This window comes from Camelina sativa, chromosome 7 (assembly GCF_030686135.1).
Source record: "Camelina sativa cultivar CO46 ecotype springtype chromosome 7, ASM3068613v1".
In the NCBI taxonomy this organism is placed as follows: domain Eukaryota; kingdom Viridiplantae; phylum Streptophyta; class Magnoliopsida; order Brassicales; family Brassicaceae; genus Camelina; species Camelina sativa.
Window position 1 is genome coordinate 3,171,879 of NC_141886.1, and position 54,158 is coordinate 3,226,036.

The following is a 54,158-nucleotide window of genomic DNA, read 5'->3' on the forward strand; positions in this document are numbered from 1 at the left end:
AGATTGTTACTAGGTGTATTAGTGTACTAACAAGTAACATGCAACAAAAGGCCATGAAATTACCTTATATCCGATTATGATTCTAGCAATATCAACTAAAAGTGTAATCATTGTGAATGCAACCTCAACTGATAAACACACATAAGGATTACATATGTGAAAAATGATAAACAACATAGGTTCAGATATACATGGGTACTAATTGGGTATCGGTTCGGATCGGGTAATACCCGATACCCAAGAGTATTTACAATTAAGATCCAACTAATATATTGGGAAAGATCCATACCCGATCCGAACCGGGGATTTTCGGTTCGGTTCCAATAAGGATATTTCGGGTCGGGTATTTTGCCCAGGCCTAATCAACAGTATTTACACCTTTCTAAATTATTCTCGGCATTCATTTTTTTAAAGCTAAAAATATTTCTTTAATTCTTGATTTAACAAAAGATTTTTGGAATGACGAATCTAATTTACAACTTTCAGTTAATTTTAAATATATAAAATTTATGAAAATAACTAGAGTTTTTTTTCAAGAGTTAGATGGATTATATAGTGAGTTTTTTAATTTGACTTCTTAATATGGTAATAAAGATGTCTTCTATTTAAAAGCAGTTTATATGGGTTATTAGGTGAAATCAAGTGCAGACACAACATTTGCGATTTTCGTAGCACCTTTTCATAATTTTTTTTTAATTCAAACGATTGTATCTGTTCATTGTAAAGTTGTGTCTTTTCACTATATTTTATTTATATCTTTTCATCACAATTTTTCGGTCTAATAGGTATATCTATTTAAATAGTCATGTCTTTAGAACTCTCTTTATATTTGTTTCTTCATCAGTAACTAACAAATTCGTTGAAACAAATTTTTCATTTTATGTTGAATCTAAATAATTAAATATTAATATCTAATATTCAACGTTTTCTATAATCTAACTAAAATTTTAGAAATGATTATAGCAGTAGAGAAATTTAATACAACTTAATATAGAATTTATAGTTGCCACTATTTTTACCGTAACTTTGTGTTAAAAAATAGTTTAATATTTAAAAATAAGAATAACAATCTGAGTAAATACTAACAGCAGTTGCGACTTTGCTTAGTATTTTTTTGTAAGAAAATTGTTTTTATTCCTTTTATTAAACTCAAACAGTTGTATATGTTCATTTTAGAATTGTGTCTTTTCATTATATTTTATTCATATTTTTTCATCAAAACTTTTCGGTCTAATAGGTGTGTCTATTTAAATAGTCATGTATTTTGAACTTTCTATATATTTGTCTTTTCATCAATAACTAACAAATCATTGTGCGTTGAAACAAATTTTCTGTTTTATGTTTAATCTAAATAATTTGAATATTAATATCTAATATTCAATGTTATTCTATAATTTAACTCAGATTTTAGAAGTAATTATAGCAATATAGAAATTTAATAAAACTTAATATAGAATTTATTGTTGCTTTGCGTCTATTTATCGTAACTTTTTGTTAAAAACTATTTTAATATTTAAAATTTATATTATTTTGTTTTTAATTATAATTATTTAATAGAAAATTATATTTACTCATTACAACCATTAGTTCAATATTCTCAGTTAGGATCACTTTTTCATAATGATTTTTTTAATTGTAGCTTTACCATAATTCTTCATAAAAAAACCTTATATTTATAATACTTTAAATAATATTTTTTTGCAAAATTGCGTCTATTCTACATAATGATTTTTGTTATATGCTTTCATTTTGATGGTTGTGTTTTAGTAACAGTTTATGTTTAATATTTATGTATTCAAACTATTTTATTAAATTCAAATGATTTCATAATGTATGATTTTAAATTTTATTTATTTTTTTCTAAAGTACTTCCCCCGCGACATCGCGGGGTCTGAGTCCTAGTTTAAATAAACGTTGTATATATTTATTGTTTAAGTTTTTGTAAATATATTTTAGTGGTTAATTTTAGTATATTTTAGTATACTATGAGATAGTTTTTTTTTACATAATCGTTATTTGATCAATTTAATATTATATATGTAATATTCTCATATTTTTAAACCAAACAAATGAACTGATGATTAACCGTATTGGCTCACCATTTGACCCGTCCGCGAGATATTTTTTTTTACATGATCATAATTTAATCAATTTAATTATATATGTAATATTCTTATATTAATAAACCAAACAAATGAAATGATGATTACCCGTATCGACTCGCCATTTGACCCCGTCCATAATAATTTATTATTGACGTAGAATTGAGTATCTTTTGATATTGTCAACATGTAAATCATCAAAGGATCATCAAAGGTTTGCATTCTAGGATTTACTCCGTGTTGTACCATAAGACAATTTTTGTTCTTTAACTATTAATCTTTAGAAAAGCCTATGAAGTATATGGAATAGTGATTACAAAAACATAAAAATACAATAAATGAGGATATTATATCAAAGTATAATGTAAATCAATAACTGTACTCACGAATTTGACAATCCATAAAACATATTGACATAATCATGGATCCTAAGTCCTAACACCCTAATATAGAAAAGAAAAAAAAACGATATTAGAGAGGACAAAATATGAAAACAGGAAAAGTAAAAAAGACATAATAAGTAGCACATAAATCAATTTTTCGTTGGCGTTTAACGTTGTCGTAGAAGAACTGGTTTGCTTATGAGAAGTATTTATAGTAGTTTAAGAAAATGGTACGGATTTTTCTATGAGTGATTTCCAAAAATCTTGGTTAGAAATTGGAAATATCTTAAAGAAATAATCATTTCCAATATGTTTTATAGGATTTAGAAAATTATTTTGGAATATGCTAACATGTATCATTGTAAGTGCCATAATTAAGAACAACTAGTGATCGACCCGCACGTACGTGCGAGGACATTTTTTTTAATATTTAGAAACTTTTATACTGTTAATTTGTAATAAAATTAAAGATTATGTAAGTCTATATGTTAAAATGTTATAGCAAACGTAATAGGTCATTAATATTGATGTCCAAATTTATTTTGGAGATGGTTCGTTTGTTGTAAAAAGTTGGATCATTATTGGGTCCAATATTCATTAACAATTATATGTACTGGAAAAAAAAACAAAGAAAAAAGATGAAACGACAAACACAAAGAGGTGTGTCCAAAACAAAAATCGATTCCAGCAAATTGATATGATTCACCCGATAATCTTTGAGGCGAATCCGAATCCAATCCGGAAACTCGATTAAAGCTCTATCATCAAACTATCTCGTTCGATTTTCTAAATCCTGTTTTAGACAAATCCAAATATTTAAGGGTGGATGTAATTCCTTTTCCGTTTCGTCATGTCCCATCCAATTGTGTCATACATTCTTTCCTAAATTCCTATTGCATGAGGTACTTTTTATTTCTGATTAGAAATGACATTTAGGCAAAAACAGGAATTTTTTGACATCCCGTATGGAGTAACACAAACACAAATATAATATATTTATATATCATATGCTATAATATAAATATTACAAAATTAATTGACTTTTTTCTTCTTGTTAATTTATATATGATTCATCTAGTTTAAAAATTTTAATTGTTATATAACATATTATGTATTTAATTTTTATTTTGAACTTATGCTAGAAAAATTCCTGCGGGGTTTATTTTAATTTTAACCAAAACGTGCGGGGTTTATTTTGAATTTTTTTCTTCTCAAACTATTTCTTGTTTAATTTTAGATTTTTGTGATTGTATGATTATTATTTATCATAAGTTTTTTTAAGTTTAGTTGTAATTTTTATAAAATAATGGAATTAGTGTTAGTATTGGCCTATTGGGTCATTTTGTAAATAATACCCACAACATGTTAATGAGCATGTATGATTTCACTTTAACTGGGCCGTAACACCCATGAAATGTTATTAGGTGTTTTGTGAAAAGAAAAAAAAAGAAGAGAACGAAAGGACATACAAAATTGGGTCTTTTTCTCCACTCCTCTTCGACTCTTATTCTCAACGAAGCATATACGATTACAGCTGAATCTAAATCATTATTCTCTTTTTTTCTGAAATCCAGATACTTCTTCAATATCTTTTTCGTAGTTAGAGTACTGATTGTCTGAACAGGTAAGTTAACAGTTGGAACTGTTGTTTCAATTTCGTTTAATAATTGAATTTGTTATTTGCCTTCTCACATACTTTTTGTCTATCGTTTTAATGGATTTTCGATGTGAGATATGTATTCTTACAGATTGTTTTAAACCTGGTTTTTGTTGGTTTTGAAGATTTTAATATCTTATTTTTTTCCAAAAAAGTAGCATTCTAAACAGAATTGTTGTTAATTCATCAAACAGGTCAACCGATTTCCCTAGGACAAACTCAGATCCACCACTACAATAACTGCTTTTTGATGTTACTGGAAATCGATTGAACTGGTAAGTTAATAGTTGGATCTATTTCTCTAATTAAACCAACAACTTAATTTATTATTTGATTTGTAATCTAATTGATGCATTTCGTTTGAATATAGCCTTGACGTGGAATTTGTCCAATGTAAATCCGGTATGAGACTTGTTGATCCTTTAGAAATAAGTTTGCTTCATATTCTTTTTATCAAAATTTTATAAAACTACATTGTATACTTGTCAGTTCTTCTTTTTAATTCTGGGTTTTATTGACCTTTTCAGGATATGAAACAGTTGAGGACTACAATATCCAAGATAAGTAACGAAATCTATTTTAAGTTTAAATAATTACGGGTTTTAAAGTATACTAAACTCTAATACGAATTTGTTTTTTTAGGCTAATTCTGTTTTTACATTAAGATGAGTACACTAACAAACTGGATGTGGAATAAAGAATACATCATCATTTGTTACTTGTAAGTTTTTCATGCTTCATATTCACCTCAATGTGTTGCTTTTTAATCTTGTCTCTGTTTTGTGATTATATATGACTGACAAAGAATAATTAAAGAAAATAGTTTATATTTGATATTTTTAAAAATCTAACAAAGGAATCAAATATTTATTTATAGAAAACAAAAGTTTTTAATAGTATGGATTTTTTTTTTTTGAAATAAACTTACGATAGATACAGTAGGTATACTTCAAACAGAAAAAACCACATTAACTTATTACAAAATAATCTTGACAATAAAGATAAATCATTTATCCTTGAGATAATACATACAACGAAATTCCTTCACAAAAACGTTTCTCTGTAACAAAAACCATACTCCTCTACACCATCTTCGACAGTCTTTTCATCCATTGTAATATCCTTTTCGAATATCAGAAGTGGTATAGGTTATATATTTAAAAATACGTAGAAATTTAAACCTTAAAAATGTTAAAATACAGAAAACACTAAAGAAATATTCTTACCTTGATGAATGATTTCTAAGAGTTATTTCAAATTCTGAAACACTTCTTTGAAAACAACATTCATAGTTTCCTTATGATGGTTTCCGTCTTTATCAACAATCAAAATCTTGTAATGATCATTGCTTCATTTGCATCATGACATGCTGTCCAATTATTGTCATCAAACTTTCCACACAAAGTACATGACAGATGCTGGTCACTGCATTGAAAATATTTTGTCTTTATTATGTTTTTAGCTCTTTCTCAAGAGAGAAAATCTATAATCACTATCTTGTGTCTCGCAGCTCAACCTCTAATCTCTTTTTCGGTTTGTCACTGAACTCTGACGTTTTCATGTCACCAATAGAAAGCACTTGGCCAACAACATTTGCATTAGAAAATATTAAAAAATATTCAATACTAATATTAGAAATATTAAGCTATATATAATTTAAACAAACAATACATTATACGTACCTATCCTGAAACTTTCAGGAGGCTCTTGTAAGTTGAAAGTTCTCTATTATTCGCCACTCACCAAAGACAATACACCGTTGAAACTTGTTCAAGTGCTGCTTCTTAACAATAGCATGAATGAGGGTACCCTAATAATGAGAAATAACGAAATTATATATTTAGAAAACCTTCCAAGATCATTGGAACATATATAAAATATTTTAAAAGTTTTTGTAAAAATAATAAACTTACTGCGGTATGAGCCAAAATCATCTCTAGAGTCTCTATAGTGTATGTGGTATACTGCTTCTACATATGCACAATGTTGACTCTTATTTTCCATGTTGTTTTGAAGGCCTTAAGTTCGGAGACATGAGTGAAACCATCATTGGAAGCCATCTCTTCTACTAAGGTGAATTTCTGATCTATTTTTCTACGTTTCATGTGTTTTTAAGTGTATGCCGTATTCTCTTGTTTATATAGAAGTTTTAGTTGAGTTGTTGCGATTGTGGTAATTGTAGAATATTCGGAAAATCAATTCTAGATTTTTCAGTGAATGTTTTCATTTTCTTATTTGTTTGAAGAGATATGGTAGAGGATGATTGTTGATTGCATTAATATCGTAACTGTTTTTGTTTAACATGATTGATATTATGGTAAGTTTTTGAAATCAATATTGTTTTCAGTCGCATAATTTTAGCAGATTAAATTACGATATGGAAATAATTTACTATGGTGATGATTATGGCAACATAATTGTTATGGTATATAATTAAAACAAAGCTGTTTGGATTCGCTGTGTTTTTTGCTGAATAATTGACGAACAGATATGGCAATTATTTACTATGGTGACGTTTGTGGTGAATGGTAAGTTGTCTAAAACAGTTTTGTTTAGAATCCCTGATTTGTTGGAGTTTATATGACTAATGAATATTAAGATTGGTATTTGCAAATAATCTGTTTGAATTTAATTTTACTCACAGGTTTGCGAGAACTTACATGTTTGGACATGCATATACAATATCTAAGATCCGAATAAGCTTATGTCCAAACACTTTGGTTCAGCGTGTTTCTACTCAAAAAGATTACCTTTGTACTCTCGAATATTTTTTTCCTTGTTCTTTGCTTTTTTATGTAGTAGGGGCATTGTATGTCATACATGGTTTTTTGTTTTTATTTTATCCCTAAGTGTGCTTCCCAATTAATAGTATAAATACTTGGGTTCACCCCTAAGTGAATCTCTTCATTCACCCCTTTCTAAAATAAGGAAATAAAATCTGTATACATTATTATAAAATTTAAAACTTAAAACATTCTTTTATAAACCCAAACCGATATATAATTTAATTCTAATTATAAAATTTGAACCCTAACCATTTTATTTATAAACTCAAACAGACATATAATTTCATTCTAATTGTAAAATCTAAACCCTAACCATCTCATTTGTAAATTCAATCCGACATATAGTTTCGTATTAATTGTAAAATCTAAACTTTAACCATCTCATTTGTAAACCCAAACCGACATATAATTTCGTTCTAATTGTAAAATCTAAACCCTAACCACCTCATTTGTAAACGCAAACCGACATATTATTTTGTTCTAATTGTAAAATCTAAACCCTAACCACCTCATTTTTAAACCCAAACTGACATATAGTTTCGTTTTAATTGTAAAATCTAAACCCTAATTCTCATTTATAAACCCAAACCGATATATAAACTCGTTTAATTGTAAAATCTAAACCAAACCAATATTTAATTTTCCTTAAATAAAGTATATAGAATTTGTTTCCTTCATTTGTTTTGATTTTTAATTTAATTTTGATTTATTTTTTAAATGAAATATTAGATAGAACATTCTGATTGGTTGAGAGGAGATGAGGTGAATACAAAGGTTCACCCCTAGGGGTGAACCTAAGTATTTTTCCATAATTAACTATATACCTTTATTATCAAGAAATTTCATTTGCTTATCAATTTAGTAATCTATCTTACTATTTTAAAATTCCATATCCAATAATATATAGATTTAAAACTTGTGATTAAAAAATGAAAACAGAAATTAATTTTGTTTAGATATTTTAGGAAAATATTTATTTCCATACCCGATTATTGCTTATTTCAATTTTTTTTTAAAAAATGTTTTAATTACAATGGTATGAGATGTAAATATATCTTAACTCCAAGCCTTCTTAACCAAAACTACTGCAAAAATGTTAATATAGATGGAGATTCCAAAATTTAATATCTGTTGATTTATAAGAGTTTAATAATATCTCGTGAAATCCACCATAATAAAATAAAAATAATAAAAATAATTTTTTTTATAAATAATTGGTGAATTTACAAGATGTGTTTTTCTTAAAACGGAAAGTACATATTACGAATAAGTAGGGATGAATTAAAAGGTCGGTCGAGATCTAAATTAGGACCAAGTCTTTTTTATCTTTTCCACAAAGGATGCGTTTATATACCGTAGCAAACCATTCACATCCCAAAATTTATTTGGATGTTTAATTAGGTTTTTAGTAGCTTCCAGTATTGCATCGAAACAAAACCTAATAGTCCTGGAAAAAAAAATGAAAAAAAAATCTGAAAATCCAATAACCAATGTTCGAATAAATGATCAAATCTGGCAATTTCCCGGCACAATCTTGCCACGAATGGAACCACCAACGTTTTGACACAAAGCCGTGACTATACCGTCGGGTCCAACGTACTTCAAGTTGATGTCTGAGAGCTCAACGTCTTGACAAGGAAACGTTTTACTACATTGCATCTTCAAAGCCTCTTTGCTCGTCGAAGTTCCCCAAATTTTGTTGTACTTCACATCTTTGATCTGAACATGAGACGCATACTTTCCAGAACTGTCGCATTGTCCGTTTGGACAATACTGCTGATCAATGATGATAGGGTTTCCAACATTGATCATTAGGATATTCTCGTACAAGAAATTCGAAACCGAGATCTCCGAGATCGACTTAGCCCATGTTTTGATGCGTAAACCGTCGGTTGTGCCGATGAAAACCGAGTCTCTGACGGTTAAGCCCTGCACGTTTTTCTCATCTTTGTATCTCCCGAGGCTCCCCACACTAATCCCGTGCCCTGGTCCGCACCTGTTTATATTATGAGGCTTAGATTGATTAAGCTAAGGTTGCATATGGCTTCACTTTAATTTATTTATTTTTTTTTTGCAAAAGAAATATATATACTATTCTCAATTTTTACAAATTACTGTAAAATAAATAAGGGGGCCAGCTCATTCAAAGTTGTTAGACTAACAAAGTAACAAATAACAAAAGTTCAAGGAAAAAAATGGTTCACTAAATAAATAGGGACAAAAATAAACTAGTTTTAAAATAAAAATCTTTAAAAAAAAAATCAAAATCAAAATCTTCATCTATGTTTTTTTCGTTAATTTCAATGTAAAAATGTTTCAGCTAGTTGAGATTCATGAGTTAGAGTTTCAGTTACCTGACATGAGAGATATCCAAATTGGTGGTTCCGTCAAGGATTGCGATGCAATCGTCACCGGTTCCAATAGTGACGTTGTGGATATGCATATTGCTAGATCTCCCGATCTTGATTCCGTCCGTGTTAGGGCTATCTCCGGGAGCAGTGATGGTAACGCCTGAAATGTTGAAATCATTGACACCGTATATGTTGAAATGTCCCATTTTGCTGTTGATAGATCTTAGGCCGTCGATCCTGGAGGATCTAACGAAGGCAAACCCAATGTTCATAGCTAGTGAACGACAATTACTGTTTTTGTTACAATCATTGAGTGGCCAAGAATAAGACCCTTGGCCGTCAAGTAACCCGCCGCCAGTGACGGTGAGGCTATCGACGTACTCGAAAAGTATCCATTCATCCTGGTTGATGAGGCTAGGATTCCGAGGAGCTAATAAAGTTCCTTTGACCATAAAAGTAATAGAGTTTTTGCAAGGACCAGCGAACGTTACTTGACGGAGATAGAATACTCCGGGAGGAATATAGACCGTTGATCTTCCGCTACTCCACTGGCAAGCGTCGTTCCACGCCTTTGTAAACGCCATACCATTGTCTCTTTTGCCGTCGCTGTAAGCACCGTAGTTTCTGACGTCAAATACTTTTTCTTGACTGGGATATTGCGTCATAGAAGCGGCGAGGACGAAGAAGAGAGGCAACGCACAAAGAATCAGAAACCTAGACGCCATTTCTCTCTTCTTTGGCTTTTTTTGTGGGATGAAGGGAAGAGAAAGCGATTAGGCTTCTTATTTATACATAGGGTTACAAAGATATGAATATATGTATTTATTTATTCAACAAAAATGGGAAACACAATCTTTTCTCTAATTAATCCACATGGAAAGTACTTTATTAAAAAGAATATGCAAGGATCCTATTAAGATGGAATAAGATTATTTTTCATTATTTTAGTTGAATAAGTAGAGAAATAAATGTAGGATTCTTTTTTTCATCTACTACTTAATTTTCATTTCGGCTTGAATCAATGATGAATATTACTTCTATAATTTATATTATGACATTTTGCCACATTACATCATAGTCTACAATTACACGTGGTATTTTAATGATTTATTTAATTATGTGTTGGATTTTACATATAAAAGAAATATATACTTTATATGTGTATGTATTATCAAAAATTCAATATGACAGAATAAGATAAGAGAGTATTTATAGTGTGTGTCCCAATAAAAAGAAGATGGGATTATATCTTTTTATCTAATCTAAATTGAGTTGGGACAAAAAAAATATATGCATAGAACTAAAAATGTCAATTTCCTGAGTTAATCTATTTTCTTTACTAAAAAAATAGATACGATTTGAGGAATGTAACTAGGATCGCATCCGTGCTACAGCGCGCGAGAATATTTACAGATATCTATATAGTTCATAACAAATTGAAATATATTATATTTTAGTACAGTCAATTATGGTGAATCATATATTTTTAATAAATTTGTATAAAGTAGGGGAAGAAAAAAAAATAAGCAAGCAAATGATAATATATTGAGTTTTAACACAATAAAAGATATAAAAAACATAAGAAGTATTAACTTTGGCTTGTTCGTTTGGTTGAAAAAAGCGGCTGCGACTGCATTTACGTTTTTGACCACTGAATCAAAATAACGTTGAAAAATATTGAATGCAGATCGCAGTGTCATAATGCAGGTATCTGCGACAACCAAACGAACACACGTATTTGTGGTTGGCACAGCCGCAAGTACTTACGTCGACGAAATATCGTAAATTTGGATTAAAAAGAATAAAAATAACGAGTAAATGATATTAATGTATAAAAAGTAAATACATGTAAATATTGTGCAAGTAATTAAGTTTAAGATACTCTTGTGTATTAGAAAAAGATGATTTTTAAAAAAATTTCACGTAGATTAAGAAAACAATTAATGTTAAGTCATAAATGTATTTTTGTTTATAATAACATACTTAATCAATTTTTTTTTTATCAAAATTTTAAATTCTCAATTAATAAATCTTGAAATCTACCATTTAAGAGCATTAATTAATAAAAAATACAAAAAAATCAATTTTTGTGATACAAAATAAATTTCTAAAACATTATCTATTCTAATAGTATGTTTTTAAAATGATCAATATAAATACATGAAATATATATTTTTGGTTAATATAAGTATGTATATACGTAATGGACTAAATATATTAAATCTAAGTAAACTATGTGGGCTTGGTACAGTATTACCAAAATTTATATAAACGAAAGGTACACATATCTGTCTCATCACCTTCACTTATTCTCTACTTATTATATGCTTCTCTTCTACTGTAGTGTTGTACTGAAACTTTCTCAAATCTTCTCCATGTTTATTCCTTCTCCATATTTTGGATATTTTGCAGTTCAATAGTGATGCATCTTTGTGGAATGGAACCACCGAACCCAAAATGTGAAGTCACATTAATACAACTATACCTGCATAAGAGAATCCAAAATATACTACTTTATTCTCACATGAAGATTTTAAATTTCTTAGCTAATCTACCACCACCAATTTTATAATCTTCACAGACAAAAACCAAAGATCATAAAGATCAGATTGCTCTACAAATTATTTAAGCAGATACACTTATACCTTTTATTGAGCACTATGAAATAACATACAAAAATTGCAGTAGAGCAAGCATTGTGACCATATCTGAAACTAAGCTGTCACACCCAACAAACATGTTTACATACAAACATGAACCATTAAACACAAAATTAGAATCATCCCGTGGCTTATCACATGAGCATTAACCATTTTTCTGGCTTTATATATTTAATAACGTGCTTGCCATGGCAATAGATTATAGATGGCAGCCCTTTTCTAACGATGCAACATACATGCACGATTAACATCAATTTTTATACAACAAACTAATTTGAGACGTCAAAAAGTCAAAAGAAGAACTCACGGTTGCAAGTCGTCGTCTCTCGTTGATATATCTGCATTTCTTAAGTTCTTATCACTTTAGAAGCATACTAAAGTATCAAATAAACTATGTTCTGCAACAAAACAAAGGAAGTGTGTTATGGCCAAGAGCTTATACATATTTTATTAGTCAACGAAATTGAACTTACTTGATCGTAGAGATAACCAATGTAGATTCTTTATGTTGAAGATGAGAGACTTTATCTCTACTTCTCTCCTGAGAAGATGTTCGACTTATGATTGTTGAAGCTGGCTCTCGAAAAGAACCTTTAAAGCAACAATTTGATTTATCAGGGTTATATTTTTGTATATGTGTGAGATTGGTAAATAAAAACAGTGAAGGATCTTAAAGAGATTTTCTAGAAGTAAGTTCAAATAATCAACAAAAATATAAAATTCTAGAGATTAGTGATACTGACCCGCGAGAAAAATATAAAATTCTACAAAAGAGACTAATTGAATCAAAGGCATACTGACCCGCGAGAAAGACGTGCCCCTTCCAAGAGGCTTTCCAATGAATCACTTAAAGGTCATCTCTTTTGTGCGTATGCAGAACCATCTGAAACCTCTTGAATCCTAATTTACAAAGTAAAAAAAAAAAAAACAATTTTCAGATCATATGACACTAAATCATTTGAGATAAATCTGCTTTGAATTATAAACCTTGTTAAGCTTCTCCAATTTAATTTTCCACCATGAGCATCATCGCCAACAACACACCATAGTCATCGTGGTGGAGCTCTCCAACAGAAACTTATGAACCTTAATCACTCTAAAACACTATAAGCAAAGACATTCATGAGTTAAACTAAGAATTTCAAACTCAAAAACCAGAAACAATTTTACATATCAAAGGAGACCTACACAAAAATTTACCATCAGATCTATAAAATTGATAACAAAAGCATTAATAACTTAACGACAGATGCTGAATTTACCAACACGAAATCGAATTATAAGAAATCAAGGTTATTCTCGTCGTTCTCACTCTATCCTAAAAAAAAAAAGGAATTACTCAGAATCCAATAAGGAATCAAAGAATTAGAAAATTCAAAACGATAAGAATCACAAAGCAATACCTGAGCTACAAATGCCGTAATATCTTACCATCCACCGGAATCAAACACAGCTCCACTAAGGAAACAAAAAAAAAAACCCAGAATCATATCGATAGCTATGAATCAAAGAAAAAAAAAAAAAAACCTAGCATATGTAGTCAAATTTACATTTGGATGCAGATTGGTTTCATCACTCGAGTTGATCTTAATCGAATGAAAACATGATAAAAGATTCTTCACTGCCGCCTCCTCTGCTTGATCTAAGAGGAGACCTCTAGGTTATCATTGATTCGAAAGAGGCTGACATGTATATTTTATTATCGATTTATCTAGGGTTTCATGTGTTATTAAGATCCGATAACAAATACACTCGTGTTTCTTTGACCCGATGAAATAAACTTTTGAACCCGTTTAGGAAATTTAGCAAACGTGTTTTAAGATTCTATACTAAGTATCCGATTGGAAATTTCCGGGTATTTAATAATTTAAACCCGACCCAATTCCTGTTAAAGGACTATTCTACCTTTAATGACTATGTATTTTAGTGTAAGTTACAATGACATTTTCGGCTAACGAGAAGTTGTACTTTTTTTTTACTAATATAGGGATAAGATTTGGACATACAGTAATTGTAAGTTGACCAAGACAATTTAACTTTTTCTTATTAACTTTTCTAGTGTGTTTGTACAGATTCTCTTGCCAACACAAATTTTATCAGATAAAAACAAAGATAAAATTGAAAAAAAAAATTGTTAAGATATTGTTTAAAATAATTAATTAGAAATTTGATAGATGTTTAAGATAAAATAATCCCTTATCTACTTAAAAAAATGACGTCTAAATTATATGTAAGAACCAATATCTAAGTTGACAAATGGCAACTAGATGCGAAGAAGTTACGAACGCCAAGTTTTAAGTCACAACCACTAGACAAGCACAATGCATGTTAACGCTCAGTTACGCTTTTGTTTGTCGTTGTTCAAAGTAAATCTCTCCATTGTCATTTTCAGTGACCCTCCTAAGTCGTAACGAGATTGTGTTAGAGATTCTCGTCACACACATAGCAAAACTACAAATCCCAACATTACATGTTCAATAATATAGTTTGATCAAAAAATTTAGTGTAAAAAAAAAATTATCAAAAACTAATTCAACTGAGTATAGAAAGAGAGCCTTAATCTCCTCTGTTAGGTGCAGGTTGATTTTTATCATTTCGTATTCATTGCTGTGCCATTCTGCCATCATTGGCGGCACTTTCATTATATTTCCTAATTCCTACAGAAGCAAATTCTATATCCACCGTGCTTGTGTTTCTCATCTTTGATGGTTGTTAGATAAAAGGTAGCTAGAATTGTGAACAATACGTTGATACCTTTCGGTGTTAAAACAACGTGATCATGGGTGGAGAAGTTAGATGACGACGCAATGTTGGTCGTTTGATATGGCGATACGGCTATCGTTTACGGAGATTGTTGATTGGCTCTTGGGTCATCGTCAGCTGCCTTGCAAGTTGCAACCCAACCGATGAAACTAAACCCTACCCAAGGAAGTAAAAACCAATAAATTAAAGAGCAAATGTAAGCTGTACGGTTGAAGGGGTGGCTTTTGTCGATTATTATATTTTTTATTAACTTGTAAAATGAGTAATACATATCGATTGGGGTCATTGTTGTTAAAAATGCTGAGAGTGTATAATTATAACTCTTATATCATCTAGGGTTTGATTAGTTTGCTCCTAACCACCTACAAATATATACACATATGTAGACAGTCGTGGTCTGACAACAAAATATGTTTTACGTAATTTAAAAAAAAAACAAGAAAAGGAGATTGTGCTTCATATATACTTCGTTTAAACGAGCTAAACTCCTTTGTTTTTTAATTGTAAACTTAACGATCACAGTTCCACTTAAGCTTTGCGTTGGAGAAAAAGAAGAAAAATCACAAAAGAGGAAGGGATGCAACACGAGGACTTCCCGGACCAGGGATCATAGTGCAGTGGTCAAAGGCAAGTCCTTAATACACAAGGCACTATCACACCAGAGATCGAGTTCTGCTCCCTACGAATGTAGGGATTAGGTTAATAGGTCGACAAAAAAAAAAAAAAAAAAAATTAAAACGGAAAATGGCGATCGAGAATCAATATTCAATAGGGTTGTTAAATACTCAATTAAACTATAAGGCGTAAATAGAAATTATCAGAAAAAGTTGGGAGTGACCATGATAAATAGTAAGAAGGTTAAGATCCAGAAGAAGAAGAAGATTGAAATGTAAACACGGCACGCAGTTCAAAGCCCCAAGACGGGGCGGGGGCAAACGTCACGCCTAATCTTATCTTCTTCTTTCTCTCATACTCATTACCTTATCATTATCATCAATTATTTCACAATATTATTATTAACAGTCACCATACCACAATTTTTGTTATCAAAGACGACATTAATATCAAAGTTCTCTTCTAGTATAATAAGTTTAAGGTGAAGGCTAAACTTTTTTTTAAATTATTACAATATATATATATATATATATATATTTTTTTTGTCGTCAAAAATTATTACAATATAAGATAAGAACTTTTGTCACTGTCGAAAAAAAAGAAAATGATAAGAATTTGTGTACAAATAAAAATGTTGGTTCTCTACTAAAAGCAAATAAAAGAAAAAGATATATATATATATATATATATTTAATATTAATTGCTTAATTTGGTACTATTTATTAATTAATTACTTTTACACAACAGGAACGAGAAAAGCGGTGAGTGAAATCTTCTTCCTTATAAAAGGATCATGGACCGAGGAGGAGGAGTGTAGTTTTCTTGTACAACAACAACACATCCCATTTCGGATAAAACAGATCGAAGCTTTTTTTTTTTTTTTTTATCAATCGGAGAAAAAAATATGGAGAAAGCGATCGAGAGACAACGGGTTCTTCTTGAACATCTCCGTCCTTGTTCTTCTTCTTCTCACAGTTTCGAGGCTTCTCTCTCCGTAAGCTCTCTCTCTCTCTCTCTCGATTTCTCGCGATCTCTTGGTTTGTTCTTTCTCTTGTGTTTGTTATCGTCTAGGGTACTCCGGATCGTTCTTGATCTGGACTCTTTGTATTGAATTTCGGATTTTTTTGGTACTGAGTTATAATTTGATTTGATGTATACCTCTGAGCTGAAATGATTAAAGCTTCAGCTCGATTGAGATTGAATTTGTTAGACTTGGATTGGGATTGGTTGGTTTGGTTGATTGATTCTTATTCGATCGGGTTGAATTATCCAGTGTTCTGTTAAAAAGTTTGCAAATTCCAGTGATGTCTTATATATAAAAGTCAAAAGCTTTATTTCGAAAATTCACGTATCATCTTTGTAACGTGACTTTTGATCAGGCTCGTGCTATGTTTCTTCTTATTAGATTGTACTTCTTGAAATTGGTTTTGTATAGGCCATATATACATACATATATGTATGAATATTCGTTAAATTTGCAATATTGCCCTTTTTTGATAAGATGAATACTCGTATCATCTCTGTAACGTGACTTTTGATCAGGCTTCTGCTTGCTTGGCTGGGGACAGTGCTGCTTATCAGAGGACCTCTCTCTATGGAGATGATGTTGTCATTGTCGCGTATGAAGTCCTATCTCTTTTTTTTTGTTTTTTTTTTCAACAGCTTATGAAGAAGACTTCTTGTTATTAAAATGTTCACGCTTTGTGATCCATTGCAGGGCACATAGGACTCCACTATGCAAGGCCAAACGTGGCAACTTCAAGGATACGTATCCGGATGATTTGCTTGCACCTGTTTTGAGGGTCTGTCAGCTACCTTCTTCTATTTCTGTTGTTGCTTCTTATTTCTTTTCTACTTGTTAGTTATATATTTGTTGTCTTCTGGGTACAGGCATTGATAGAGAAGACAAATATAAACCCAAGTGAAGTAGGTGACATTGTGGTGGGTACTGTTTTGGCTCCTGGATCTCAGAGAGCCAGTGAATGCAGGATGTCTGCCTTCTATGCTGGTTTCCCTGGTATGCAGCTTCTTCTATGTACAACATAGTGATTGAGAAAATCTTTGTTTCTAGTTGCTTTATAATCATCCTGTTCTGGCCTTTGACAGAAACCGTGGCCGTCAGAACTGTGAATAGACAGTGCTCTTCTGGGCTTCAGGCTGTTGCTGATGTAGCCGCTGCCATTAAAGCTGGATTTTATGACATTGGTTTGTGAATAACCGTCTATGATTACGCCATTTTCCTCTCTTTTTTTTTATCATAGAGAGCTGAGCTGACGATATGTTGGATGCAGGTATCGGGGCTGGTTTGGAGTCCATGACTACCAATCCAATGGCATGGGAAGGTTCAGTCAACCCAGCGGTACTGTCTCTTAGTTCTCTCTTCTCTGGAGTCTTTGACTGGCTCTGTTAAGTTTATGGCGCCTTATATAACATATTATGCTATTGCAGGTGAAGAAGTTTGTACAAGCACAGAATTGTCTTCTTCCTATGGGTGTGACTTCAGAAAATGTAGCTCAACGCTTTGGTGTCTCTAGGCAGGAGCAAGATCAAGCTGCTGTAAGCAAACTGAACTTTTTGCAGTGTGTTATTTACTTTAATAACCTGTAACTTTGATCTCCTGATGCTAATTACCGAGTCATATTGCTAGGTTGACTCGCACAGAAAGGCAGCTGCAGCTACTGCTGCTGGTAAATTCAAGGATGAGATAATTCCTGTTAAGACCAAGGTATTTTCCAGATCCTCCATACAATAACTGTAACGTTAAAGACTTCTCCTGGAGCATTCTTCACGGAACTTCATTTATGTTCTAAAATTAGTTAATAACTTGTCTTTTATATTTCAGCTTGTTGACCCAAAGACAGGTGATGAGAAATCTATTACTGTTTCTGTTGATGATGGAATCCGAGCAAGCACAACCCTTGCTACTCTTGGAAAGCTGAAGCCAGTGTTTAAGAAGGATGGCACCACAACTGCTGGTACTTCCGGAATAAATTGTTTCATTTCTAAGAACCCAGTTTTGTTGATCAGAAATATGAATCCATTGCTTCATTTATTCTGTCTCAAACAGGAAATTCCAGCCAAGTAAGTGATGGTGCAGGAGCCGTGCTCCTGATGAAGAGAAGTGTTGCAATGCAAAAGGGACTTCCCGTTCTTGGTGTATTCAGGTAGGTGGCAAGTCCTGATGTATTTATAGTGGTAGAAGCCTCAAAAACTGAATGCTGCAGATCCTTGTGAATTTCCGTTGACATATATGCTAGAAGCTGTATTTCTAGACATTTCTGGCTTTTACTAAGTAGGACACTGTTGGACACCTTGTAGGACATTTGCGGCAGTTGGTGTTGACCCAGCAATCATGGGAATCGGTCCAGCAGTTGCCATTCCTGCTGCAGTTAAGGCGGCTGGTTTAGAACTAGATGACATCGACTTGTTTGAGATCAACGAGGTATATAGCAAACACTTCCATGATCTTCTTACTACATGTTTCTTCTAGCACAATCTGATGATAACCGTGTTGGTTTGAACTTTGAATCCTTGTGTGTTCAGGCATTTGCATCTCAGTTTGTTTATTGCCGTAACAAATTGGGACTTGACCCAGAGAAAATCAATGTCAATGGAGGCGCACTGGCCATAGGACATCCTTTGGGCGCCACAGGTATAATCTGATAAGACTGTAAAACTGTTATTCGTATTCCAGTTCACCAAACAATAGAGACGTGATTAATGAGAGACTCTCAACTCTCAACCAAACCTTAGGAAATCCACAGCAGAGAGATATATCTCATCACTAACGGCTCTATAACCAACTCACAACAGCTGTAATTTGCAGCAGTCGGCCCTAGGCTAGATAGAGTAGACCTATCGCTCAAACCTCAAAGACATGAGTTGTCTTCAAAGTTTATCAATCCCTCCACTGTGTCCATATAACTATAAAACGCTCATAAAGCCAATGCTTGTTAATTTTTTTTGCAGGAGCACGTTGTGTTGCTACTTTGTTGCACGAAATGAAACGCCGTGGAAAAGACTGCCGTTTTGGTGTAGTGTCAATGTGCATTGGTATGGTTCTTACTTGAATTATTTTTATCTTGAGTTTGGAGTCTGAATATGATTTTTGGGGATTTTGGCTGATTGGTAAAATTATGGCAGGGACGGGAATGGGTGCAGCGGCTGTGTTTGAGAGAGGAGATGGAGTTGATGAGCTTCGCAACGCAAGGAAAGTGGAAGCACAAGGCCTTTTGTCCAAGGACGCTCGCTAAAGATGACGCTGTGGCAAAACCCTCCCTATTCACTCTCCACATATTTGATCTCACCTCTCTCTTCTGGTCCTCATTTCCCTTTCTTCATCAGATATTATTATAGTTTTGAATAAAGCACACAACCAATGTTTGCCTGAGAGTCTTGTGTTCTTCTTGACCAGGTCATGTGTTTTTTAGTATTTTTTTTACGTGAAGGGGGATATAATCTTTAAATCTTTATAGTATGTATTAAGAACGTTGGTCTTCTTCTTGAATATCAGTTGTTGCTTCTAGAAATTTTAGATTTTTTGGGCTGTCAACAACTTTTTTGACTTCCGCGGATGTTTGATTATTTCAATAGGTTAAAAATAAAACGATAAATCTAAATAGCAAATGGGGTGGTGGCGCAGTTGGCTAGCGCGTAGGTCTCATAGCTACTGAGTGATCCTGAGGTCGAGAGTTCGAGCCTCTCTCACCCCATCAATTTTTCCAATATGGATTTAACAAATACAATTTTCGTTTTGATATCTTAAGAGTTAAGAGACACAATAAACAGCAGTAAGTTCTTATGTCACCATAATATAAATTTTTTCACAAATCATCAATATCATTTAATTTGTTAAATTAAATTAATCATGTTTCAGTACACCCCCTCGATTTTGTTATACATTTACTGGTATACTTAACTAATACAGTCTTCCTAGTTTTTTCTTTCTTTCTAATCATCATCAATACTATGGAAATCATTATCGAGTTTTTGACCAATTAAGTATACGCATTGACTATGGAGCGAAGCAAGTCCAATGAATCATTTATATGTTGGAGGTTCATCTTTTATAGCACTGTTTTCATTTCTTAGTTACAAGGTAATTTTGATTTTCTTTTTCGAGTAAGAATCTGGTCAAATATTCAATGAACCTACATAAAAATGAAACTATTATAAAAATGTAGATTAATCAAGTGTTTTTAATCACAAACCACTAAATCGTAAACAAATCCATTTCTACTCTCTCAATTTTACATTCTCTTCAAAATCTCTATGATGAAGTACATGAAGCTATTGATCATCGCTGTGATCATCTCGTCGGCTTTGTCTCCAGCGTTGGTGGTCGGATCTCGCCCGGTGAAATGTGATAATTGCGTTGACGGTGGAAAAGAGAGGATCATGAAGATCATGAGATCAGGTTTGGATATGATGAGCCATAGGATTCTTCGAGCGTGGAGATATATAAACTACGATGCACTGAAGCACAACAGACCAGCTAGACCAAATGGTAAACCTGATCAACCTGATAACAAATACAAGCGAGGTTGCACTGCCGCTACAGGATGTTACCGCTTTACGGATTAATCATAAAACCCCTCTCTCACTCTTTATTTTTCATTCTCAATTCTCATTGTTTTTTTGTTTCTTTAGTTTCAGTTTGATGTGTTTTATTTATGTTTAATTTAGTATTTTCAATCACATTCACAATTTCCATAATTGTTTCACAATATATGTCATGAGACTCACATCTCCTAGAGAGTTAGAATAAACATCATTAAGTCAAGTATTTTTACGGTCACAATCGAACAAAATTGTTCAAATATCTTATGGGTGTGTAATTTGATCATCTCTCTCGCCTCATATACACCCCTATATATGGTACTATTCTCTTTGGTGTGCATAACAAAGTGGCCCCTGTAGAATTAACGTTAGGACTCTTTAAAAAAAAAATGATTTAGCCTAGTCGTGTCAATAATGCATATGAAAAATTACTTCAAAAGTTCGAGCTGTATATATGGTGGATGTACATGCTAAAATTCAGGTATATTAGTCAACCAAAAACAATAAATTTGTATAAATAGGAGTGGACATGGGATGCATGTATAGATTATCATTTAATTATGACTAGACATTTCAAACTTTCCCACAACTTTGAAAATATCGACTTTAACTCCTTGAATTACTTGAGAAATCCAAATATACAAAATTTTGTACAAATTTTAAAAAATTGTTGTCTAAACCCATATTGTAATGAGTGTGATATATTGACCTTTTTAAAATGATTAGTTTTAATCTTTTGACATATATTCGAGATAATACTACTACATCCCAATTATTCAAAGGTCAAAGTTCAAACTTAGCTTATCCAATACTAAATTCAAATATTATACGTTGAAAGGTTGAAACTATCAAAATACCATTACACCAACACGAGTTGATTATAATAAATTAATAATTTCCAAATTTTTTATTTAGGTCCTTCATTTTTCTGAAATTTACCGTTTTAATCCTCAAAATTCAAGGGTTTTGATTTTTGATTGTTTTCTTTTCTTGTTCAATTACGTTTTACGCTTTTTTCTTTTCTTTTCTCACCGTCTTCCTTCTTATTCTCTCTCTCTCCCCCACTTAGTCCTCGATTCTCTACGCGTTTCAGCGTTAAGTCTTCTAGATCTCTGTCTAAGCTTCTTCGTCTGCTCGCTCGCTCGCCGATATAAAATCTCCGAGATCTTCTCCGTTCAATCGAATCGGATTCGCGTCGTTTTTTTTTTTGGAGGGGGAGATTAATTAAAAAAAATGGCGCAGCAATCGTTGATCTACAGTTTCGTGGCTCGAGGTACGGTAATCCTCGTTGAGTTCACCGATTTCAAAGGCAATTTCACATCCATCGCTGCTCAGTGCCTTCAGAAGCTTCCTTCTTCCAACAACAAGTTTACCTACAACTGCGATGGTCATACCTTCAATTACCTCGTCGAAAATGGATTCAGTAAGTCTATATATTTCTCGATCTATCTCCGTTACTTGTTTTTTGTTTTCCGATTTGTCTAGTTTTGGGTGGAGAAGTGCGATTTATTTCATTGTTTGGGATTAGATTTTTTTTTTTTTTTTTTTTCCTAATTGAGCATAGTTCTTGGTATGGCGTTGCGATAATTTATTGATGTTAGATCTAGTCTGTGTGATGTGTTTGGTGGATCTGTTAGTGAGTTATTGCAATACGTGTTCTGGATCTATGATTCTTGGCTTATTTGCGTGTAGTTTTTGATTTCATGGTGTTTTTGGCTGTTTCAAGTGTTTTACTATATATATACCTGGCTGGGTTTTGGGTGATGTTGATGGTGGATATGTACTCTCTTTTTATTATACTGTGAACATTCTTACAAGTGATATTGGTTTTGTTTTGTGCAGCCTATTGTGTGGTTGCAGTTGATTCTGCTGGGAGGCAGATTCCTATGGCTTTCTTGGAACGAGTTAAGGAGGATTTTAACAAGAGATATGGTGGTGGAAAGGCTGCTACTGCTCAAGCTAACAGCTTGAATAAAGAATTTGGGTACTTATTTTATTTGTTCTCTTTGATTTTGGTATTTGAGAAGTTTGTACATTAATCACGGGGCATTAGTCATTTTACTACTTATTTGTTGGCTGCTCTAAAGGTCGAAACTGAAAGAGCACATGCAGTATTGTATGGATCATCCTGATGAGATTAGCAAGCTTGCTAAGGTCAAAGCTCAAGTTTCTGAAGTTAAAGGTGTCATGATGGAAAACATTGAGAAGGTTTGATTCTCTGACCCTTGTTCTTTTGCCGGAATTATTTTATGTTCTAAAAACATTTTTCCAGCAGGGTTTAGCTTGTATGACTTAAGTATCACGATCTTCTGGTCTTTCAAGCTTTAACTGTAGATGGGAATGTCCGATTCGATGTTGTAAAGACATATTTGTGCTGTCAAATCCTTTTATGCATTGTGGAACTCATTCATTTACAGGTTCTTGACCGTGGTGAGAAAATTGAGCTTTTGGTGGACAAAACCGAAAACCTTCGCTCACAGGTTAGTCATCTTTGGCAAATGGTCCCAAGTTCCATTCACATATATGCTTTGAGTTGCAGCTCTCCCTCACTGTTGTTATCTTGGGTTTCAAACTTATAATTGAACTCTGAAACTGTTACAGGCGCAAGATTTCAGAACACAAGGAACTCAAATGAGAAGAAAGATGTGGTTTCAGAACATGAAGATAAAACTGATTGTTCTTGCAATCATCATTGCCTTGATTCTCATCATCGTCCTCTCCGTTTGCGGGGGTTTCAACTGTGGAAAATAAGTCTGGAGCTTCTCTTACCAGGGTTATCCACCACCTTTTGTGCTTCCAAGATCTCTGAGAACATCCCTCCTCATTTAGTTCGTTGTGCTGCTTTCTTTTTTTGTGGTTGCTAAATTCTCGTGCTATGTTTCTTCTTATTAGATTGTACTTCTTGAAATTGGTTTTGTATAGGCCATATATACATATATGTATGAATATTCGTTAAATTTGCAATATTGCCCTTCTTGGTACTGACACTAATTCTTCCGAACCAATATTTGGACCAGATTTTGGTAATTAGTAAATCTCATACTTTGGTCTGTTTAAGTGGCTGAAAATTGCAGTGACGATGATGGTGTTGTTCAACATAGTCTAGCCGGTTCGTAGGAATTGGGGTTGAGGTCTATATTTTAATTCGGTTTGGTTTGACCGGTTTAGTTCATTGAGGGTTTTACCATTTACAATTTGCCTTGCAACTTCGAATTACTCAAAAACCCTTTCTCTTCTGCTTCCCCAAATTTCGGAAATCATCGACTGGTTTCGATGTTGAAGACGACGAACTCAAGTTTTCCACTACTGAAATCGAAACGACTTGCGGAGCCACCTCCCGCTGATTTCGCGGTTCTTATGTCGAAAAATCTCCGACGACGGCGGCCCAAAGGTTTGAGGTCGGGAGATGATTTGGTGTCTAATCGATGGTTGTTCTTCAATTCCCAAGGCAGTTTAGGTTGAAATGCATAGCTGCGATGCATTGTTAAGGAAGCAGAGGGCGGTGATTTAAATCAATACCTGTGAACTATAACCCCCTGCTATGGTATTGCTTGACCTTCTGATCCCTCCTTTTTGAAATTACAGTGGTTGCATAAAGCTAGATACTTGATCTTAGAGTTTGGTTGGTCATGAGAGAAGAGGTTTTTGTTTATCTTAGTTGTCAATCTTTTTGCTGATATGATCTCTCTAGTTTGCTCATAATGTCATACAGAATCTCTTAGCCATTGATATACTAACCTTCATTGAAATAGAGAGAGGCAAAGCACAAAGAAAGGAGATTTCAGAATTCAAAGATTTTTCAGTTTTTAAGTTTTCTTATAATAGAAAAGGATTTATCAACCGTTGAAATTCTAAAACTTGTTTACATTTTCCCTCTTAACACATTCCTCTGTTACTTTTTTTTTTTAATTTTTTTGTAATAATCTTTCTAATTTTCCTAAATCAGGTTTGTCAAAAAGAAATGGGTTCAGTTTCTCGCTGAAGAAACCAAACGACCCAAAACAAGAAAATTCCATAATTGTAATGGCTTCAAGTCCACCAAAGAAGACCTTAAATTCACAATCTTCCTCCGTAAGCCGGCCTCCACAAGCCGTTAAGTTTGGTCGCCGGACGTCCAGTGGTCGCATTGTTAGCCTCTCCCGTGACGATGACATGGACGTCTCTGGCGATTACTCCGGCCAAAATGATTATATCAACTACACCGTCCTCATGCCTCCAACACCTGACAACCAACCTGCTGGCTCCTCCGGGTCTACCTCTGAGTCAAAAGGTGATGCAAACCGTGGTGGAGGAGGAGGAGGAGACGGGCCTAAGATGGGGAATAAGCTTGAGAGGAGGTTATCTGTTATGAAATCAAATAACAAATCAATGCTGTTGAGGAGCCAAACGGGGGATTTTGATCATAATAGGTGGTTGTTTGAATCTAAAGGAAAATACGGAATTGGAAACGCGTTTTGGTCAGAAGAGGATGATACCTATGATGGTGGCGTTAGCAAGTCCGATTTCTTAGACAAGCCATGGAAGCCTCTCACGAGGAAGGTCAATGTCCCGGCCAAAGTTCTTAGTCCATACAGGTGATTGTTTGTTTTCTTCTTCTTCTTTTTCTTTTAATCTCTATAATAGAACATCAAAATCTTACAGTTTTTTTGTCTCCTTGTTTCAGGTTACTAATTTTGATTCGTCTTGTGATAGTCTTCTTCTTCCTCTGGTGGCGTATTACGAATCCTAATGAGGATGCAATGTGGCTATGGGGACTATCAATAGTGTGCGAGATTTGGTTTGCTTTCTCTTGGATTCTTGACATTCTCCCGAAGCTAAACCCTATAAACAGAGCCACGGACCTTGCTGCCTTGCATGACAAGTTTGAGCAGCCCTCTCCTTCAAATCCCACTGGTCGCTCTGATCTTCCCGGTGTTGATGTGTTTGTTTCCACGGCTGATCCAGAAAAAGAACCGCCTTTAGTCACCGCAAACACCCTTCTCTCAATACTTGCTGTAGATTATCCAATCGAGAAGCTTTCTGCCTACATTTCAGACGATGGTGGTGCAATTCTCACCTTTGAAGCCATGGCTGAAGCTGTTCGTTTTGCTGAGGTTTCCATTATCTCTTTCTCTCCCTTTCTCTTAACTAACATAATAGATGATGGCAAAAGTTTGATATGGCTTTTTTGAATTTGGTTTGCAGTATTGGGTGCCATTTTGCAGAAAACATGATATAGAGCCGAGGAACCCAGATAGTTACTTTAGCATAAAAAAGGACCCGACAAAAAACAAGAAAAAGCAAGATTTCGTCAAAGATCGTCGTTGGATCAAGCGTGAGTATGACGAATTCAAGGTCAGGATCAATGGTCTTCCAGAACAAATCAAGAAAAGAGCTGAGCAATTCAACATGAGAGAAGAGCTCAAGGAAAAGCGGATTGTCCGAGAGAAAAATGGTGGCGTATTGCCGCCAGATGGTGTTGATGTGGTAAAAGCAACGTGGATGGCTGATGGTACGCATTGGCCAGGCACATGGTTTGAACCTAAACCTGATCATTCAAAAGGAGACCACGCCGGAATTCTACAGGTAATGAACCTTCAACTTCAGTGATTTCAAATAAACCATAAAACTTTGTCAAACTTGACCTAATTTTTGTAGATCATGAGCAAAGTGCCTGAGCTTGAACCGGTGATGGGTGGACCAAATGAAGGCGCGCTAGATTTCACAGGGATTGATATTCGTGTACCTATGTTTGCATATGTCTCGCGTGAGAAACGCCCAGGTTTTGACCACAACAAGAAAGCTGGTGCCATGAATGGTATGGTCAGAGCTTCAGCTATACTTTCCAATGGCGCGTTCATCCTCAATCTGGACTGTGATCACTACATCTACAACTCCAAAGCTATCAAAGAAGGAATGTGTTTCATGATGGACCGAGGTGGTGACAGGATCTGTTACATTCAGTTCCCGCAACGGTTTGAAGGAATCGACCCATCAGATCGATACGCAAATCACAATACTGTTTTCTTCGACGGTGAGTTGTTGAATTAAGTTCAGCAAGATTGTGTAATGCTTATGCACAAGGCACCATAGCTTAAAACATTGTTCGGTTCTGAAACAGGTAACATGAGAGCACTAGATGGGTTACAAGGTCCAGTTTATGTTGGAACAGGGTGTATGTTCAGAAGGTATGCTCTCTATGGATTCAACCCACCTCGAGCCAATGAGTACACAGGGGTGTTTGGTCAGGAAAAGGCTCCAGCTCTGCATGTCCGGACTCAGTCCCAAGCATCCCAAACTTCCCAAGCGTCTGATTTAGAGTCTGATACACAGCCTCTTAATGATGATCCAGATCTTGGTCTGCCTAAAAAGTTTGGTAATTCGACCATGTTCACAGACACTATTCCGGTTGCAGAGTACCAAGGACGGCCTCTAGCAGATCACATGTCGGTTAAAAACGGAAGACCACCTGGTGCTTTACTCCTGCCACGACCTCCCCTTGATGCTCCAACCGTGGCTGAAGCTATCGCTGTCATTTCTTGCTGGTATTGTTTTGAAACAGTAGATATGCTCTGTTAGTATAAATGGTTATGTAGTTATTAAACATGTATGTGGCCTTTCAGGTATGAAGACAATACTGAATGGGGAGATAGAATCGGATGGATTTACGGGTCTGTCACTGAAGACGTGGTTACAGGTTATCGTATGCATAACCGTGGTTGGCGGTCTGTATACTGCATCACAAAACGTGATGCTTTCCGTGGCACAGCGCCGATCAATCTCACTGACCGTCTCCATCAAGTTCTCCGTTGGGCCACAGGCTCTGTAGAAATCTTCTTTTCCAAGAACAACGCCATGTTCGCCACCAGACGGCTTAAGTTCCTCCAGCGAGTCGCCTACCTCAACGTCGGAATATACCCTTTCACCTCAATCTTCTTGGTTGTCTATTGCTTCCTCCCTGCTCTCTGTCTCTTCAGTGGAAAATTTATTGTCCAGAGCCTCGATATCCACTTCCTCTCCTACCTTCTCTGCATCACTATAACCCTAACCCTGATCTCACTCCTTGAGGTTAAATGGTCTGGAATCGGACTGGAAGAATGGTGGAGAAATGAACAGTTTTGGCTAATCGGAGGCACAAGTGCTCATCTTGCAGCAGTCGTCCAAGGTTTGCTTAAAGTAATAGCCGGAATCGAAATCTCCTTCACGCTTACATCCAAATCCGGAGGAGAAGACGAAGACGACATCTTTGCGGATCTTTACATTGTGAAATGGACGGGCTTGTTCATCATGCCGCTTACAATCATCGTAGTGAACCTTGTTGCTATCGTTATTGGAGCTTCGAGGACTATATACAGCGTGATTCCGCAATGGGGCAAGTTGCTGGGAGGAACGTTCTTTAGTTTATGGGTATTGACTCATATGTATCCGTTTGCTAAAGGACTGATGGGTCGAAGAGGAAAGGTTCCAACGATTGTTTATGTTTGGTCAGGGCTTGTGTCCATTACTGTGTCGCTGCTTTGGATCACCATCAGTCCTCCAGATGATGTTTCAGGCAGCGGTGGAGGATTCTCAGTGTAAACTTTGGATCAGAGTGAGAGGATTTTTTACTACAGTATATTTTTGTTTTGTAAAAGTAATTTTGGTTTGTGTAAATTTATGTTGAGAATACATGATCTGACGGATTTGCCCCTCGCGAAACTTGACAAGAAAACAATGGAAATTAGTTTTTCATACGACGTTGTTTCGTTGATTGGGAGTTAAGGAAGCTTCCTTTTATTTCCTTTTTGTGTTAGGTCTCTTTTACTCCTCGACGCTCTCTCTATATAATACCTGAGACTCTTTCTTCTATCTTTCCAATTCGATATCGAAAGTTGAGAGAGTGAAACCCTAATAAGAATCAGAATGGAAACTCGCGTTTTGTTCTACTCCTCCTCTGTTAATCTTTCTTCCACCGTAAGAGACCCTTCTATTTGCAACTACAAAGCGCTTTCCTTGAATCTGAATAAACGTAAGGCTGTTGAACCACCATGTTCGGAATCGAAGAAGAAGAAACATCAGCTCTCTCATGATATCACGGCAGAGACTAATCAAATCGATGACCGCAAGTCTTTTGCTCCAGCGAGAACTACCCAAAAGACGAAGCAATCGGCTATACCTATGAAAGTTTCTAAAAACTATAGATCTGGGGTTCATGGAACGGGAGAGATTAAGCAAAACTTGAAGAAGCGGAAGCCTGACGATGTTTGCAAGTCTGTTCCAGAAACATCAAGGCCGCTTAAGTTGAAGACGCAGCCGCCTGCCAAAGTATCTGAAAACCCTAAAAGTTGTCCAGTTTTGAAGAAGAACGCAATAGAGACTTTGGAGCTTTTTGAAATAGCCAAGAAATCTGCTGACGTGGCTAACGCAAAAGGAATTCTCGCTGCTGAAGCGGAGACTTCAATATGCGTAGACAGTCTCGCGTTACTCTTGGAATTCCCGATCTGCTCAGCAGCTATTGAAACAAGGAGAATCATGGCGAGGCTTGAGCATCTTACAAAGCACAAAAATCGAAAAATATGCAACTCTGCATCAGCACTTCTTCACTGTTGGAGGCAGAGTATCAGAGATCAACAACTCAGAGAGTCTCGACAATGCTAGAGTGTCACCAGAGAGAATCTAAAACAAACCAGAGAAGGAAATTATTAATAGGGCTTGTGACTTGGACTACATTGGTTGCTTATTCTTTTTATAAATTAGAATAATGTCGTCACCACTTTTGATTGATTACATTAATCGAAACTCAAAAACAACAGTAAGGAATGTTGTCAGTTGTGAATTTGTTGTAGTACGAATTTTTTACAATCTCTTTTTTTTTTTTGTGTTGTTCAAGTTTAGTGTGTTTATCTTCTGTTTATGAGAGAATCAATGAAATTGGAGTTTGATCTGTAAATTTTTTATGATAAACAAGATGTTGTTCCATGAATAAAGGGATTAAGGAAAATTATAGATTCTTATCCTATGTTTAAGTCAATTGGCTAGCTTGATGTCACATACCTAAGTAGCAAAAGGGAAAAGAACATGCTAAACCAGCAGTAAGTAAACAGATTTAAACCAAAAAAAACATTTCGGTTTATATGCAAACCGGCAATACATAATTTATAACGAACCAAAGAGTCCTCTTATGAAACAAATCGGGTAGGAGATTTTGTGACGCGACGACGGCGGAACGATTGCGATCACCGTCACTCTCGTCGACGTTTTGATGGAGGCTTCCTTAATCAAGGAGCTCCAGGTAATCTTTTCATTTGTGCTTTTTTTTTTCTTCTCGTGATTGCATTAAGCAATAATGATACAATCATGGAATGATATATATCTATTGGATTCATTCTAGGATTTTAGGGGTTTAGGCTTTGGCAACTCTTGGGTTGGTATTTTAAGGTTTTACCTCTCTTTGAATGGTATCTTTATAGACTAAGAATGTTACTTGTTGAATTTTATCTTTTTGGTTTCAAGCATTTGAGGGAGAGCATCACAAATCAATAACGCCAAGTTTCAGTATAATCATATAAGCTCTGATTCTCTTATGTTACCCTTGGTCCAGTTTGTCTTAGCAGGATGCTGAAACAAGGGCCTTAGTGCATTAAGAAACACCGCCTCGAGTTAATTGAAGAACAATCAGAGAAGAACCAAAGCAGTACATCATAAGGACATTATCAGCTATGAGAGAAATCTTAAATAAAGAAAACCAAAAGTTACAGAAACTAGTAAAACCATTTCTTACAATCAGGTAACAACAAATCCACATACTATATTTTCATATTACTTTCTTGTTCTACACTATCCTTATTGTTAAAACTGTCCCATTTTGAATCCAGATTCATAAACAATCTAACTGGATCTACTTCCTTGCCCTTATCTGGACCAACTATCTTGACAAACCACTTTGGCTTGTATGAAGCAATAACATGTGCTGATACCAGTCCAAACAAGAGTCCAGGCCAATACCCTATAACCACTGCTTTCCAGTTTAACACTTCGTCCTCTTCTTCTTCTTTGTCTTCTTCTTTAGGCTGTTGTGCTGGTGGTGAAAAGAAACTTCCTTGGAGAGGAAGACCACATAGACCTGCATTCCCTTCAAATGATGATTCAGCTTGTCCACTAAACTGTGGTCCTTCTGGTATTTCACCTTTAAGTTGGTTATGAGCCACACTTATGTACGCCAGAAACGAGAGGCTCCCGAGTCCTCTAGGAATATTCCCTGATAGTTTGTTTCTTGACAGGTCTAGTGACTCGAGCTCCGTAACATTTGACAAATACATAGGAATATGGCCCGTGAAGGCGTTGTTTGATAAGTTGAGCGCAATTAATTCCTTCAAGAGACCAATGGACTCAGGAATCTGTCCTTCAAGTTTGTTTCCAGAGAAATCAATGGTGCTGTAGGAAGTAAGGACTTTCCCCTGTTCCATGAATAGACCTTTGTATTGCAAATCCAATGTATCTTCATAGATATAGTAAGAATTCTTGTAGTCTCCCATGTAGATACGCCCATCTCCATTTATATTGAGTGATGATGCTTTCCAGTTAACAAAGAAACTTGGTGGCAGGCTTCCGGAGAAGCTGTTATCCGATAGTTCAAGTATTCGAAGCTCGGGAAACGCGAGAGGACCTTGATCAGCAGGAGAGAGATGGCCGAAGAATCTGTTTGAACGGAGAGTAAAGACATGCAAATTGGGTAGAGCCTTCAGCCAGAAAGGAAACGTGTCTTCAATTCTGTTGTTGTCAACACTCAGAAACTTCAGAAAGGAGCAATTTAACAGCGATCTTGGAAGCTTCCCTGTTAGTCGGTTGTAGCCAACGTCAAGTGTCTGTATCGAAGCATTGCTAAAGAACTCGTCAGGTATACTTCCTTCCAAGCTGTTCTTCCGGAGATTCACTATTTTTAAGTTACTCAGACATTGAGGAATTTGACCGGTGAAGTTGTTGTAGGATAGATCAAGGACGATGAGAGAGCTTCGGTTGCAAATTGAGAGTGGTATGTTCCCTGTGAAACTATTGTTCCACGCAGACAAGTAGACAGAATTGAGTGGTGGAATAGGAAACTCTCCTGTCATTGAGTTATAGGCAAAATCCATTATCCGCAGTGATGAGTTAACTAAAACTTCTGAAGAACCTTCAAACCCGGTAAAAGAATTGTTAACAAGGTTCACTAAGCTAAGACGAGGAAGCTTCCATAACCACTCAGGTATTTTTCCTTTGATTAGATTGTTGGAAATGTCTATAAGCTCCATATTTTGAAGGGTCTTTAAGATGTTTGGAAACTCGATAATGTCGCATCGCACCAAAAACAAGCTTTTTAAGCTCAATGGAATGTCTGACTCTGAACTTAAACTGGCTGGTAATAACCTATTTTCACGAAGATCAAGGACCAACAAAGATTTGAGAGGAGAGAAGACGCGTAAGTCAATTGGATAACTTATGTTTAAGGAGGAAAGTTCAAGATAGTTAAGGTTGGTGAGCTTTAAGATAGGCTCTAGGATTTGTCCTTCAAATTGGTTATACCCAAGGGACAAATGCACTAGCCTAGATGAAGAAGAAGCGTTGGGTACATCAATAGAACCAGTGAGCCGATTCTTTTTCAGATCAAGATAAGACAAGAAAGGCAAACTGGGTAGTAAGTCAGAAGGTATGGGTCCTGAGAAATGATTGTAAGAAAAGTCTAAAAAAGAGAGCTTTGATAGGTTTTTAACAAGTGGGAATTTACCAGTGAGCTCATTATGGGAAAGGTTAAGATGGGTAAGAAGGACTAGGTTACTAATTTCGGAAGGAACTTGACCAGTAAAGCCGTTAGAAGCAAGAGACACAACCTCTAATCAGCTGAGATTGCTGAACTCAGAAGGGAGTGAAGAGGAAGTGAAGTTGTTGTGAGAGAGATTTAGGTAACGAAGCTGATGCAAACCGAAGAGACTACTGTTGGGTTTGAGGGTTCCAGTGAAGCAACCTCTTGGGAGCTGAAGCTTCGTGACCGCACCAGTCGCGTTATCACACTGGACTCCGTCTAAATAGTCACTGCTGTTGCAACCGTCGGATTCAAACTCGTTCTTGAATTGCATCAAGGCTTGGATCTGGTCTTGACGACAAGTAAGAGCATTGGTCATCAAGAAGAAGCTTGAAGCGAAGATGATACAGTAGAGTAAGAAGCGTACAGATCGCGACATGTTGTTTGAGAGATTTTGAACAAGTTGACGAAATTATTGAAGCAAACAGAGAGATATCAGAAAAAACGAACAAATAAGAAACGCGGGGGTTTTTTAAATGCCACGTGGACGCCTACGTGTCACATATTTCATGAAGCGAAGTCCACCACGTAGGCATGTCTAATGGCTCTACGGCTGTTTTTCAAACAAGAGCGTTTGACAATTCTTTTACATTCATAACAGTTTGACATTCTTACAAGTGTGTTCATACTTCATACTAATATGTATCAACAAGAGAAATCAACATACATAGCATTATTATTACTCGCATTGGATCAAACGAACGCATATTCAATATGATGATGACATAATCTTTTTTAATATCTTCTCTCTACTACTTGATGATATTTGGTTACATAATTTAGATACAAAAGAAAATAAAATAAGTGGGCCTTTCAATAATGAAAAGTTTGGTCAAAACTTTATCTTATCTTTGAATTTTAAAGTAATACATTTATGAGTTTCTTCCCTTACCAAAACAACTCGCATTTATTTGTTTATTGATTGTTTCCAAGTGGAAGAAAAAAAAAAATGATGACCTGGTAAACTGAGGGAATGCAGTGCCAAGTCAACATTTGGGCCTTAAAAGATGGATCAAAGAAGTATTTGTATCAGGCTCTATGAGGCCCAATTAATTTCAGGGGAAAATTTGGTAAGAAAAGTGGAAACGACGTCGTGAAAAGAACTGTAGTCTGTGGAGAAATAAAGAAGAAGCCCTTGTTGGATTCGGCAATAGCAGTCATTTCTCTCGAATCCCATCTATAATCCGATCTGAGAAGTTTCGCCGGAGCTAGGTTTTGTCGATCAATCCTTTTGAATCAATGGCAATGGCTGTTTTCCGTCGCGAAGGGAGGCGTCTCCTCCCTTCAATCGCTGCTCGTCCAATCGCTCCACGCCCAATCGCTGCAACCCGATCTCCTCTCTCTTCTGACCAGTGAGATCTCTTTTTCCTCCCTTTCGTTCTTACCTTTGCGTATAAGCACAGCATTTCGATGTTCTTCGTTGATAGTCTTCTGAATTTGAAATCCGTTAGGTTTGATTTGAGTCGTTGATGTTTTTTTTTTGGTTAGTTTTGACGAAATGATCTGTTTTAGGGTTAGAGCATTTTTCATTTCTTTGAATTTCGAATATACGAGAAACAATCGAATTCGTTTGTTTGATTCTGGGTAGCTGTAGTATATAGCCATTTTGATTTGCCTAACCTTGACAGATTTGATCAGCTTCCACCTGTTGGCGTTTGGTTTTGCCAACATCTACCCAGTTTAATTTTGTTTTTGGGTGTCATTGCGTGTTGATTTGTTGAAATATTGGATGATGAGGACTTAACCTGTATTTGATTTGTAGGGAGGAAGGACTTCTTGGACTTCGATCTATCTCTACTCAAGTGGGTAAGTCTCAGCTGATCATTGGAGATTCGTTTTGCCTAGTTTGGATTTGGGTAGCTCTTGTATAGCTCGTTGTTATAAGAATCTAAAGATGTTCTAATCTGTATGAATTGCTGTTCATGTATTTCTCTATGCAGTGCGTAACCGTATGAAGAGTGTTAAGAACATCCAAAAGATCACAAAGGCCATGAAGATGGTTGCTGCTTCCAAGCTTAGAGCAGTTCAAGGCAGAGCTGAGAACTCCCGTGGACTTTGGCAGCCATTTACTGCACTTCTAGGAGATAATCCCAGTATGGTTGTCAATAAAGAGTAGTTCTTTTTTATTCACTTTATACTTAGTATCAATGTTCTTCTCATGGCTTGCTTTTGTATTGAATATGGATGATGACGAAACAATGTTTTGCTCTTGCTGTATTGTTGGATATCCATCCTCTTGCTATCTCTCTGGTGTTCTTTTTGATATGTTTCTGATTTCTAGCGCTACTTGATGGAAAAACCAGGCATTGATGTAAAGAAGAGTGTGGTGGTCACTCTCTCTTCTGACAAGGGTCTCTGTGGTGGAATTAACTCCACTGTTGTTAAAGTGAGCAGGGCTCTGTACAAGTTGAATTCTGGTATGTTTTGCAAACACTGTTGATGGTTCCGTAGTTTAGTTTTCCTAAATTGCCATATCTGAAATTAATTCTTGTATCATTGCAGGTCCTGAAAAGGAAGTTCAGTTTGTTATTGTCGGAGAGAAAGCAAAGGCTATAATGCTTCGTGACTCAAAGAACGACATTGTCCTCTCTGTAACAGAGCTGAATAAGAATCCACTCAATTATGCTCAGGTAGGTCATAATTGCTAATATTTAGGAGCATTACTTGCTCTCGCTAGTCCATTCGTTCTCGAGCTATGTAATCGTTGTCTGTAGTGTTCCTTATGTTTCGTGTTTCTTCAGGTTTCAGTTCTAGCAGATGACATCCTGAAGAACGTTGAATTTGATGCTTTGCGCATTGTCTACAACAAGTTCCATTCTGTTGTCGCATTTCTACCAACTGTGTCCACTGTTTTGTCCCCAGAAGTACGTTACAACTGTCAAATGTCTCAGGACTATGATTAGTGCTTAGTAGTTTATATTCTGCTTTAACAATAAACGAAATTAAATATGTGTGTTTTTTTGCATTGGAAGATCATTGAGAAGGAGTCTGAAATTGGAGGAAAACTTGGTGATCTCGACTCATATGAGATTGAAGGTGGTGAAACAAAGGGAGAAATATTGCAGAATCTAGCCGAGTTCCAGTTCTCTTGTGTAAGTAAACCAAGAGCTTAATTTGTTTATGGCATTTCAGCAAAGATAAAAACATAACATCTTTGGCTGTTTACGTGAACTCTACCAGGTGATGTTCAATGCGGTTTTGGAGAATGCGTGTAGTGAGATGGGAGCAAGAATGTCTGCCATGGACAGCTCCAGCAGAAACGCAGGAGAAATGCTTGACCGTCTCACCCTCACTTACAACAGGACTCGTCAAGCTTCCATTACAACAGAGCTTATCGAGATTATCTCTGGAGCATCTGCACTTGAAGCCGCTAAATAGACCAATCCTTGTTGCTTCCTCATTTTGCTTTGATCTGGGTTTGAATATCTATACCTTGAAGAAGAGTGTGTTTTAGACTCTTAAGGGATACTGAATCAGTGTCCCTTGCTGGCTTCATGTTGAGACCACCAATCTTTGCTCAACGGTTTTATAATAAACATTACCTGTAATTTCCAGCAGGATTACTAATAATTGCTTTCACATTTTGTTCTGATTGAAATTCGCTTCCCCCAGAATTTGCAGTGTTGTTTTGAGATTATCTCCAGTAAAATAATACGATCGTCTCACCCTCACTATCAACAGGACTCGTCAAGATTTATTACATCAGAGCTGATATATTCCCATACGTGTTAGTTATTTTCTTCACTCTGCTTTTGGCTTTGATATTTCCTTTGCTGACTTCTTGTTAAGACCACCAATCTTTGCTCAAAACGTTTTTATAAAAACACCCTTGTGATATCCAGCAGGATTACAAACTTTTGCATTCCCGAACTTTGTTTTCTGTAGTGTTACGTTGTTTTTGGGCAAAAGACCATATACACACCGGTTTGATGATCTTTCTTTTTTTTTAACCATTAAAATAAGCGTTATCTCTTTAAAATTTGACGAATGTCTTTCTCCCTTCTCCCAGGAAGACTTATTAAATAATTATTTACTTTTAGGTCAAGATATCACTAGGAAGACTTCTTGTAAACGCCAGTACCAAGACGGCAAGACTTGAGGACTTATAATCGGTGAAATGTATGTGTCTATCTATCTATAAGATAAGCGACATCTTCATTGCCAAAACCACCTCTACATCTCTTTCCATAAAGAAGATTTTTCATCTTGAAAGTTTTTGCGAAGGCCATAATGTCGGGTTCACATCTGCTTTTGAGTTTTCTCTCGATACTCTTACTCTGTCGAGTCTCTGTGTCAAGCATCTTTATGTTAGACGATCCTGTTGTTGGTCTTGTTGCTTGCCGTCGTCCCAACCATATTCAATCCCTTACACAGTTCAAGAACGAGTTTGATTCCACCGGTTGCAACCAAACTGACTACTTCAATGGAGTCCGGTGCGATAACACGACAGGTGAGGTCGTTAAGCTACAGTTACCAAGTGGTTGTCTCAGTGGAACTCTGAAACCCAACAGTATCCTTTTTGGTTTTCATCATCTTCGTTACCTCAATCTCTCTTACAACAACTTCACTTCCTCTTCACTCCCTTATGAGTTCGGAAATCTCAACAAATTAGAGGTTTTATCTCTTTCCTCTAATGGCTTCATAGGTCAAGTTCCTTCCTCCTTTAGTAACCTAAGCCTGCTCTCCTTTTTAGAACTTTCCCGAAATGAGCTCACCGGTAGTTTCCCGCTTATACGGAATCTAACCAAACTCTTGCTTCTCTAAGACGTCCAGCTTGCCCAGTTGTTTCTTCATGGCACTGACGTCGGATTCCAAGCCCGACAGTTGCTGGACTTCCTTCTGGATGTTCTCCATGACCTTCTCCAACTCTTCTACCTTCTTGAGCGCCATCTAGAAGATCAGTTTCCCAAGAAAGAGTGCTCTGATACCAATTTGATACGTTTTGGATGTTATTCTCAAGAACAGACAAAACGAATAAGAAAACAAAGTTCTTTATTTAGAATGAGACGACGGTACACGATGAGAGAATTCTTTTGGAGTCTCTCCCCTCCCCCTTACAATGTTTACCAATCACTCGACAAAGTTCCCCCGTGCCCGACCTGCTACATAAGTACTACGGTTGATTCCCTGACCCTACCACCCAAACCCGTTACAGACAAAGCAGTAGGACAGTGATGTTTATTCCTTATACTAGACCCTCCCACAAGGCCCACTACACTATTGGATCCTTCTTAGATGACTTCTTAGCCACTTGGGCTTTTATTCTTTCTCTGATAACGGTAAAGGATAGGAGGGTGTTGAACCTCAAATGTATCATTACCCCCGCCTTTGAAATTCACCTTGTCCTCAAGGTGGAAACCTGGAAACTGCCCCTTCATGCTGCTTACCCCTTCCCACGAACATTCGAAATCTGGCAATCCCTTCCATTTGATCAAAACTTCAGATTTTCTTGACCCCGGGTTCTTACGGATGTCCAACACGGCCTCTGGTTCTGCTTCAAGCACCCCTTCCTCTGTTAACTGTTCTGGAATGGACGCGGCCACGACCTGCTCCCCTATGGCTCGCTTCAGCTGGGACACATGAAAAGTAGGGTGCACCTTGGCTTCAGCGGGTAGTTTGAGGCAATAAGCCACCTTCCCAACTCGCGCTTCAATAGGATAGGGTCCGTAGAAACGAGCCGCTAGTTTCTCATTGGTCCTCCTGGCCAAGGAACGGCGTCTAAAGGGGCGCATTTTGAGATATACTAACTCCCCCACTTCGAACTCGATCTCCCTGCGGTGTGCATCGACTCTTGTCTTCATCCGCTGCTGAGCTTTGTGGAGATGCTCACGGATCAGCTCTAGCACAACATCACTCTCTCGGAGCTGTATCTCCAACTCCGCATTTGAAGTTGATCCCGTTCTCGTATTTCACCAGTGTCGGTGGTTTGCGCCCGTAGACTGCTTGAAATGGTGTCAACCGGATAGCAAAGTGATAAGAGGAGTTGTAGAACAACTTGGCCCATGGAAGAAACTGTGACCACGTTCGCGGTTGTTCTCCTGCTAAGCAACGCAGGTAAGTCTCTAGGCTCCTGTTGGTAACTTCCGTTTGCCCATCGGACTGAGGGTGATACGCGGTGCTAAAACAGAGATTAGTGCCAGATAAGCGGAATAACTCCTTCCAGAATTGATGGTAAACACCTTGTCTCGATCTGACACAATAGTCTTTGGAAACCCGTGCAATCTCACGATCTCCTGGATGAACAGATTAGCGACATCGGTGGCTGTGAAGGGGTGTTTGATGATCAGGAAATGAGCAAACTTGGACAGCCGATCGACGACCACCAAGACGGCGTTGTTCCCGCCCGACTTGGGCAACCCCTCCACAAAGTCCATCGAGATGTCTTCCCAGATCTTCTCGGGGACTGGTAACGGTTGCAACAGTCCCCCTGGTGCCAGGGTCGAATACTTGTAGCGTTGACATACCAAACAAGCTGCTACATGTCTCCTGATGTCCGTCATCATCCCCTCCCAAAAGAACAGTTCCCCAATCCGTTTCTGGGTTTTCAGCACTCCTCCATGGCCTCCTAGTTTTCCGTCATGAAACTCTCTCATGATCAAGCCGGTCAACGCTGAACCGCTGGGTATCACCAACTTCCCTTGTCTCAGTAGCTTCCCGTTGACCAGGGAAAACTCTGGATGGGAGCTCCCGTCTTTTCGTAGGTCCCTGATGATGACCTGTAACGCCGGATCTTTGTCAACCTCTGCGCATATCTCCTCCAACTGAATAGCTGCGGGAACGGATATAGCAAATAGCGAGAGAGAGCATCGGCCGCCTTGTTCTCCAATCCTGGTTTATACTGGATATCAAAATCGAATCCCAGCAACTTGGTGAGCCACCGCTGGTATTCCATGTTTATCTCTCTCTGCTCTAACAGGAACTTCAAGCTTTTTTGGTCCGTTCGCACCACAAACCTTCTTCCCAAGATATAATGGCACCACTTCTGTACGGATAATACGATGGCCATGAGTTCCCTTTCGTAAATGGATTTGAGCCTTTGTCTGTCAGAAAGCGCCTGGTTGTAATACGCGATCGGTCTCTCCTTCTGCATCAGAACGGCGCCCAAACCGAACCCGGAAGCGTCCGACTCCACTACAAATGTCTCGGAGAAGTTTGGTAATGCAAGCACCGGCACGGTTGTCATCGCCGTCCTGAGTTTGTCAAAGGCCGCTTCACTCTTCTCACTCCACTCGAATTGATCCTTCCTCAACATATCCGTGAGTGGCTTGGCTATCTCTCCATATCCTAGCACAAACCGCCTGTAATATCCGGTTAACCCCAAGAATCCTCTCAACGTCTTGATATTGGTTGGTGGTTCCCACTCCAACATTGCCTGAATCTTGCTAGGATCCGCCGCGACTCCTTCTGATGATATAACGTGCCCCAGATAGGCGATCCTGGTTGTGCCAAATTGGCACTTCTTCCGGTTAGCATACAACTAGTGCTGCCGCAACAGCTTAAGAACTTCTCGAAGGTGGTTTTGGTGTTCCTCCATTGTTCGACTGTAGATTAGTATATCGTCGAAGAACACCAGCACACACCTGCGGAGGAATGGGCGGAAGATTTCATTCATTAAGGACTGGAAGGTTGTCGGGGCGTTTGTCAGTCCAAACGACATCACAAGGAACTCGTAGTGGCCGTCGTGAGACCGAAAAGCGGTATTTGGTACATCTTCCGCCTTGACTAGTATCTGATGGTGGCCTGACCTTAAATCCAGCTTAAAGAAGACCCGTGCTCCATGGAGTTCGTCCAAGAGCTGGTCAATCATTGGGATGGGAAAGCTGTCAGGAACCGTGGCTTTGTTGAGGGAACGATAGTCGACACAAAACCTCCAGCTACCGTCTTTTTTCTTGACCAAAAGCACCAGGCTCTAGAACGGACTGCCGCTCTCCTTGATTATCCCTGCGGCTAACATCACATCGATCTGCCGCTCAATCTCTTCCTTTTGTGCGTGTGGATACCGAAAGGGTCTAACACTCACGGGATTACTGCCTGGTTTGAGCGTGATGGAATGCTCTTTACCTCTGGAGGGAGGAAGCCCCTGCGGCTCAGAGAACACCTGCGTGTATTCCTCCAACAATGACTAAAGGATCTCGGGGGTTACATCTTCGCTTTCCTCAGCCGGAGATTTCAGGCTGGTGCATTCCACATATATCACCTCACCGTCCTGTTGCACCGTCTTCCACATGGCCTTAAGAGATATGGACGAGTTCTTTAGGATGTGGTCCCCTCGGAGAGTCACCCATTCTCTTCCCAGCATGAAACTCATCCTTTGTTCGAGCCAATTCACCCTCATGTCTCCCAAAGTCTATAGCCACTGCATCCCTAAGATCACGTTGGCCTCTCCCAAGTCCAACGAAGGAAGCTAGTGATCAATGTGTAATCCGGGAGTTGCAACCTCACACACTGGCACACCCTCTTTCCCCTCACCATCACACCATTGCCCATTCTCACCCCATAACCCGCGGTTCCTCTCGGTACTATCCCCAACCTCTGAGCCATCACTCTCGATATGAAGTTATGGGTGGCTCCACTATCAATCATCACCACCACCTCTTCCCCTTGAACATTTCCCTTCAACTTCATAGTTCGCGGAGAGGATATACCCGCCGCAGACTGGATGGATAACGCCGCGAACTCCGGAACCTCAACCGCCCCGGTCTCGTGTTCCTCTCCCTCGTCGTTTCCGCACAACTCTTTGTCGTCCTCGGTAGCCACCAGGATCTGGAGCCCCTTGAACCGACACCGGTGACCGGCCTGATATTTCTCGTCGCACCGGAAACATAACCCCTTCGCTCGTCGATCGTTGGCCTCCGCATCTATCAGCCGTCTGTAAGGGGGTCGTCGTGATTCGGTGGGCTTCCAATTAGGGTTTGTATTTTTTTCCCCATTGGGACGAGACGTTGCCGTTTTGGGCTCATTAGTAACTATCGGCTTTTGCGAAGACAAAGCCGTACCCGCTTGGTAGGACACACGCGATGAATATTTGTCCCCTGTGCTTCTCATCGGCGTTCTGCTTGTGAGCTCCCAACCCGTCGGCGCCGGCGAGTCACCCTGCCCTTCCCAATCTTCTACCAGTCGAGACAGGTCCATCATTTTCTGCAGAGTCCTCGGCTCGAACATCTTCACCCCTTTTCTCACCTTAGGTTTCAACCCTATCATAAAGGCCATCTCTAACACCCGCTCGGAAACCTCCGGAGCATTAGAGGTTAGGGAGATGAACTCTTTGCAGTATTGACCTGTGGAATCCTCCTGTCGGAGTAACAGCAACCGTTCACCGGCGGACAAATCATGAGCCGTGGCGAAGTTACCCAGCACTATGTTCTTCAGCTGCTCCCAACTGAGGAAAGGGTTTCTATCCTTCTCCCAGCGGTACCATGAGAGTGCATCTCCAGCAAAACATACTCTCACCGCTCTCAACTTCTCCTCCTCCGAGAACTCTTGCAGCTCGAAGTGCTGCTCCACCCGAAGAACCCAGCCTTCCGCCTCTTCTCCGTCAAACAGGGGAAGCTCAATCCTCTGTGAGAGTGGTTCCTTCTCTTCCACCGGTAGGTTCCGCCTTTGTGTTTCTCCCACCTCTGTCGTAGGGCTCGGTGGAGGCCATCGCTGCGACTCTTCCCCACTCTGCTTCTCCACGCCAGAAATTTGGGACTCATCCTCATTCCCTTTGGTCGTACCCCACAAGCGTCGGTCCTCTTCCGCCATCCTTCGTTCCAACCTTTCCAGAACGTCCAGCTTACCCATCTGCTTCTCTAAGACGTCCAGCTTGCCCAGTTGTTTCTTCATGGCACTGACGTCGGATTCCAAGCCCGACAGTTGCTGGACTTCCTTCTGGATGTTCCCCATGACCTTCTCCAACTCTTCTACCTTCTTGAGCGCCATCTAGAAGATCAGTTTCCCAAGAAAGAGTGCTCTGATACCAATTTGATACGTTTTGGATGTTATTCTCAAGAACAGACAAAACGAATAAGAAAACAAAGTTCTTTATTTAGAATGAGACGACGGTACACGATGAGAGAATTTGTTTGGAGTCTCTCCCCTCCCCCTTACAATGTTTACCAATCACTTGACAAAGTTCCCCCTTGCCCGACCTGCTACATAAGTACTACGGTTGATTCCCTGACCCTACCACCCAAACCCGTTACAGACAAAGCAGTAGGACAGTGATGTTTATTCCTTATACTAGACCCTCCCACAAGGCCCACTACACTACTGGATCCTTCTTAGATGACTTCTTAGACACTTGGGCTTTTATTCTTTCTCTGATAACGGTAAAGTATAGGAGGGTGTTGAACCTCAAATGTATCACCTTCTGTCATATCTGAATCTCCGTGGAAACCGTTTCACAGATCCAATTATATTTCCCAACTCCTCTGCTTCATCTCAGCTTGAAACCCTGTTCCTTGGGAATAACCGTTTTGAAGGAAAAATCCTAAAGCCTATCTCAAAGTTCACCACCCTCCAATATCTCGACCTTTCATTCCTAAACATAAGCTACCAAATTGACGTAAGGCTCTTCTTCACTCTCAAATCTTTGCTGAGACTTGATCTTTCAGGTAATAGTTTATTAGCTACAAGTATAAGTTCATATTCCAACATCAAAATGAACTTGGATACTTTGCTCTTGTCACGCTGCGGCCTCAGTGAGTTCCCAAACATCTTAAGAACCTTTCAGAAATTGGAGCATATAGACATTTCAAGAAATATAATCAAAGGCAAAATCCCTCAGTGGTTATGGAACCTTCCTCGTCTGAGCTTAGTGAATCTTGGTAACAATTCTTTCGATGGGTTTGAAGGATCGTTAGAAAATTCATCAGTGCAGATATTAATGTTGGCGTTCAACCGTTTAGAAGGAGCAATACCAATTCTACCACTTTCAATCAATGCGTTGTCTGCACGGAACAATAGTTTCACAGGGGACATACCACTTTCAATCTGCAACCAACCCTCTCTCACTGTTCTTGATCTCTCCTACAACAACTTCACCGGTCCAGTGCCTCAATGTATGAGTAAATTCACGGACGTGAATCTCCGGAAGAACAACTTGGAAGGAAGTCTTCCGGACATGTTCTATGCTAGTGCCTCTCTGCGCGCACTTGATGTTGGATACAATCAACTAACCGGGAAGCTGCCAAGGTCTCTACTAAATTGTTCATCTCTACAGTTTTTAAGTGTAGACCACAACCGAATCATAGACAAATTTCCTTTCTGGCTCAAGGCTTTACCCAATTTGCAAGTCCTTACCCTACGTTCAAACAAGTTCTATGGCCCTATATCTTCTCCTGATCATGGTCCTCTCGCATTTCCTGAGCTGAGGGTACTTGAAATATCAGATAACAACTTTACTGGAAGCTTGTCACCAAGTTACTTTGCTAACTGGAAAGCAACTTCACTTGAGAGGAATAAAGATGGGAGTTTATATATGGGATACAAAAAGGAAACTTCCAAAGATGGTTACTATAGTTACGAAGATACTATAGATTTGCAATACAAAGGTCTATTCATGGAACAGGGCAAGGTCCTTACTTTCTACAGCACCATTGATTTTTCTGGAAACAGACTTGAAGGATTGATTCCTGAATCCATTGGTCTCTTGAAGACATTGATTGCGCTCAACTTATCAAACAACGCATTCACAGGCCATATTCCTCTTTCTTTGGTCAATGTTTCAGAGCTCGAGTCACTAGACCTGTCAAGAAACCAACTCTTAGGGACTATTCCCAATGGACTCTAGACCCTCTCGTTTTTGGCATACATAAATGTGTCTCATAACCAACTCACGGGTGAAATACCACAGGGAACACAAATCACTGGACAACAAAAATCCTCCTTTGAAGGGAATGCAGGGCTTTGTGGTCTTCCTTTGGAGGAAACTTGTATTGGCATTAATGCACCACCACCACAACAACCTAAAGAACAATACAAAGAAGAAGTGTTGAGTTGGAAAGCAGTGGTTATAGGATATGGGCCTGGATTGTTGTTTGGATTAGCAATAGCACAAATCATTGCTTCATACAAGCCGATGTGGCTTGTCAAGATAATTGGTCGAGATAAGAGCAGAAACCGTTAGAATTGTTTTGGTTTGGTCGTTTGATCTTCGAATGTTTTCCAAGTAGTTGATTTGTTATGTAGTGAAGCAGTTCCCTGTGTTTTTTATCTTATGTTTTGTTCTATAATCCATGTGTGGGAGAATCAATGTTTCCGTTTATGTTTTCACTCTCAAACCTTTAATCAGTTTTTTGAAGGCCCTTCACTTCAAAAAGAATGTGTCACACTCTTCGCCACATCACCACTTTGAAATTTGAATAATGCATTTTTCTTCCAAATCACATCAAATTTAATATCTCTGCAGAAAACTTGACCAAGTCTTCTCCAATCCGTTAACAGACTAATGCCATTTCTCTTACTGTAACGCTACTGAGTGTGATGGTTCAAACTGATCTTAACATAACAAAAATTATACCTTTAGAGATTTTACGTCATTGATCTCGTTGGTTGGACATCATCTGTTAATAGACCCATCTTCTTTGTCTCTTTGTTAAAATAATCAAAATTTCTTCTTAAAAAAATATTCATGATGACCATGTCATGTCTCCGTTTACATTTTCTCTCTGTAAAATTACTTTGTTTTGCCTTTGCTTCAAGCATCTTAATGATTGATGCTCTTGTTGTTGGACTTTCTACTTGTCATCCTGACCAGATTCAAGCACTTATGCAGTTCAAGAACGAGTTTGATTCCCGTGGTTGTAACCATAGTGAATACTTCAACGGAGTCCGGTGCAATAACACGACAGGTGCAGTCACAAAGCTACAGCTCCCAAGTGGCTGTCTCAATGGAATCCTCAAGGCCAACAGTAGCCTCTTCGGACTGCATCAGCTCCGTTCGCTTGATCTCTCTCACAACAACTTCACCTCCTCTTCACTCCCTTCCGGATTCGGCAATCTCAACAAATTAAAGGTCTTGTCCCTTTCCTCTAATGGCTTCACCGGTCAAGTTCCTTCCTCATTTAGTAACCTCAGCATGCTAACCGATTTGAACATTTCCCAAAACGAGCTCATCGGTAGTTTCCCACATGTATGGAATCTAACCAAGCTATCAGTTTTAGACCTTTCTCATAATCACTTCACCGGAACCATCCCTTCTTCTCTGCTCTCCATGCCATTTTTGTCATATCTTGAACTGAGTGAAAACCATTTCACCGGTTCATTTGAAGTTCCAAACTCCACTTCTTCATCAAGGCTTGAAACCCTATACCTTGGGCATAACCATTTTGATGGACAAATCTTAGAGGCCGTCTCAAAGTTCATCACCCTCAAAGATCTTGATCTTTCTTACCTAAATATAAGTTACCCAATTGACTTAAACCTATTCTCTTCTCTTGAATCATTGTTGAGCGTTGATCTTTCTGGTAATAGTATATCAGCGGCTAGTTTACGCTCATATTCATATTTCCCACTGAACATGGAGAGATTAGTCTTGTCAGGTTGCGACATAGGCCAATTCCCAAATTTCTTGAAGACCCTTCATAACTTAGAGCTTATTGACATTTCTCACAATAAAATCAAAGGGAAAGTCCCTAAGTGGTTCTGGACCCTTCCGCATCTGCTCGTCGTGAGGGTTGCTGACAATTCGCTCAACGGTTTTGAAGGTTCTTTAGCAGAGGTTTTAGTAAACTCATCGGTGCAGATATTAAGCTTGGCATCAAATAACTTTAAGGGGCCATTTCCTGATCCACCACGCTTTATCAACCTCTTGAATGCACGAAACAATAGTTTCACTGGGAATATACCGCTTTCAACATGCAACCGCAGCTCTTTCAAGCTTCTTATTCTATCTTACAACAACTTCACCGGTCCAATTCCTCAATGCCTAAGTAACTTTAGGATAGTGAAACTCCGGAAGAACAACTTGGAAGGAAGTATCCCGGACATGTTCTATGTTGGTGCCTCTATACAGACACTTGACATTGGCTACAATCAACTAGCGGGACAGCTTCCAAGGTCTCTAGTAAATTGCTCTCGTCTTCAGTTTCTAAGCGTTGACAACAACATTATCAAAGACACATTTCCTTTTTGGCTCAAGGTGTTACCGAATTTGCAAGTTCTTACCCTCAGTTCAAACAAATTCTATGGTCCTATGTCTCCTTATGATCAAGGACCTCTAGGGATTCCCGAGCTGCGGATACTTGATATATCACATAACAATTTTGGTGGAAGTTTGCCAGCAAGTTACTTTATGAATTGGGAAGCATTATCTCTCAAGATGAATGAAGATGGGAGTTTATATATGGTATACAACAAGGAAGCTTACAAGAATGTTTACTATATATATGAAGATGTCATAGATTTGCAAAACAAAGGTCTATTTATGGAGCAAGTGAAAGTGCTCACTCTATATGGCGCCATTGATTTTTCAGGTAACAGATTTGAAGGAAATATTCCTGAATCTATTGGTCTCTTGAAGGCATTGATTTCGCTCAACTTATCGAACAACGCATTTACAGGCCAAATTCCTCTGTCTTTAGAAAATCTTACGGATCTCGAGTCATTAGACCTTTCAAGAAACAAACTCTCAGGGACTATTCCTAATGGACTAGGGAGCCTCTCGTTTTTGGCGTACATTAATGTGTCTCAAAACCAACTCAAAGGTGATATACCACAAGGGACACAGATTATTGGACAAGCTAAATCCTCCTTTGATGGGAATGCAGGGCTTTGTGGTCTTCCTCTAGAACAAAGTTGCTTCGAATATAGTGTGCCTGCAATGCAACCAAAGCAAGAAGACAAAGAAGAAGAAGAAGAAGAAGATGAGGTGTTGAACTGGAAAGCAGTGGCTATAGGATTTGTTCCTGGAGTGTTGTTTGGATTGGCAATTGTAAAACTCATTGCTTCATACAAGCCAGAATGGCTTGCCAAAATTATTGGTCCTGAAAAGCGCAAACACCGTTAGATGATTAACCTGGTTTTACATGTGATCTTTGAACGTCTATATCAAAACGTTGCTGGTTAGTGGTTCCTTATGTTTTTTTGTATGGTCATGTGAGGCTTTGTTCTATTTCCTTTTCAATAAAGTAAGAATGCTGAACTTTTGGTAGTTGGATAAATCTTATAATGATGGCATTTGGAAAGGTTTGATTCACCATCGCTTCTTGTCCAATTACTCTGTCCCAAAAAATGTAAGAATTTGCTCTGTTTTGTAAAGTATTGTGAAGAAACAGAGGAGATGAGAGAGAAAAGCAGAGCAAAGTGATAAAAAGGAAGAACAGTTGTTTCAGTTGTCTCTATGTTTCATATATCGCAGTAACAACTGTACATAAACCAAAGCTATAAGAACTCTCTCCTTATCCATTCCTATTTCAAAAAGCAAGTATGAAGCTGCTCTATTCTATTTACCTTTCTACACAAGGCAAGAAGCCTTTCTAAAGTCATATCATCTACATCTCGCTCTCTTTCCCTCCATATCTCTCTGTTTCATCGATCAATGGAAACTGTATAAAACGAAAGCTAGTCAAGTTGGACCTGCACCAAACTTGTAGAACCTTTAGAGAGTTTTTCGACCGTTGTATTCAAATCCTCGATGCTATCTGCAGACATGAGATCATAGTTTCTGCTGGCATCTGGTCTTAGCGCGTCAATGGCATTGCGGATGTCTCTGACGGTTTGATCGAATCTAAAAGGTATCTTTGCCTCTTTCCCATCGAGAAGTATGATCGTCATTGTAATAGTATTCGGCGCAGCTAGTACGGCCTCGGTGCTTGAATCTTCCTCGACAGCACTACCCTTCAAATTTCCCTGACAATATTATGATGACAAAACTCAATGCTCAGAATGGAAAATGGAGAAAACAGACAAGGTCCAAAGTAACACCATCAGGAGATATACATTTATAAAACTAAGATTTTCTATTCTTCATTGCCAAGCTCTATTTTAAGCTAAGCTTTCAGGCTAACACAATTGGAGAAAGTAGCAAGGCTATAGTAAATAGTAGTGCAGAGGAAGAGAAGGAAAGTTACATCCACTTGAGACGATTCCAATGGAGAAATAGCTACGGGGACACTTTCATCACTAGCTTCTTCGAGTGGCTCTTTTGTCTCGGTCGGATCAACGTTCATGAAACTGTACAAATAGGTGAATCAGATATTGATGTTCTGAGATCTTGAAATAACAACAGAGAGAGTCATACTAAGTAAAAGTATATACGGGTAAGTCACCTAGAAGAAGAGCTCCCGGAAGCCTGAAACTGTGTTTGTGAAGGTAATGCCTTGGATGTTACAGCCTCTGAGGGGATGATACGCTCCGGCTCTTCCATGAAAGAGTTGATGGCACCTTGTACATTCCATTTGAAACTTTCGAGGTAAGACACTGCGAAATCTGGAGCCACTGCAGTGACCTCGCAAAACTGCTTGATACTTTCAGCCTTCGTATCAGACAACAGTTCATCTTCCTTTGGCGGTAGTTGCTCTGGCTGAATCCGCAACGCATTCGAAATCCGACGTGAGTTCAACACCTCTGGCGTCGATGTTGGCGCCACGGATACCTCATTCACAGAAACCACTGGCAAAGACGTAGCCTTTAGGGGAGGCAATGTTTTTCTGCGGCAAGCCTCCATCGCAGAAGCCAAATCCCAATCGAATCCTTGGAGGTAATAGAGTGCTTCAGAACGACACACTCCAGTTTCATTACAGATTCTATCAACCTTATATGGCGGAGGGTGGTCTTCCTTGATCTGAGCAGAACTCTTGCTACTTCCCTGAATCTGAATGGAGAAAATGCAAACACAATTTGACAAAGCCTAAGAAAGATCCATCTAGATGATAGAACCTAACTAACTAAAGACCTTGCAAACACAACTTGAGAACACAGCAGAGTCAATAGAAGATTAGTACCTGCACTTGAGACGAAGACGTTATAGGCACATCGTGTAACTCAGGCATATCAAAGTCCATCAAACTACACAAGTAGAAGGAAAAAAAAGTAAGATTCTTCTCAACTTAAACCCTAAATCAAGAAATCACAAGAAAAAAATGAAAAAGTTACCCAAAGGAAGAAGAAGAGCTCCCGACTTGATAGCCAACTGAAGATAGTGGTGACGGTAGATGTAACGACGGAAGAGGCGGACCTCTACGCTCCATCATCTCCGCAGCCAACGCCACCGATGTTTCATCTTTCGAGAACCCTTCAAGAGTCGGAATATAAGCCTCTGGAATACGCTGCAAACACGACTCATCAACCATCTCGTGAAGATCATCATCATCATCTTCATCCGAGTCGTCTGACGAATACGGAGTCTCCTCCGATTCTCGTTGTAAAAAGTAATGGTTTACGGCTGCGTCGATATTCCAATTGAAGCGTTCGAGATAAGCGACGATTTCTTCCAGAGACAGTCCATAAGCCACGTCGCGGAACCGATCGATTCGTTCTTTTTTAATTTCAGGCGATACTCCCGTCGCCGGATTCGAACTCCGAGGTGAATCGAACAGTCTTGGCTGTGTTGACGGAAACGGAACCTGCTGATTCAAAACACAAGGTTGATTGATCGTTGTTGTTAATCGAGTAGATGAAGACACCTCCGCCGTGGATTTCGCGGTAACTAAAGACTTCGTCGTCGTCGTCGGAGAAGATTTAGCCTTGACGAAAGGCAGGGTTTTGACGCGGCAAGCTTCAAACGCCGAAGCAAAATCCCAGTCTAATCCTTCTAAGTAATAGAGTGCTTCTTCTCGAGGGACTCCAAGATCATTGCAGATTCGGTTCAAATCCGCCGTATCAGCCATCGTCGTCGTCCCCGATTTGGGCGGCACTTTACAATCACAATCTTTTTTTTTTTTTTTCCCAAACAAGTAAAACACTGCTTCGTTTTTTTAGTATAGTGCAGCCACAAACGACGTCGTGTAACTCAATCATATCAACTGAACGTGAGGGGCAAAATGGTGAATAACTATGATGATATTAGTTTTCTTGATGCGACTGCGTCGTTTTGGTATAGTAGATAAAATATTAAACGACATTGGTTAGGTTTACATTCATAAACACGAAGGCTGGAAGTGTAAGATAACTGTACCAAAAGGCAAAAAGCAAGAAGAGACCGTTTTATTTGCGTCTAACGAAAAAAATCAACATAAATACTTTCATAATTAATGGCTTTTACTTAATAAAATTAATAATTAGACTTTGAAATTTGCAGTAGAAGTTTCTAGAATAGCTTTTCGATTTTGTTTTTTAAAAACCGATTATCATTCAAGGGCCTTGAATAGCACTAGATTTTACATTGGGTTTTGGCTTTAGATTATGGAAAATCCATTTTTGAAGCCATTCAAGATTATGAAAAAATAGATTTCCTAAAATTTAGGAAAACTAGTTTTTGAAGGATTTTAGCATTTCCTTCGTAAAATCTAAAAACCACATTTTGTGGGTTTTCACTTTTCAACATGATTTTTTTTCTTTTTCTTTTTCCTAATATATTTATTTATTTTAGTTTACTTATAAATTCCAAAACAAACGAAACTATTTTTTTGTGCAAGGAACAAACTAAAACCTATTCTACGGATATTTCCTCAAGACTTGCATCTTTGTTATTATTAAACTAATTTTTTTTATATACTTTTTTTTACTATAAAAGAGCTACGTTTCATACTTGTCTTCTACACTCACACAAATTTCATTCCCATCCCCTGAGTGCAAACTTCTAAGCAAATCAAGCTTGGATTTTTTGCGGTAAATTTTAGTCTAACACCATTATTTATTTATATCAACACTATTTAGTTAGAAAATTTTATTTTGTTGTTACGATGTTTACATTAAAAGTTATTGTAGGTATGGCTTATCGAGGACAATCATCAAATGCTAGAGAGGTACTTATTTAGTTGATATGTTTATTTTCTAGTAATGTATATCCTACCGTAGTACAAAATTACCTTGACTAATTATGTGTATGTAAATAATTAATATGATATAAAGCCGAAGATTCAATGGACCGATAGTATGGTTCATCATTTACTTGAAATATATGAGACTGAGATGGAGCTTATTAATTGGCGTATTGGCCCTCTAAAGAAAGAGAGTAAAGCGAGAATTAGAAAAGGATTTCAAGAAGCCACAGGTCACGATCTTGAATGGCTTCCACTAAAAAACAAATTTTACAGTTTCAAAAAGCTATATGATGTTTATTGTTGTCTGATCGAAAAAACTGGAGTTGGACTTGATCCCACCACTCTAGCTATTGACATGGACGACTCATGGTGGGATGAACGTATTAAGGTAATATTTACGTATCCTATCACATGATATTGTTAGTTAACAACATATATAGTAAACTAATATATTAAATCTTTTATATATATATAGGAAACACCAATTGCTTCGAAGCTCCGAGCAAATCCTCTTATCGACCTCGATATAATGGATCGGCTTTTCAGCACCAAACACATCAATTCAGACCATATAGCTGAAGAAGATTCTGATTCAGATGAAGAATTAGAGCAAAACAATACTCCGATGCAGTATATGGAAGGGATTCGGGATGAAATTTCTGCATCACTATAGAGTTCTAGATGATGATGATAGTACTTTTGCAATAATGTGTTTTCTGTTTGCAATAAACGTATTTTTGTTTTCTACATCACTGTATTTTTTTCTCTCTAAAAAATAACTTATAATCTTTATTTTACTATTTAAAAAATAATTATTATACATAAAAAACCAAAAACTAATCAAGTTACCATTCAAGATTTTTCAAAAACTAAAATCTACACCATAAATCAAAAACTTAAAAAATCAAAATCCAAAATCCAAAAACTAAAAACCAAAATCTAAAAACCAGTAAAAAACCAGCAGCCATTCATGGCCAAGATTTTATATTAAATAGATTCTCTAAAAAATAGCTTTTTTACAAATACTAACAAAATTAGAATCCAGATAACTAGATATTTTAAGAAAAATTCAGGATACCTATTTTTTTTCTATCTCCTTTTGTAAACATTTTTAAACAACCAAAAATCAAATTCTATTACTAAAGAACTAAAAACCCAAAAACTAAAAACCAAAAAAAATATAACTTTAAGAATCATTTAAGAACACCCTCAACTATTCATGGCCTTAATGTTCACTTGTTCAGCATTTTTAAAAATATATTAAATTTTTAGAGAAATTTGAAAATTACATTCAATATTATAGTTATTTGAAAACTACACATTTTGAAATAAAAATTGACAGATTACCCTTTTTAATAAAAAAATATTTTAACAATTAAATAAAAATTATAAAAACAACAAAAAACCAAATTTAAATTTTAGAATAATTCAAATATAAAAATAAATTACTTTCAAAAAAATTTAAATTCGGAATAAATTATTAATAAATATAACTTATAACAAAAATGAATTTATTGTATTTTAAATAATGATTACATGAATCAATTTTTGACCTTAAAATTGTGAATAAAAAAGAATTTAAATATTATTGTTGATATTATTTAGATCTAAATTTATTTAAAAATAAATAATTCAAGATTATACAATTTATAATATATATATATATATTAATGTTTTAAACTTATTTTAATCAATTTTGATTTATTTATAATGTCGACTTTTTGAACAATCGTTTTGTTTTTTACTTATATTGACTTAATTATCTTTGTCATCGACTTATATTAAAACAATTGACTTATGTTATGGCTAGTGTATTTATAACATAGTCGATTTTTTTAACTGTTGACTTATTTTTTTTCAACGATTTACATTTTTTTCTGTTTATTTGTTTATTCATTGTTGACTTATTACATTTTACATTGATTTATTAATAAGGCCGATATTTTGAATGGTCGATTTAAGTTTAATTTTTGTCGACTAGTTTATTTTTCCATCGATTTATTTTAAAATTCTCGACTTTTTTTGTTTGATTGTTTTTTTACATAGTCGACTTTTGATGATGTTGACTTATATTTTTTTTGTTTGGTCTTAGTATACTTATTTCATTTTATGTTGACTTATTAATATGTTTGACTTTTTGAATTGTAGACTTATATTTTATTCCTGTTGATTTATGTTTTTTCTTTGTTGACTTATATTAAAAAAGCCTACTTCTTTTTTTATTAATTGATTTGTTATATAGTCAATTTTTTTGAACTGATGATTTATTTTCTAAAAGCTCACAATATTTGATTATGTTATTAAACTTAATAATTTTAAAATAAATTAAAATTATGTAACTTATATTTGAATTTTCAGTAAAATATTTAATATATAGAAATATATATATTTATTTTTCAAAAAATATTTATTGAATGAAAAAATTGAAGAATTATTAGTGAATTATATTTAAAACTAATATTATCTAAAAAATTTACTAACCATAAATCGAAAAAGAATAATTCTAATTAGTTTTATTTAAATTTTGTATAAGAAATTTTTTAAAATTAAATTACTAAATAATATCAGATCTTTAATCACAAT

At 36.9% G+C, this 54,158-nt stretch overlaps 11 protein-coding genes, 1 long non-coding RNA gene, 1 other non-coding gene and 1 pseudogene across 17 annotated transcripts; 9 read left to right on the forward strand and 5 right to left on the reverse strand.

Annotated features, from left to right (window-relative positions):
• Nucleotides 1-8,223: 8,223 nt before the first annotated feature.
• Nucleotides 8,224-10,063, reverse strand: LOC104700137 (exopolygalacturonase-like). The gene is made up of 2 exons (XM_010415605.3): nucleotides 9,283-10,063; nucleotides 8,224-8,924 (listed from the first exon to the last, which is right to left on the reverse strand). The coding sequence occupies exons 1-2, from the start codon at nucleotides 10,002-10,004 to the stop codon at nucleotides 8,435-8,437; spliced, it is 1,212 nt and encodes a 403-aa protein (XP_010413907.2). The 5' UTR covers nucleotides 10,005-10,063; the 3' UTR covers nucleotides 8,224-8,434.
• Nucleotides 10,064-11,383: 1,320 nt separating this feature from the next.
• LOC104700139 (uncharacterized) lies at nucleotides 11,384-13,796 on the reverse strand. Of its 4 annotated transcripts, none has more exons than XR_015560727.1 (8): nucleotides 13,490-13,796; nucleotides 13,343-13,397; nucleotides 13,202-13,252; nucleotides 12,927-13,043; nucleotides 12,741-12,839; nucleotides 12,413-12,530; nucleotides 12,247-12,337; nucleotides 11,384-11,764 (listed from the first exon to the last, which is right to left on the reverse strand). It is a non-coding gene; the product is annotated as an uncharacterized LOC104700139 (long non-coding RNA). The 4 variants fall into 4 exon arrangements; XR_753518.3 differs by having other exon boundaries at nucleotides 13,202-13,257; XR_015560728.1 differs by lacking the exon at nucleotides 13,202-13,252.
• Nucleotides 13,797-15,991: 2,195 nt separating this feature from the next.
• On the forward strand, nucleotides 15,992-19,846 carry LOC104700143 (3-ketoacyl-CoA thiolase 2, peroxisomal). The gene is made up of 14 exons (XM_010415612.3): nucleotides 15,992-16,311; nucleotides 16,860-16,936; nucleotides 17,035-17,119; nucleotides 17,208-17,334; nucleotides 17,424-17,522; nucleotides 17,609-17,676; nucleotides 17,766-17,873; nucleotides 17,965-18,042; nucleotides 18,160-18,292; nucleotides 18,385-18,481; nucleotides 18,636-18,759; nucleotides 18,861-18,969; nucleotides 19,287-19,370; nucleotides 19,461-19,846. Exons 1-14 carry the CDS (start codon nucleotides 16,222-16,224, stop codon nucleotides 19,568-19,570), a joined length of 1,389 nt encoding a protein of 462 aa, XP_010413914.1. The 5' UTR covers nucleotides 15,992-16,221; the 3' UTR covers nucleotides 19,571-19,846.
• Nucleotides 19,847-19,944: 98 nt separating this feature from the next.
• On the forward strand, nucleotides 19,945-20,029 carry TRNAM-CAU (transfer RNA methionine (anticodon CAU)). The gene is given in 2 exon segments: nucleotides 19,945-19,982; nucleotides 19,994-20,029. It is a non-coding gene; the product is annotated as a tRNA-Met (tRNA).
• A 469-nt stretch (nucleotides 20,030-20,498) lies between these two features.
• Nucleotides 20,499-21,045, forward strand: LOC104700141 (protein RALF-like 18). Its single transcript, XM_010415609.3, has one exon. The coding sequence runs from the start codon at nucleotides 20,589-20,591 to the stop codon at nucleotides 20,898-20,900; it is 312 nt and encodes a 103-aa protein (XP_010413911.1). The 5' UTR covers nucleotides 20,499-20,588; the 3' UTR covers nucleotides 20,901-21,045.
• An 806-nt stretch (nucleotides 21,046-21,851) lies between these two features.
• LOC104700142 (vesicle-associated membrane protein 722) lies at nucleotides 21,852-23,863 on the forward strand. The gene is made up of 5 exons (XM_010415610.3): nucleotides 21,852-22,299; nucleotides 22,719-22,860; nucleotides 22,964-23,084; nucleotides 23,294-23,356; nucleotides 23,478-23,863. The coding sequence occupies exons 1-5, from the start codon at nucleotides 22,110-22,112 to the stop codon at nucleotides 23,625-23,627; spliced, it is 666 nt and encodes a 221-aa protein (XP_010413912.2). The 5' UTR covers nucleotides 21,852-22,109; the 3' UTR covers nucleotides 23,628-23,863.
• A 52-nt stretch (nucleotides 23,864-23,915) lies between these two features.
• LOC104700144 (cellulose synthase-like protein D1) lies at nucleotides 23,916-28,586 on the forward strand. 2 transcript variants are annotated; one of them, XM_010415613.3, is made up of 7 exons: nucleotides 23,916-24,420; nucleotides 24,823-25,450; nucleotides 25,540-25,969; nucleotides 26,061-26,441; nucleotides 26,514-26,889; nucleotides 26,977-27,400; nucleotides 27,479-28,586. In XM_010415613.3, the coding sequence occupies exons 2-7, from the start codon at nucleotides 24,900-24,902 to the stop codon at nucleotides 28,431-28,433; spliced, it is 3,117 nt and encodes a 1,038-aa protein (XP_010413915.2). In that variant the 5' UTR covers nucleotides 23,916-24,420; nucleotides 24,823-24,899; the 3' UTR covers nucleotides 28,434-28,586. The 2 variants fall into 2 exon arrangements, with proteins under 2 accessions (XP_010413915.2, XP_087312791.1); XM_087456665.1 differs by lacking the exon at nucleotides 23,916-24,420 and having other exon boundaries at nucleotides 24,607-25,450.
• A 149-nt stretch (nucleotides 28,587-28,735) lies between these two features.
• On the forward strand, nucleotides 28,736-29,589 carry LOC104700146 (uncharacterized). The gene has a single exon (XM_087456668.1). The coding sequence runs from the start codon at nucleotides 28,758-28,760 to the stop codon at nucleotides 29,490-29,492; it is 735 nt and encodes a 244-aa protein (XP_087312794.1). The 5' UTR covers nucleotides 28,736-28,757; the 3' UTR covers nucleotides 29,493-29,589.
• Nucleotides 29,590-30,552: 963 nt separating this feature from the next.
• On the reverse strand, nucleotides 30,553-33,403 carry LOC104704239 (receptor like protein 26-like). The gene has a single exon (XM_087456667.1). It carries the CDS (start codon nucleotides 32,120-32,122, stop codon nucleotides 30,641-30,643), a length of 1,482 nt encoding a protein of 493 aa, XP_087312793.1. The 5' UTR covers nucleotides 32,123-33,403; the 3' UTR covers nucleotides 30,553-30,640.
• A 281-nt stretch (nucleotides 33,404-33,684) lies between these two features.
• Nucleotides 33,685-36,284, forward strand: LOC104700147 (ATP synthase subunit gamma, mitochondrial). The gene is made up of 8 exons (XM_010415614.3): nucleotides 33,685-34,022; nucleotides 34,433-34,476; nucleotides 34,611-34,763; nucleotides 34,974-35,087; nucleotides 35,173-35,300; nucleotides 35,412-35,534; nucleotides 35,643-35,762; nucleotides 35,851-36,284. The coding sequence occupies exons 1-8, from the start codon at nucleotides 33,910-33,912 to the stop codon at nucleotides 36,046-36,048; spliced, it is 993 nt and encodes a 330-aa protein (XP_010413916.1). The 5' UTR covers nucleotides 33,685-33,909; the 3' UTR covers nucleotides 36,049-36,284.
• Nucleotides 36,285-37,913: 1,629 nt separating this feature from the next.
• Nucleotides 37,914-38,402, reverse strand: LOC147940780 (uncharacterized). Its single transcript, XM_087458267.1, has one exon. The coding sequence runs from the start codon at nucleotides 38,400-38,402 to the stop codon at nucleotides 37,914-37,916; it is 489 nt and encodes a 162-aa protein (XP_087314393.1).
• Nucleotides 38,403-42,872: 4,470 nt separating this feature from the next.
• On the forward strand, nucleotides 42,873-44,971 carry LOC104700149 (receptor like protein 24 pseudogene; annotated as a pseudogene).
• Nucleotides 44,972-45,260: 289 nt separating this feature from the next.
• On the forward strand, nucleotides 45,261-47,851 carry LOC104700148 (receptor like protein 27-like). Its single transcript, XM_087456669.1, has 2 exons — nucleotides 45,261-47,126; nucleotides 47,214-47,851. The coding sequence occupies exons 1-2, from the start codon at nucleotides 45,284-45,286 to the stop codon at nucleotides 47,657-47,659; spliced, it is 2,289 nt and encodes a 762-aa protein (XP_087312795.1). The 5' UTR covers nucleotides 45,261-45,283; the 3' UTR covers nucleotides 47,660-47,851.
• Nucleotides 47,852-47,933: 82 nt separating this feature from the next.
• On the reverse strand, nucleotides 47,934-50,585 carry LOC104700150 (Ubiquitin-associated (UBA) protein). Its single transcript, XM_010415616.3, has 5 exons — nucleotides 49,747-50,585; nucleotides 49,596-49,659; nucleotides 48,921-49,465; nucleotides 48,723-48,825; nucleotides 47,934-48,501 (listed from the first exon to the last, which is right to left on the reverse strand). The coding sequence occupies exons 1-5, from the start codon at nucleotides 50,478-50,480 to the stop codon at nucleotides 48,214-48,216; spliced, it is 1,734 nt and encodes a 577-aa protein (XP_010413918.2). The 5' UTR covers nucleotides 50,481-50,585; the 3' UTR covers nucleotides 47,934-48,213.
• Between the last annotated feature and the right edge of the window lie 3,573 nt (nucleotides 50,586-54,158).

Bases quoted from the DNA above. Each gene is read 5' to 3' on its own strand.
- LOC104700150 (XM_010415616.3), bottom strand. From the start codon at position 50,480: ATGGCTGATACGGCGGATTTGAACCGAATCTGCAATGATCTTGGAGTC. The intron at 49,660-49,746 runs GTAACTTTTTCA...CTACTTGTGTAG, and splicing joins AGCTCTTCTTCTTCCTTTGG to TTTGATGGACTTTGATATGC. The intron at 48,826-48,920 runs GTGACTTACCCG...CTATTTGTACAG, and splicing joins TCCGGGAGCTCTTCTTCTAG to TTTCATGAACGTTGATCCGA.
- LOC104700148 (XM_087456669.1), top strand. From the start codon at position 45,284: ATGATGACCATGTCATGTCTCCGTTTACATTTTCTCTCTGTAAAATTA. The intron at 47,127-47,213 runs GTAACAGATTTG...ACGCATTTACAG, and splicing joins TGGCGCCATTGATTTTTCAG to GCCAAATTCCTCTGTCTTTA.
- LOC104700144 (XM_010415613.3), top strand. From the start codon at position 24,900: ATGGCTTCAAGTCCACCAAAGAAGACCTTAAATTCACAATCTTCCTCC. The intron at 25,451-25,539 runs GTGATTGTTTGT...TCCTTGTTTCAG, and splicing joins AAAGTTCTTAGTCCATACAG to GTTACTAATTTTGATTCGTC. The intron at 26,442-26,513 runs GTAATGAACCTT...TAATTTTTGTAG, and splicing joins ACCACGCCGGAATTCTACAG to ATCATGAGCAAAGTGCCTGA.
- LOC104700143 (XM_010415612.3), top strand. From the start codon at position 16,222: ATGGAGAAAGCGATCGAGAGACAACGGGTTCTTCTTGAACATCTCCGT. The intron at 16,312-16,859 runs GTAAGCTCTCTC...ACTTTTGATCAG, and splicing joins GTTTCGAGGCTTCTCTCTCC to GCTTCTGCTTGCTTGGCTGG. The intron at 17,677-17,765 runs GTACTGTCTCTT...ATGCTATTGCAG, and splicing joins AAGGTTCAGTCAACCCAGCG to GTGAAGAAGTTTGTACAAGC.
- LOC104700142 (XM_010415610.3), top strand. From the start codon at position 22,110: ATGGCGCAGCAATCGTTGATCTACAGTTTCGTGGCTCGAGGTACGGTA. The intron at 23,085-23,293 runs GTTTGATTCTCT...ATTCATTTACAG, and splicing joins TGATGGAAAACATTGAGAAG to GTTCTTGACCGTGGTGAGAA. The intron at 23,357-23,477 runs GTTAGTCATCTT...AAACTGTTACAG, and splicing joins CCGAAAACCTTCGCTCACAG to GCGCAAGATTTCAGAACACA.
- LOC104700147 (XM_010415614.3), top strand. From the start codon at position 33,910: ATGGCAATGGCTGTTTTCCGTCGCGAAGGGAGGCGTCTCCTCCCTTCA. The intron at 35,301-35,411 runs GTAGGTCATAAT...GTGTTTCTTCAG, and splicing joins ATCCACTCAATTATGCTCAG to GTTTCAGTTCTAGCAGATGA. The intron at 35,763-35,850 runs GTAAGTAAACCA...GAACTCTACCAG, and splicing joins CCGAGTTCCAGTTCTCTTGT to GTGATGTTCAATGCGGTTTT.
- LOC104704239 (XM_087456667.1), bottom strand. From the start codon at position 32,122: ATGGAGCTTATAGACATTTCCAACAATCTAATCAAAGGAAAAATACCT.
- LOC104700137 (XM_010415605.3), bottom strand. From the start codon at position 10,004: ATGGCGTCTAGGTTTCTGATTCTTTGTGCGTTGCCTCTCTTCTTCGTC. The intron at 8,925-9,282 runs GTAACTGAAACT...TAATATAAACAG, and splicing joins TTGGATATCTCTCATGTCAG to GTGCGGACCAGGGCACGGGA.
- LOC104700141 (XM_010415609.3), top strand. From the start codon at position 20,589: ATGATGAAGTACATGAAGCTATTGATCATCGCTGTGATCATCTCGTCG.
- LOC104700146 (XM_087456668.1), top strand. From the start codon at position 28,758: ATGGAAACTCGCGTTTTGTTCTACTCCTCCTCTGTTAATCTTTCTTCC.
- LOC147940780 (XM_087458267.1), bottom strand. From the start codon at position 38,402: ATGCGCCCCTTTAGACGCCGTTCCTTGGCCAGGAGGACCAATGAGAAA.